Source organism: Nelumbo nucifera, chromosome 2 (assembly GCF_055504915.1).
Source record: "Nelumbo nucifera cultivar China Antique chromosome 2, China Antique-T2T, whole genome shotgun sequence".
Lineage (NCBI taxonomy): Eukaryota > Viridiplantae > Streptophyta > Magnoliopsida > Proteales > Nelumbonaceae > Nelumbo > Nelumbo nucifera.
In genome coordinates this window covers 54,353,151-54,425,239 of record NC_142650.1, presented here as the reverse complement: position 1 = coordinate 54,425,239, position 72,089 = coordinate 54,353,151, and the positions used below count along the sequence as shown (strand labels likewise).

General features: G+C 37.9%; 4 protein-coding genes and 1 long non-coding RNA gene across 7 annotated transcripts; 3 read left to right on the top strand and 2 right to left on the bottom strand.

Annotated features, from left to right (window-relative positions):
- Positions 1 to 7,653: 7,653 nt before the first annotated feature.
- Positions 7,654 to 12,556, top strand: LOC104601270 (peptidyl-prolyl cis-trans isomerase CYP20-1). Its single transcript, XM_010264558.3, has 7 exons — positions 7,654 to 7,809; positions 8,410 to 8,488; positions 9,954 to 10,001; positions 10,123 to 10,146; positions 11,340 to 11,522; positions 11,668 to 11,743; positions 12,091 to 12,556. The coding sequence occupies exons 1-7, from the start codon at positions 7,672 to 7,674 to the stop codon at positions 12,227 to 12,229; spliced, it is 687 nt and encodes a 228-aa protein (XP_010262860.2). The 5' UTR covers positions 7,654 to 7,671; the 3' UTR covers positions 12,230 to 12,556.
- Positions 12,557 to 19,383: 6,827 nt separating this feature from the next.
- Positions 19,384 to 22,897, top strand: LOC148802227 (uncharacterized). Its single transcript, XR_016082077.1, has 2 exons — positions 19,384 to 19,996; positions 22,120 to 22,897. It is a non-coding gene; the product is annotated as an uncharacterized LOC148802227 (long non-coding RNA).
- LOC104601269 (uncharacterized) lies at positions 22,058 to 24,389 on the bottom strand. 3 transcript variants are annotated; one of them, XR_016082075.1, is made up of 4 exons: positions 23,674 to 24,389; positions 23,335 to 23,391; positions 22,756 to 22,837; positions 22,113 to 22,624 (listed from the first exon to the last, which is right to left on the bottom strand). XR_016082075.1 is itself a non-coding variant. In XM_088897137.1 (2 exons), exon 1 carries the CDS (start codon positions 24,152 to 24,154, stop codon positions 23,678 to 23,680), a length of 477 nt encoding a protein of 158 aa, XP_088753263.1. In that variant the 5' UTR covers positions 24,155 to 24,389; the 3' UTR covers positions 22,058 to 22,837; positions 23,674 to 23,677. The 3 variants fall into 3 exon arrangements, 1 of the variants encoding a protein (XP_088753263.1); XR_016082076.1 differs by lacking the exon at positions 23,335 to 23,391 and having other exon boundaries at positions 22,058 to 22,624; XM_088897137.1 differs by lacking the exon at positions 23,335 to 23,391 and having other exon boundaries at positions 22,058 to 22,837.
- Positions 24,390 to 32,620: 8,231 nt separating this feature from the next.
- Positions 32,621 to 50,672, top strand: LOC104601268 (LIMR family protein At5g01460). The gene is made up of 14 exons (XM_010264555.3): positions 32,621 to 33,176; positions 33,288 to 33,373; positions 43,452 to 43,567; positions 43,917 to 44,027; positions 44,724 to 44,822; positions 44,908 to 45,030; positions 45,701 to 45,763; positions 45,956 to 46,020; positions 46,915 to 47,024; positions 47,118 to 47,232; positions 47,349 to 47,414; positions 49,769 to 49,879; positions 49,973 to 50,039; positions 50,136 to 50,672. The coding sequence occupies exons 1-14, from the start codon at positions 32,827 to 32,829 to the stop codon at positions 50,181 to 50,183; spliced, it is 1,530 nt and encodes a 509-aa protein (XP_010262857.1). The 5' UTR covers positions 32,621 to 32,826; the 3' UTR covers positions 50,184 to 50,672.
- Positions 50,673 to 51,389: 717 nt separating this feature from the next.
- LOC104601267 (inositol 3-kinase-like) lies at positions 51,390 to 57,390 on the bottom strand. Its single transcript, XM_010264554.3, has 2 exons — positions 56,172 to 57,390; positions 51,390 to 52,278 (listed from the first exon to the last, which is right to left on the bottom strand). Exons 1-2 carry the CDS (start codon positions 57,033 to 57,035, stop codon positions 51,985 to 51,987), a joined length of 1,158 nt encoding a protein of 385 aa, XP_010262856.1. The 5' UTR covers positions 57,036 to 57,390; the 3' UTR covers positions 51,390 to 51,984.
- Between the last annotated feature and the right edge of the window lie 14,699 nt (positions 57,391 to 72,089).

The window sequence follows — 72,089 nt, the reverse complement described above, 5'->3', positions numbered from 1 at the left end:
CGTTCTAACAAACAAATTAAAAATAATAACAGTAAAAACTGTTGAATGGGTCGATGGTTTGGCTGCTCGAGTCAACGGGTTGTTGACTTTTTCAACGGTTTTTGGCCAAAAATCGGGTTTGGGGTAAAACGGAACCGCTTGCCTAGACAGTTCCCAGGCTGAATAGTCCGACCGTCCGAGTCAACGGCAGTTCCAAAACCTTGATCTACACAGTTAATCATAAATATCTGATTTTTGCATTTTATATGATAAATATATTGAAAAATGCATCAATGAATTAATATTAACCAATAAATATTAATTTTTTTTTATAAAAAAAGTAAAATAATAAAAAATTAAATATATATATATATTTAAAATATAATTTTATTGATAAAATAATAAAATTTAAAAAAATTACAAGTAAATAAAATAATTAATATTTTATTGACAAAAATATTAATGTGAAACAGACAATAGGGTAGCCTTTCAAGGAAAGTGTGAAGTAGGGAATCAAAAATCAAGTATAAACGGTCCCCAACCACGAGATTTTACCGTGGATGAAAAACTGGGGTGTGGACGGGACCTGTCCATGCTATATTGGAGTGTGGACAGGACCGGTCCCGTCCACACCCAGCCGAATGCGACCAAATCCCGTGGATGGGACCAAGATTTACGCAGTTTCGAACACCGCCTAAATTGTCGTGTTTTAAAGTTCGAGGACCAAAGCGGCACTAGACCCAAAGTACAGGGTATTAATCTGGAATTTTCCCTATTTACGAGTATGTATGGAGTCTCGATCTGCTCCTCACACCGACCTTCCGTACTTGTACCTTATGTTCCCAACATGGACATGGTGGGACGTGGCTGTGAGGTGGGTGTGAGTCCGAATATGCTCCGCACAGAATGCGAGTTACACTCACCTCACAGCATGTCCTAGCCATACGTCAAGAATATCTTTTGTATTTTTAAAGATCAAATAAAATAATACATATAATAAAAATATTATAGTTCTTAATTTTTAAATATCAAATAAAAAAAATTATATAAATGTTTATTTTTATAAAACCTTTTTTTCTCAAATCAAGCTCGATCGAGCTTGAGTTTTTTACTCGAGCCGAGCTTGAGCTCAATGTTCTAGCTCAAACCAAGCTCAAGCTCAAACTCGAGCCTTGTACATAGGGTGTCCACGATTAGGTTAATCGAACCGGTGGTACCGGTTTTTTCATTTCTCCAAACTGAAATTGAATCGGTACCACCGATCTGCCAATTTCGGTTTTTGACCGGTTCGATTTTTTGGTTTTTATATTTATAATATATATTATATAAATACATGTATAATATTATATTAAAAATAATAAATGATATAATATATATAATATATTATAAATATATATAATATATTTATAAATAGATCATTATAAATATAATATAAGTATATATTTATATATAATATATAGAAAATATGTGGCATATATTAAAAATATATATAATATACATATAAATATATATACCGGTCGGTTCAGTTAACTACCGGTTTTTTTGTAGGTTAACCAAAAACCAAACCGGTCCTTTGGTTTTTCAAAAATTCCAAACTAAAACCAAACCTATCAGTTTGGTTAACCGCATTTTATGGTTCGGTTTTTCGGTTTTTCAGTTTTTCATGGACACCCCTACTTGTACAATCTTGGTGAGCCGAGCTCGAGCCTCGTACTATTTGGCTCGGCTCAAATCCACCCCTATTTATTATTCATGGGGAGATATTCCCAATATAGGGTGGGATGTGGCAGTGAGGTTGGTGTGAGGTTCGCTCTCTAACTTATTTGTAAGCTCCATGAAGCTCAGCTTGCAGAATATTCAAACTAGATTTACAAATAATTGAGTTTGAGTGGAGTTCAAGCTTCGTAAATCTTATCAAGTATATAATAGAATATTAATTGTTTAATATATTTTTATTTATAATATAAATAGGTATTAATTTTTAAATTAATTTATTATTCATTCATAATCAAGTTTATTTTTAATTTAATTTATTTATAATTTTCTTGGATTTTTGGTCCTTGAGTTGGGCTTAGGCCTCACCCTTGGGTAATCCTAGCCAAGCCTAAACCTAACAATCCTAGCCCAACCCTACCACTTCAACCACAACTTGATTGTATGCATATGTATACAAACTACACCACACATACATTCATATATATGCAGTTGTCCAGCTTAGCAGTCTCTCTCTTCACTCTCTTTAACCCTCTAAATTTTGTGATTTATTTGATTTTTTTCATTACTAGTAATTAAGCACATGAATTGCACGTGAGAATTTTTTTTTTCATATTAATTATTTGAATATTAGGTATATCATAGTTAAGATAGAAATTGAAAATTAACAAAAGTAACAATTATGATTAAAAATAAACTTAAATATTTATTATTCAATTAGTCTAACATGGACTAAGAGTTCTATGTTGGAAACAACCACATAAGCCTCCAATGACCTGGCAGGGTTTTTATAATTTGAAATGTAGAGTCGATTGTCAAAGTTTTGTTAATTTCTAAACTAACCTACAACCTAATTTTAAATGTACAACTGACTTTGACTACAATTTTCCCTTTAAATTATATTTTTTATTTACATTATATAAAATAGTTTTTACATATCATACTTAATTTTTGTTTGTCTATGGTATCATTGACTCAAACCACTAACCCACCATCTAAAAATAAAAATTATTTGATTTATAAGTTGACATTAAATCTTGTATTACATTTCCATTATTGATAAAATTATTTCTTATGTATAAAACTTTTTTTTTGTTCAATATAGTGAATGCACAATATTAGAGATGTGCCCAATATTTTATTTTTTATAAATATATAGCATTAGATATGTGCCCAAAATTTTTTCTATCTTTTTTCTTTTATTTTTGTGATTCTTTGTATTTTCTATTGTTAAAAATTTTATTATTTGACTATGACATCATTTCATTTCTAGGTAGATTTTGAACTTGGCATTCCATTTTCATCATTAATAAAAATGCTTCTTACATTTCATAGTTATTTATTTTAATTGTTTATTATTTAATTATGGCATTATTTATTAATCCATTGACCCCAAATGGTTGAATTGCTTACCCACCACTGGGAAGGAAGGAAATGGTTTTGTTTTCAAATTTCTTTTCAAAATATTTATTTTTATACTATTAAAATTAATATTGTGGACTTAATTACAAGAATTTAATGATGAAAAAAATATATCTTAAATATAAGATTTAATGAGAGAGAATAGGAAAATATTTTTATTTCCAATTGGTTTTAAATTTTACATTCCATTTCCATCATTAATAAAAACATTTCTTATTTATCATACTTATTATTGTTCAATATGTATGTTAAAAATGTTCCCAATTTTTTTAATTTCTATTCTTTTTCATTTTATCTATTTTTTATTTTATTATTTAATCATGGCAACATGGATTAACTCATTTGACCCAAAAAGATTTAATTTCTTACCACCACATAGATGAAAACACTATTTTTTCTAGGTAGATTTTAAAAGTATAAGCTTAATTAATAGAGCTTAATGATAAGAAGAAACAAAAATGACTTAAATATATGATTCAATGAACATGAATGCAAGTTAATAAATTAAATGTTGGATTTAATGAGAGAAAATTGAATGCATTGAATATCTTTAAATTACCTCTTTTCAACTCATTTAATATCAATAACCGATTGCCCTATTAGCCTTCATTTTTTATCAATAAACTTAAATATAGAGGGGTAAATTTTATCCTTAGAAAATTCCAGAAATATTCTTAAGGCCATTCATGCTTTTAAAAGTAGTATAGATTTATTGTTTTCCATTTTCTTACGCCAATGTTATTTATTGATTTCAAAAATTAATGTTCCACTTCAACCACATAAGGAGTGTTTCTTATCTCCAGCAAACAAAACACGTTCCAACCTCTACCAACTTGATCTAACACCGCATATCTCACCATGAGACTGGGATCCACAACCTCCCTAATAACTTATTTGCTAAAAGACAAAGTAATAAGCTTTTTCAATTCAATATATTCGATTATTATCAAATGACTTATTTATGACTATGTAGCTAAAATTAAAAGTCCAAAACAAACCAATGTAACTACAAAGAATAAACCAACCTCAATGCTTTTAGACCACAATGAGAAAAAATAAACAACCCAAGGAAACAAGTATTAGAGAAAATATAAAATGAAAAGAAAATAATAAGTTTGGTACTTTGGATATATGATTTTTTAATAAAAAAAATTGTTAGCTTGGTCCCTATATCAGGTCAAATTCAGGTTGGGTAAGGTGATGCAAATCTAGAAAAAATCACTTTATCTGTCCTTTATTTATTTTTTCTAATAAATATAATTAAATACATAGTTTTTTTTGGAGACCTAAGACTCAACGCACCTTGAGTCTTAGGCCTTGCCCCTTTCACACCTAACCACCTTGTCTCTGCCTTTAGCCTTTAAAAACCTAAAACCTTTCTCTTCTCGAACAAATATCTTACACCAAGTGTCAAAGTTGTTGGTAGTTCTAATTTCATCTTTGATGAGGACCCAAGCTCCAACAAAGCAACAACCAATAGAGAACTATAGTGCAATTGATCTTAGTAAAGAAAAAACCAAGAAAAGAAGAACATGGGTCATTTAGTAACCATTAGCTTGTTAATAAGGAAGTTAGAAACTTAGGCCATGTTTTCATTCTTTCTCATTCTTACCCAAGATTAAATTCTAAAATGGACAAGAATGGATAAGAATAAGCAGAACGAGAAAATATTGATATGAACCAAACACTTTTTCTCCTAAAAATGAATTCTTTTCAGATTGACAAGTGTCCTATGTTGCTCATTTTCGTTATTCAAAAAAAAAAAAAATTTGTGATGGTATTCATAAACCACCAGCCTAGGTCCCCAACAATCAATGTTTACCAATTGGCATAGATGTTTTGTAAAAGTATTTCCATAAAAGTGCTTTCACAAAATTACTTTACTAAAAGTGTTTTAGTAAAGTACTTTCATAAAAATATAAAAATACTTTTATAAAAGTGTTTTAATGTAAAAGTACTTTTATAAAAGTGCTTTCGTAAAAGTACTTTCGTAAAAGTGCCTTCGTAAAAGTGCTTTCACAAAAGTAAACATCTATGACAACAAGTTTGTAGGCAGAGTTTCCTCAAATAATGAAAATGAGCAAGATGAGGCATGATTATTTTTCATGTTGTAGGCTATTCAGTTTTTGTGCTATGGGGCAGATTTTTCATTCTAAAAAGAATGTGACCCATGACAAGAATGTTGTAACCAAACACTCTAATGTTATTTATTCTTGCCCATTCTTGCCTAGAATGAGCAAGAATTAAAAGAATGAGGCTTGGAGAAGTGAACCAAATATGACCTTATTTGCTCAATAAGGATAATGTCTCTCATGAAGTTCATTGGTAAAGACGTCCAGAGTTTAAATTCAAAATCAGAATGTATTAGTTTAAGCAATGCATTTTCTCTTAAGAATGATACAATTGATACCAATAATGATATGTTTTTATAGAAGAGAGACTTTAGAAGAAAATTAGACACATAGGAAATGAGATTGTAGGCCATGTGTGGAACCAATGTTGTTTCATGAGAAGTGTTTTTTTTTTTTTTTTTCTTTTGAGAAAATGGTGTTGCATTGGTATACCATTTTCTTAGAAAAGGTTTTCCTTTTTTCTGTTTTAGACCTTTGTTGGTTGCTGCCACATGGGCGTTTTTCAATGCCATATTAGCATATTGTTATTAGCCATAGGAGAAAATACCAAAAAAAACATTTTCTCAGACCACACTTTTCTTAATTTACAAGCTGGTGTGGTACGACTGTATGAGAAAACTATTTTTTTAGAAAAAACATGTAACCAAACAGCAAGCATGGTCAGGAAAAAAACATGACACTGATGGCATCATTTTTCAAGAAAACCACATTGGTTCCAAACACCGACTTAATTATTGGTTTTAATTTATGGAAAGAAGGCAGAATTAGGGGAAGAAATACAAAATAAATCAACCCATACAAAGAATACAAACCTATTGGACAAGAAGCCATTGAGATAGACTGATCAGTGACACCTTTCTTTCTTTGAAAACCTTTCACACAAAATAAATACACACTATTGATCATGAAGTCAAGCACTTTGCTGGATACAAAAGTTGTCCAACAATGATTTTGAAGTGAACGAAAACATCCCTAGATTGAATCTTTTAAGTTGCAACTAAAAGATTAAGGTTGTGTTTGGTACAATTGCTACTTCTACATGCAATATTTTAAGTTGGTCAATACAAATTTTATGAGAATATGTATTTTCTCTACCACAAATGCTTTGAGTTATTAATACAACATTTGGTACCATTATTGTTTCTACTATAAATGCCAATACACAATCCAATGTATATATATATATATATATATATATATATATATATATATATATATATATATATATATATATATATATACATACTAGTGGAAATGGTGACAAGCCAATTTCTCAAAAAGTTGTGTTGATCAAACTAAAAGGTTGCAAGTAGAAATGGCAATGGTACAAAAAACAACCTAAAACACTAGTTTAGAAAATCTAAGGCCCCGTTTGGTTCGCAAGAATAGGGGTCTGGAATTGGAATCGATATGTATTATTCCAATTCCAACTGTTTGGTTGGGCGGAATCGAAGTCTTATTCTCATTCTTTCTGAAATGGCATTTTCCCATTTGAGGGAATGGCCATTCCTGCCCCTCCCTTGGGAATGGAATCTCATTCCTGCTGATTCCAATTCTCATTCCCATTCTTGTTTGAACCAAAACCATTAGGAATAGACCATTCCAATTCTGATTCCGACTGTGAATCAATCGAACCCTAAAACCCAATGTGCTGAATTCATCAATATCAGAAAGGATACAAACAGATTGGAAATTATGTGGGAACATAAAGAATTGATAAAATGGCTGAGAATGGAGCTAAGAAAGGTGAGAAATACTGAGCTTCCGACCATCTTAGAGGAAGATGAGTTTCCCAAGATGATGGAATATCTGAAGCCATGGAAGATTGATGGTTCCTGCACGAGAATAGAATGGATAGAGGTGTCAATTGGACGGGATTTGGTTTAATGTCGATATAAGTCAATTACAGATGTATCAGGTCCAATCTAATCCAATAAATACTCTGAACCATTTTGGATTAATCCAATTCAATGTTTGGACTGTCTAATCTGTTCAAACTGATTTTAATTTAGATTAGTTACAACCCATTGGCACCTGTATTCTTATCTTCTAGGATGAACCGGGTATTGGTTCAACCAATCCAACCCAGTCCAATATAAATCCATTACAAATAAATCAGGTCCAATCTAATAAATACTTTGAACCATTAAGTCTGGACTGGTCCAATTTAATATGCATTATTAATCCATCCAATCGATCCAAGTTGATTTTGATTCGAACATGATCCAACCCAAAAGCGATCCAAAAACCGGTCCGGCTCCATTGACACCCCCTACAATTCTGTGTGCAGTTTCGGGTCGGATCAAGATGCAAATGGAAAATGGGAATCTTCTGCCGGGTTTTGCAACCCTGAATTTGGGGGTATTCTGGACTCTGGGAGATTGATTCTTACTCGATCCAATCGGACGTCCGAAACTATAAAGGGATGTTTAGTTATTGTAACAGACTGTCTCAGCTAGAGAGTGGGAGATCAGAGAGGGGGAAGAATATGGCTGCAACAAGGCTTCTCTCTGTATCGCTTCTGTGGATTCTGGTCTTGTTTGGAACCCTCGCTCTCATCGAGGTTCTCCTCTTTACTTCTTCTACTTTTTTCCCCTTTTAAGTCGATCACATTTTGTAGGGTATAGGGTTTTACAGAGTATTAATTATCTCCTAAACACGAACAATCCTGAAAGTATCTTTCTGGGGCTTTTCAGATTCGATCCATGAGAAAGACCCTTCTTTTTTTTTTCCTATAAAGATCCCTACCATCTTTTCTCTTTTCCTATGCTATTTCCCCCTCTCCTTGCTCTTAGTTTTGTTCCCAGTATCAATTAGATAATTCCAGAACTCGTTCTGTGCAAAATTAAATCGATAGAGAGCTTCATGAGGTGAGGCAAGTGGCTGCCTACTTGCTTGCATCTCCTTCTCTTTGTACTAACTATTCGAGCTTTGACTGCTTAGACATTTCTTCCCATTCTTTCGCACTTTCATGCTTGTGGGATCGGTATTATTTTGCTATACTTCTAAGTTCTAGCCCTCGGTTTCTTATTTCCTAATTATTCAACGATCATCTTGGCTTCCACGTCTATAACTCTCTTCTGTTATAGTGCTCCGTCATTGGACAGTTTTCCCCGTTAGTGAGTAATCTACTAATTGTTTTTTTTTTGGGTGCTATTTTCAGGCAAAGAAAGAAAAGAAGAATTTGAAGGAAATCACGCACAAAGTATATTTCGATATTGAGATCGATGGAAAACCTGCTGGTATGATGTCCTTGATTTAATGTTAAGAAAATACCATACATAATGGAATGAAATTTTTATATGTCATCAACAAAACCTTCGTAACACTATTTTATTTTGATGTCCATTTGACCGAATAGTACCGACTACCAAGTAATGATAAATTGGCTGAAATTTGGGCAAGCAGTGCACCCTGTGGTTCTTGATAGAATATGCAAGTGGATTGGCTTCCAATCTGAATTGCTAGTTCAGGCGGATACCAAAATCAGTAATCAGCATGTCTGACTCGGTAGATATCAAGGGGAAGTTCGTCTTTGAAGTACCGGTGTTTATAAAAAAAGAAAACTAGTCTTCTTGAGATATCCTATAAATTATGCATCAGAACAAAGGAAATTGTTCAAAGCATGTCTTCTTCTTGACACACACTCTCCCCCATACACGGGTGTGATCATTTTGATCTGAGTTTCAAAGCCAGTACGAAAGATAGGCCTGAAGCTATTATTTAATTGGTCTTGTGAGTTGTGTCAAATGTTTTGGTATTATTTCCCAAAAGATTAATTATTCTTTTATGATCCTAATATTTTACTTTGGGAGTCACCATATCACATCTTAAAGACATCTAATTTATCTAACCACCTTAGATCAAGGAGTTGAGATCTATCTAAAATGAGAGACAATGTTGAATACATGAAACTTATGTGGTGGTTGCCTGCAAAATAGCTACACACACCTTCTAATCTCAAGGAAAAAAAACCTCTTAAGAGTATTTTGGTAAATGCACCAAGGTCTAATTACTAAAGAAACCTTCATTAGTCATTATTTGGTATATACAAAGTTCCATATAATGGATTTTCCCACCTCATGATTCGGTGTGGCAACTGTGATGGCAGATTCAATCTTCAGTCAAGGTTCATTTTCAAAAAAAAAAAAAAGAAAGAAAAGAAAAGAAAAGAAAAGAAAACTTCAGCCAAGATTCAAAATTCAAACCACTTAAGTGAGAGCTCATGGACTTCAAATCAGGAGGTTGCATTGCTGGGAAGGGCTTATACCATCCTTCCACCTCTCCAGAAAAGCATCCAATGAGTCAGAGGGACTTTCTATACCAATACTTGTTAATCAAATGTGAACGCTAAAATCAGATTTTATTTAATGTTTGTGCAAAAGTTTATTTGGCATGATAACAGAAAATGAAAGTAAAATGTGCATGCAAGCTCTGGAGAAAGTAAAGAAAAATAATTATTTTCAGAAATAAATAAAGTCCTGCCATCATTAGGGTCATATTTGCTAATATACTGTGCAGCAAGATTCTTCCTTGTCCATGTGAAGCTGAAATAATATGTTTTTAAGACCAATTTTTCTGGTTTTTCGATGACATTCACTGTTAACATTTCTTGAGAGAATGGATATGAAGTGGCCCTTTGCTGTGCTAGATGTCAGCTAGTATCATGTTGCGATAGTGTATCATTGTAGTTCTTTTTGCTTGCAGGTCGCATTGTTATGGGCCTCTTTGGAAAAACTGTACCCAAAACCGCAGGTACAATGATGTTTATTGAAGTAAAACATGGGAACAGATGGTTGCTAGGAGTGCTTTTCTTCAGATTTTGTAACAATTTATGGGGAGATACTAATTTTATGCCATTATCTTTGTTTATCAGAAAATTTTCGGGCACTTTGTACAGGTATATGCTCTCTTTTTCTCCCCTCCTTTCTTTTAGGTGCTGGAATTTAGAACTTTCATCCTTGTTGAGATGTTTGAATATGTGGCTGACAATAGAATATGTGGTGAAGGATATAATTTTTTTTCCTTTTTTTCTCTTTTTCTAAGAGTAAGAACAAGTTCTTCTTGCTAGTTTGTTTTATAATGTAGCATTGTCTCCAGCAGGCCTTGTTTCCTTCTGAAACCCCAAGTCAAGGGGTCCCTGCAATCACCTTCCAATCATAAATCTTCAAAATTTGAAATCTATGAATAATCCTTCTAGTAGGGTCAGTATCTTGGTTGTTAGGTTTGCATTTGTTTTCATCCCAGAAAAGCTTATATACACTCCTTTGTATCAGTCACTCCTAAGGAGCTTGGATTGCCATAGAACACCCATTATATTGTCAAAGTTCTCATAGAAGGCTTTGGATCTGCTTCTTGAGCGAAATGATGTTTTTAATAAGAAGCTAGATGAAAAGCATTTTAGTAATAATATAAAGCACTTAAAAGTCTGCAAACCCTTTTTTCCCTATCAGTACAAGGTATACTCAACAGGCATCATGGCTGACCATAAGCCACCGTTAAAAACATATAAGAGAGTGTTCAAATCACCACAACATGTCATTGCCCAAAAAAACTTCTTGTGCTAAATGTTCTGATGTTGATAACCTGGAGCCTTTTGGGATGGGTGGAGCCTTAAGTGATGGATGCAATCATTTTTGGTGGATCCTTCAAATTTCTTTCCCTTTAGTTCTTTTGTTAGGATGATAGCAGGAATACATTCTAGCCTTTGTCAACATCTCAATTTGCAACTCATGTCAGGTGTGTGTGCCCTTGGAAACTATGGTGCATTTTTAGAGAAACCTGTGTCTTGGAGGGTGAGTTCCTCATTTATGTGAATGCCAAAGTTGGCCAACAATTTGGGTACCTTGCTTTCCAGTAATGGTCTCTATGTTGGTTCTATACCTGTTTACCATGTATTCCATTCTGGTGTTACATGTTTGTAGTTGCAATGTTGGACTGCTTCATAGTCTATTTCTTAACTATCGTTTCTCTAGGAAGGAGGTTGAGTGAGAGGGTTGATTGCTAGACTTTAATGGAACATATAAGGTCACTACCAATGAAAACAACTTTTCCAGAGGTTGATCTTATGCATTAAGTTCTTTCTTATTGCAGGGGAGAAAGGTATTGGGAAGAATGGGAAGCCTCTCCACTACAAGGGAAGTACATTCCATAGGATCATTCCCAGCTTTATGATTCAAGGTGGTGATTTTACACTTGGGGATGGAAGAGGTGGAGAATCAATTTATGGTGAGAAGTTTGCTGACGAGAACTTCAAAATTAAGCACACTGGACCAGGTAAGCTTGTAAACCCTCTTCAAGTAGCTAGGTAGTTAATACCATTCTCGTAGCTTGTATATATCCATGAAATGGTACATAAAATATTAAAAGATAGCTTGTATGCTGAAAGGATATTTGTTTATTTATTTATTGCTGGGTGCAGGGCTTTTGTCGATGGCAAATGCTGGGCGAGACACCAATGGTTCACAGTTCTTTATTACAACTGTAACAACTAGCTGGTAACAATTTTGTGTTTCTTTCCATACGTTTCCAACTGTTTGGTTGGGCGGAATTGAAATCCCATTTCTGCATTCCCCCATTGGAGGAAATGGCCATGCCCCCTCCCTTGGGAATGAAATTCCATTCCAGCTAATTTCAATTCCCATTCTGATTCCCATCTGAACCAAACAGACTATGGGAATAGACCATTCTGATTCCAATTCCGACTGTGAACCAAACAGATCCTTAATAACATTTTCCAAGCTTTTCTATTGTCTAAAGTTTACATGCCCACGGTTTTCAATGCGGTAAATCTTGTGGTTTTTTAAGGATTTTAACCTGCAATTACTTTTTGATTTTCTTACAGGTTGGATGGCAAACATGTGGTGTTTGGCAAAGTGGTTTCTGGGATGGATGTGGTTTACAAGATTGAGGCTGAAGGGAGACAGAGTGGCGCCCCAAAAAGCAAAGTTGCCATTGCAGACAGTGGCGAGCTTCCCTTGTAATCGCCCATCTTTGCGCCATCTTACTCAATGTAGGAACAACCCTTTCTTGTTTCATCCTCCGTTACAACCATGGTGTCGGTATGATATCTCCTGACTAAAACTAAAGAGCATAGGATGAAAGTATTAATTTAAGACAGGACATTGATCCACTATAGTTCAGAAATCAAAGAGATGTTTTTTGCTTGAGGGAACTGGGAAGTATTGCATTATTGATTGTGCTAAATTACAAATGCTGTCTGCTGCTGGTGGCAGAAGGTATCTCTTCCATTCCTGCTTGTCTTTGGAAGAAAACCAGTTATTGATTCTCTAAGCAAACCCATTTTCTCTGAGTACTTTGTGATGGAAGCCATGTAAAAGAGAGGGATGATCATCAATAAGCAGGACCTCTACCTTTATTTCCTATTCGATTATTTCTCGGCAGGCAGGGCCAATGAAGCATCCTCTAAGGGGGTGTTCGCCACTGTGTATGGTTTTGTTTTTGGAATAAAAACCACCACCAGTTTATGTTACCTCAGCAAAAAATTATATTGCTTTTGCTGATTTGGGGGTTATTTTGTTTTCTAAAACAAAACCATATATTGGCTAATACCCCCTAGGACCTCAAATCTGCTGCAACCATTGTCGCATACGACCTCCAATAAAACAAGGAACGCACCAGCATCTGAAGCATAAGGCAAAATATTATGTCAAGTGATTTTTAAAACACTAGTGTGTTCATATTTTCATTGGAGTTGCATGCTAGATGATGGTAGCAGATTCTTTCTCACATCCATGCATGTTAGATGATGGCAACTGTACAAATTGTGGGGTGGACTGAACGATAAAATCCCCCTTTTTTGGGTGGTAGACTTGCTAGGGATATATGTACCCAAAAAAAAAAGATGTGATGAGGCCTAAATGAATGGCACCAAAAGAACACATGGGTATGGGAGAAACACAAACCGTACGTCTGTAATTGCATGAGCACCGACAAAAAAAACGTAGCTGCATGAACTGGTAGAGTTTGAGTCACCCTATTTAGAGAGGATTAAGCCTTTTGGTTTTATTAATAAAACCCTCACCTATGATGCATAACCTCCTCTTGTACTTCGATAAATTTCTTCATCTGGCATTATTTCCAACTACATAAACCCATAAAAATTTATGAGAGTTGGAAAAGGCAAAAGTTTGACTACAAGGCGTGGCATATCTTCAGGTCCCGTAATTTTTGACCAGCCCTGTATTCAAAGTATCAACATCCACCATTTTGCATCCTTGTCCTAGGTTGAATTCCTTCATCGGGCAGTATATGATCAGGCTGATGTCTGGTATCGTTGCTATTTTCTTAAACAACAATGGCCATACCTTGAATCCCATAACAGGTTTTGTGTTTATAATCAGTTTGGTGCCATTTAGGCACCATATAGGCAAAATGATGAAAACGTAAAATGTCAAAATGACATCTTCGTCAAAGTTGCTCTCATACAGTTGAGGTATTCATGTTGCTTCAAACAACTTTAAAATATTCAACCAAACAAGAAGAGAGAGAGAGAGAGAGGAGGGAGGGAGGGAGGGAGAGGGAGATCTACATGGTGCTGACATGGAGGAAACACTTTGGAGAAACAACTCTGATACCAAACACCACCAACATAATTCTGTTGCTGCAGGCTCATGCATGAGACTCGTAGTTAAGCTGTGGTACGTAGAATGAGCAACAGACTCACCGGGCCTAGCTCAGGTTAACTAGGCCCTCTGTACACTTTCAGCGGGTGCACCTCCTCTCGAGTCAAAGTGAGAGGTGTAGCGACTTATGCCTCTACAAATCGATTAACTCTGTTCGATATAGTGGCTACTGACCGGGAGAGTGAGGCTCTCCATTCTCGACCGAGACTTACTCATTTCCATCTACGACGTCCCATATTTTCCTTCTCAACTCCAAATTGCGTTGAGTAATCACTCTCATAATCTTTATTTGGTATTGGACGAAGATAAGGCTCATCCCGAAGCTCTGTATTTCCTTTTCGATTAGGAGTTGGTTTTGGTTTTTAGAAAGTTTTGAGGAGCAAGAACTCCGATCGAATTTGTACATATATATCATAAGATATCAACGAAGGGTAGGATCTTAGGGGCTTCCAAAATTTTTTCATGGTATCAGAGCATGTGTTATTATTCGTTGTGCGACCGACGGTTATCGGCTGTAGATCTTGTTCCGACCACAGCCTATTATCGACGCTTCTGAATCCCAGTATTTCTCGTCCGCTGTACAGATACTCTGGCGATGTAACTTGATCGTAGAATAGCGATACCAGGCCGGCGTTGCGCCGAAGGAGAATCTTTTTTGGAGGAGGTACTTTCTCTTGCGCGGAATCGATCAAATGCGGAGACAAATAATTTTCCTCCTCAAGGATTCGGCGGGGCTTGCCTCTTCTCTCCCTCCTCGATCGCTTCATCAGCGTGACATAAAAGAAGCAATCTTTCTCTCCAAGAATTGCAGAGAAATCTACCTTCTCGGTGATTGGAATTTTGCGGCGATACCCAGGCGATGACTTTGACGGTTTCCGTCGGATAAGCGAGACAAAGATCTGATGAGGCGAGATTCCGATTTTCTGACTCAGGAACGATTGGAATTTCTTGAACTCCATAGACGAGTGAACGTTGATATTGCCGAGATCTATTTCGCACTCCTCGACTGGAAACGAAACCACAGTGGAATTCTCCGTCATCCTTAATGGTTTCTTGGCGGAATTTCGTCTGTCCGGCGAAACTCCGGCGTCGAGAAGAGATAGAAATGTCAAATGGCAAAGGGGTTTTGCATCCATCAGATAATCCTTGAATTATTTTTAGTCTGGTGGTCTTGAAAGGAGATAACTACGACAAAAGGGCAGATGCGGTTGGTTTTGCAGCACAAACCTCGCAGACATCGCGAGACAGTAGAACTGCTTCAAAAGACAAAACAATTGTGTGTAACAATTGTGGTCGATCTAGCCATGAAGCAAAGAATTGTTTCCAGTTAATTGGATACCCTGAATGGTGGGGAGACAAACCCCGCGGTACGTCAACCGAGCATGGAGCAGGTCGAGGAAAAGGGGGTGGACCCTCTGGCGGACGTAACCAAGATTCGGCAAAAGCTCATGCTGCTCAGTCATCGACAGGGCGTGAGGTGGTTGCTAATGCAACCGTGACTGACGGAGACAGGACCGGACTGAACGGGCTTAATGACGAGCAATGGCAAACTCTTGTAAGCATGCTTAATGCTTACAAAACCAGAACTAATGAAAAACTCTCTGGTAAGATTTACTCCACTGAATGGATTGTTGACTCTGGGGCGTCACATCACATGACAAGGAATTTAAATGTGCTTGTCGACACCTATGATGTTGCACCTTGTCCTGTTAGGTTACCCAACAGTGCGCACATCGAGGCGGTAAAAGAAGGCACCGTTGAACTTGGAAATAATTTTAAATTATTGCACGTATTATATGTCCCAAAAATCAATTGTAATTTGTTGTCAGTAGGTCGGTTACTTCGTGACATAGATTATATTGTGACGTTTACTAATAAGTTGTGTGATACAGGACTGCATCTCGAGGAGTTTGATTGGTGCTGGTGAATAGCTTGATGGGGTCTATGTCTTCAAGGGTGTGGCACCGTTTCGAGCTTACAAGACAGATGGAATTGGGTCATGCGATTTGTGGCATCGGAAATTAGGACACCCTTCTTATCAAACGGTTAGCTTACTTCTTAATCTCAGTAATAGTAAGAACAAAACCTGTGATGTTTGTTTGAAGGCAAAACAAATTAGAGATGTTTTTATTCAAAACAGCAATAAGGCGACTGATTGTTTTGCATTAATTCATTGTGACCTATGAGGTGCTTATAGAGTACCTCCATCTTGTGGTGCGGTATTTTTTCTTACAATTGTTGATGATTATTCTCGAGTGATTTAGATTTATTTGCTAGCTGAAAAAAGTGAAGTTGGTAGAACATTCAAAAATTTCTGTGTCATGATTGAACGACAATTTAATAAGAAGGTTAAGGTGGTAAGGAGTGATAATGGAACATAGTTTAAATCTTTGAAGCCATATTTTGACGAGCAAGAAATTTTATTTCAAACTTCCTGCGTTGGGAAACCACAACAAAATGGTCATGTGGAGAGAAAGCATCGTCATATTTTGAATGTAGCCAGAGCACTCAGGTTTCAAGCACATCTTCCGATCAATTTCTGGGGTGAGTGTGTTTTGACCGCAGGATACTTGATTAACCGGACACCTTCGACCCTTCTTGGTGGTAAAACACCTTACGAGATGCTATTTGGACAAAGTCCTTCTTACAAACATCTCAGAATTTTTGGTTGCTTATGTTTCTCGCATACTAGGGACTGTGACAAGTTTGTCGCTAGGAGTAGGAAATGTGTCTTTGTTGAATACCCTTTCGGGAAAAAGGGGTGGAAATTGTACGACCTTGACTCTGGTGATTACTTCGTCTCACGAGACGTGGTGTTTAGTGAGGCCGAGTTTCCCTTTGTCACTCCGAAACATCAACCCTTTGTAACCAGTCCTCCCGTAGCCAAAGAGAATATTGGGTTGCCTTGGACCACTCCTCTTGACATGATATCTGAGTCACTTCATATAGAAGTCAGGGGGAGCAACACGATCGAAGAAGAAGGACATCTGAACACGGGTAATGATGAGGAGGCAGGTCCTTTTGATGAGACAAGGAGCCATACAGATTACAGAGATAATGAAGCTCCAGCTGCTCTCAGCCCACCACGGAGGTATTAGGCTGCGGACATCGAGAAAAGCGGACCCCTAGCTATTTATAGGACTTTGTCACACACTCAGCTCGTCGCTTAGACCCCTCCGCTATTTCACCTGCATCATCTCAATCCTCAGGTACTCCTTATCCCATAACTCATTATATGACGTATGATAATTTTTCTATGAAACACAGACATTTCTTGGCAGTTGTTACTGCAGGCCAAGAATCTACTAGTTTCTCTGAGGCAATGACTAATGCTCGGTGGCGCGAGGCTATGCGCCAAGAGATACAGGCTTTGGAAGACAATGGGACATGGACCTTGGAAGACCTCCCACCTAGAAAAAAGGCAATCGGGTGTAAATGGGTCTACAGAATCAAGTACAAATCTGATGGATCCATTGAAAGATTTAAAGCACGATTGGTAGTCCTAGGCAACACTCAAATTGAAGGTCTTGATTACAACGAGACCTTTGCCCCTGTGGCTAAAATGGTCACAGTTCGAACCTTTTTAACAGTTGTTGCAGCCCAACATTGGGAATTGCATCAGATGGATGTCCACAATGCTTTTCTGCACGATGATCTCCATGAGGAGGTCTATATGAAACCTCCTCTAGGTTTTTCGGCCTCCGGGACTGGAAAGGTATGCAAATTCCAGAAATCTTTGTGTGGTTTGCGGCAAGCCCCCTAGAACTGGTTCTCTAAGTTAGGTGCTGCCTTGAAAACTTTTGGGTTTGAACAGTCCTATTTCGATTATTCCTTATTTACATATTGCAAGAATGGGGTTGTCTTGCACATCCTAGTTTATGTTGATGACTTAATCGTTGGTGGGAATAACCCGGAGTTCATACGCAAATTTAAAAAGTATATGAACCGGTGTTTTTGCATGAAGAACTTGGGTGTTAAATATTTTTTGGGCATCGAAGTGACTCGCGGATCATCGGGGATATTTCTTTGCCAAAGAAAATATGCACTTGATATTATTACAGAAGTTGGCTTATTGGGATTCAAACCTGCTCACTTTCCTATTACTCTGAATCATAAACTTGCCCTTGCTGACGGAGCAGTCCTGGATGACCCTGAACAATATCGTCTTGTGGGCCGTTTGATTTATTTAACCATTTCACGGCTGGAGCTCAGTTATTGCATCCATGTCCTGGCTCAATTTATGCAATGTCATCGTGTTGATCATTGGGATGCGGCATTACGTGTGGTTTGTTATCTGAAAGGACGTCCTGGTCAAGGAATATTTTTGCGCTCTAATAGTGATCTGCAATTGTATGCCTATTGTGATTCCGACTGGGCGAGTTGTCCTCTAACTCGTCACTCTCTTACTAGGTATTTTGTCATGTTCGGACATTCCCACATCTCCTGGAAGACTAAAAAACAACATACTGTCTCTCGTTCCTCTACCGAGGCTGAATACCGGTCAATGGCTACTACCAATTGTGAGTTGAAGTGGATAAAAGGTCTGTTGTCGTCTTTGGGTATATCTCATCCTCAACCTATACGCTTGTTTTGTGACAATCAAGCTGCTCTGCACATTGCTGCAAACCCTATCTTCTATGAGCGAACCAAACATATTGAAGTCGATTGTCATTTCATTCGCAATGAGCTCCAACCCGGCACCATTGCGCCTTCCTATGTCCGTATCGGTGAACAAGTTGCTGACATTTTCACAAAGGCTCTCGGACAAAAACAGTTTGATTTTTTCCTTCCCAAGCTAGGCATTCTCAATCCTCATGCACCACCTTGAGGGGGAGTATTGGACGAAGATAAGGCTCATCCCGATTTGATTCCCTGTATAATTAGGATTTAGAAGTTTTAGAAGCTCTGTATTTCCTTTTAGATTAAAAGTTGGTTTTTTATTTTTAGAAAGTTTTGAGGAGCAAGAACTCTGGTCGAATTTATATATCATAAGATATCAATGAAGGGTAGGATCTTAGGGGCTTCCAAATTTTTTTCATTAGGTCGCTACATTGTTAACCCAATTTCACAATTTGTTTAGAAAACACTGTTTGAGAGCTCGCATAAAAAGTGTGTTGATTGGTACGTCAAACAACAAACATCAATAGCTATCGAGAGAAAAAAAAAACAACAGATGGGTTTTGCTCCAACAGACGCCAAACATCCAACTTTGTATTGTTCAATATATATTGTGATCAATGTTTAAAGTATCACGCACGAACAGGTGTATCACGCATTTCGATACTTGATAATTTTTTTTTTTTTTCCTTCAAAAATGTTTCAGGGGAACGGTTGTAGGCTTGCCTATCCCAATTCCAAAACACCCCTTTTTGTAGGCTTGCCTACCCCGTACCAGTTAGATACATCATACATGTAGGTAGAAATAGTAGTAAAAGAGAACCAAAAATTCTACAAAATGTTTCCGCTGTTTGATTGTTTTAGTTGATTAGATTCATACATAGGACAATATTTCCACGGACACATGTTGATAATGGCCGGGTTGGATTGTATCCATTTAGTCTCGGGTCTGATGGGTTTGGTAAGAGACTTAATGGTTTGGGTGGGTTAGGTCATGGATATCCAACAGATAACCCTTTTAGCCTCTTCATATTTCGATCGATAGGCACACTCTCTTCTCTCCTCGTTCGTCTTCTCCAGTAGAAGAAGAATCTTTTAGGGTTTTCTTTGCAAACACTACCCGTTTGTATGCTCAAAAAACAACGAATCAAAACCAGTCTGAAACCTGTATCATCATTGATGTTCATGAAAATGACCAAATCCATGGTGCCATGGTAAATGAAAATGAAGATAATGGGAAAGAGAAGGGGCTTTTAGCTATAATGGGATCCACAACAGAAGAGAAGCCACAGCAGAGGAGTTCTGAGTTCTCTTTAGTTTAATCAATTAATCTGTCGTTTGCTTCTAGCTATTCCCCTCCTGTGCTTCAAACTTCTCTATTTTTGAGATTCCAAGAGAACAAATGCATTGATCACTTCTTTTCTCCCATAATTTGTAAGTGGTGATCAAATGGATCAACGAAACAATATCAATGGCTCTCTCGAAGCGGTATGCCTTTTTTTTCTTATTCATTTGTTTATCATTCACTTTTCATTCGATGATCAACAAACCGAAAAAATCAGAGGGTAGAGATGATTTCAAGAGTTTGAGTTGGGTGTTGCTATTGTTTGCATTGAAAATGATGATCACATGAGCTCCCACTCCAACATCATTCGCTGTTGCGATGAAATATTCAATTACTAGAGCCGCCCCTTCACCTCCTATATAAATCTGGTTTCTGTAGATTCATTTCCTTTGTTTTTGTGTAATTTTTTGTTTTTTGTTTTCTATAATTTCTGCTTTCTTCATTTTTATATTTTTCTATAATTTTTGCTATATTATTTTACAATTTTGTTATTTTTGTGTAATTTGTGGTTTCTGTTTTTGGAATTTCTGTGTTTTAATTTTATATATAATTTTTGCAATGTTTTTTTGCAAATTCCATTATTTTTCTATAATTTTTAATATTTTCATATCATTTCTGTTATTTTTTTCTTTTCAATTTATGTTACACTTTTAATTTATATGTATCATTTAATGAATTATATATGTTAACGGGTCGGGCGGGTTAGATTAGGTCAAGATAGGTTTGGGTTGATATCATTAATTTTGTTAAACCATATTTAATACCGAATCTCTCATTAATGTTATTTATTTAAGTCTAATTTCTCTTTCATTAATTAGTGAATTACTCCAAGGCAAATTTAAATTTGAACTTTAACACCTAATTCAAATTCTTTCTTTAATTACTTTAATTAATGATCCTCTCTCTCTCATTAATTTCATTTTGTTAGTGTAAAACCTTCAACTTTTAGATATTGCAAGACTTGAACCTTGGTCACTTCATTTTAACAAACACAAGTTCGCCAATGAGCCACATATATTTAATTGTTATGATTATATGTATTTTTTATTCTAAGTAAATTTTCACTTTTCTTAACGAGTGACAAGTGTTTATTGATAAATGCTAGAATTAATTATAAAAATTTATATACTAATAAATATTAAGATTAATTATATTGGTTTTTGAAAATTGACATTCACATTTTAGTTTTTTTGTTTATTTTACATTTTAGTTATTTCAGCATTTTTCAACGGTTACTAATTGTGCTCCGATATGTCACACTTTATATAAACCATTAAATTATGGTTTTTTACATTTAAATGATTTACTTACAATCATATAAAATTTGTAAATATAGTTAGTAATATATTTTTTAAGATCTATTTAAATTTTCTACCATATTTATGTGTGTCTTGATTTTTTGTCTGTATCCATATATATCTAAAGCGTATCTCGATACATCTCTTAAAATTGTCTTTCCAATACACCTTGCATTTCCGATACTTTGAACCTTGACCTATCAACTAACAATGGTTAGTCTGAAATCAGTATATCTATTTGATCGTTAGTAATGTATGATTTGGGCATTATCCATATGGCTGCTTTAAAAATCAGGATGTTGATCTCCTATGTCTAGTCATTTTTGGTCCAACTGATCTGCTATTAGGTAGAATCCAAAGATACAAGAAAAGGGAGAAGTGGAGAACGATATATAATAATAAGCGCATTGCATCAGAGCATAAATCCATAAACTCCAACCACCTGCGAATTGCCCTTCACCATCTTTCTTGGCAATGGTGATTGGTGAAATGAATTCATCATTTTTTCTGTTTCATTTCGCTGGTGACTTGATTTATCTCTCAAACGATGTCTCCTTTGAAGATCGACCCATTCGATCCACATTTACTTGAAGGATTTGTTCCGAAAAATCATTTGATACAAAGCCGCTTGCACAAAAACAGCACTTTTTCTAATGTTGCTTGCACAAAAACAGGGGATAAAATTATATGATACATATGTTGTTGCCTTAATTTGGTTACGGTAAGTCTGCTGTGTTCAATGCAAATGCATATATTCGATTCATGAAAATACATATTTGGTTTGGTTTTGCATCAATAAATTTTGTATCGTGTTTAGTTGTGAATCTTGTGATTGGTAGAATTGTAGAAACATGAATTTCAAGACTGGAGTCTAACTTTTTAACATGAGTGCAAAGCTTATTTCTATTTTTGGAAGTAAACCCATTTGAAGTGCAAAAATGACAGAAAAAAATTACTTCCATTTTCAGCAAGAAACAGAAAAAGTATTCACTCTGATTCAGCGCATTCTCACCCAACACAGCTTAAAGACTTGCTGATTCCCAATTCATCTATGCACTAGATAGATGCATATACCCAAGGGAGAAAAAGAAGGGAAGAAGGAAGAATGAAAGGTGTTAATCCAACCCATTTTCTAGAGAGAGAGAGAGAGGTTTGAGGGCATTTTAGCAATTCAAAAGAACAGGATAACTATCTGTCATTTGGGCAAGTCTTTGTTGAACTTATAGGCAGCAGGCTCTCCACAACTTGTGAACAAGGCAGCCACAGCCACAGGTAACCTTCCCTATTTATCAAAGGTTTATTTGAACAAAAGTTTAATATAAAGATGAATATGGAACCACATGCTTTTCCTCGGGGGTTTCTCTGCGAATCTTTCGTTTCTTTCTTGGTTTATCTGACTGTCTCCATTCTTCCCATGATACATGTTCAAAAACTGACTAACCAATATGCCCCTTGATGCCGATATTTTGATCCCTGAACAGAAGAAAGCTATAATATGGACACTTCTCAAGTCAAATAGATGCAATGTGTCACAAACCCATAGAACCACATTGCCAAAGTCTTAACCTTTTCTGAGTGAAGAAGTAATAATATAAATTGCTCACTCTTTCTGTTTTCTGCAGACTGTTGCCTTGCTGCCACTCATGAGCTGTGTATATGAAGGCACCCTCTGTTGGAGCTTTTGAGCTGTAGTTAAGAGAAAAAACAAATTGAACCATGAAAGTTGACTAAATGGCTATCATGTAAGTCTATGCTCCAACAATTTCAGAGCTAATACACTGCCTGAACACACAGTAGATGGAAAACAATATACAATGATCCAACCACCAACTACGGAAAAGTCGTCAATCCCAAAGTCGTTGAAACTGACTATATAATTTGATGAATCAGGTAAAAAGAAGAGATGGAATTGGGTCTTTTCATCAAGCTGGGCACTTCATATCATGGCTGGATAACCTGTGGATTGTATATATACTAATTGTGCAACCACATCCTACAAGGCAGGAGCTCTTTGACAATTACCTAATTTACCAACCAGATTGACCCATCTCAAGGGAAGAAATGTTTCTACTTGGAGCAAACCAAAGAAGATTCATTGAATTGCAATGACCTCCTTGTGCTCCTTAGCACTGTTTTATTACTAATGAGGTGGTAGAGCAGAGATTCATTGAGAATTTAAATACCTCGTCATGAATGCAGTTGAAAGAGGAAGATGGTATCGTAATCCCACAGAAAATATCCTGATAAGAGAATTCAACAGACAACATAACAAAGCATCACGTAAGCATTATAATATAACCACTAGCAGACCCACGACCATGACAGAACCAGCAACAAACACAAGACAACCACACACTGGCACATTAAAGCCGAAGACCTAAATCTTATCTTCCCCCTCGGCGAACACGACCAATCCGACACAATTAACGAGAAGCAATAACTGGCTACTGAAGTATGCTTAGGAGTTAGGAAGACCAACTTAACATAGGCTTGGTGGTAGGAAACGGAATTATTGAGATTACCGAATCAGGCCTCCATGTACTCCTCCTTGTCATTACTGTCGATGTTGCCGTCGCTCTTGGCGTTCGCACCACGGCGCCGATGAACAATATTGGAGAAATTAGCAGAGAGATCGGAGTAGAGCGAGACGACCTTGGAGATATTCCCATTAATCTCACGAATTAGGGCAACATTCTTGGTGAGGTTATCGGGGATCTTGGACTGGTGATTATCGTTAACCTGCTGAATCAAAACACGATTCTGATCCAAGACCGTCTGGACCTGGTGAAAGCTCTTACTGAAAGTCGCCCAGACCTCCCTCTCGCCTTCTCCGGCCAGGGCTTCGCCGTCATCACCAAATCCGTCACCACCGCAGGCACGGCGGTGCTTAGTGCTGGTCTTTTGGAGGTTGTCGACCGTGTTGGTGGTATGGAGATGAAGGTGGTCATGGGAGGTGTTGTCCATGCTTGATTCTGCGACGGAGGAGGAATCGATGGTTGTCATACATGAACAAGTTGAAGTCGTCGGAGAATCTCTTCTCAGAGACAGTCTGGGTTGGAAGATAGATTGGAAACAAGTTGAGCGGGGGAGAGGATCTCGCTTCGGTATTTATATATTTGCCAGAGTCGAGAGAAAGAACGGTGGGCGGGGCGGAGACGGTAAGCAGACTGACGGAGTGATTGAGTGAAGGTACTCCGTACTTCCGGTTCTTTGTTCTTTCCCTTTTGGCTTTTGGCTCTAGATCTTTTTATTAAGGATTTTTAACGGGATGTGATTGGATGACTGAACCGGGGAAACGTTTATTTAATTATTTGACAACAAAAATATCTAGAACGGTTCCACGGGCGCGTGGTGGATATTTCTACCCGGTCTAGGAGACTCGGATTGGTCTGGTCCTGTCTTAAAGCGGAGCTTGACCGCGGAACGTCCGGACGTGTGATTCCGGACTTCCGTCCGGTTGTCTGGTCAGTGGTCAGTGGTCACTGACTCACTGGTGTATTGTTTTCACTTTTGCTGTATCTGCTCCCAACAGACAAACCGTTCAAATTCTTTCCAACATGAATACACTTCAATGCTCAGACCGTTGAAGCCTTGCATCGGGAATATCATGAAGGTTAGACCTATTCATGGGCCGGGCTTTGCCACTTTATCAATAGAAAATGTGCAGGTCAGAGCCCAAGCCCAAGTCCGGCCCAACCATTAGCCCTAAATTTTGAGTTCGAGCCCAGTTCTTATATAAAACCCAAAATTCAATCTATACACAAAATATCTTATTTTCGATATACTTTTATAAATTAATATTATATTAATTTAATAATAAATTAATTTGTATTTTCTAATAGTAAATTAATAATTTAAGAAATAAATATATATTATATAAATTTATTATATATAACATAAATGCTTTTTTGTTATATATAATAGTATCTGGTTGGACTTATTTGAGAAAGCTTGAGCCCAAGCCCGTGAGCCTGAAATTTTGTCCAAGCCCGAAAAATAATAGGCTAGGCCATTGGACTACCCGACCCATGAACAGGTCTAATATAGGTACATAGATATTCCTAATGCGAGATCACATCAGTGCCCCACAAGCGCCCCACATGCACATCTCAACGTGCATTGGAAACATCTCTATGGTCGGGATGTTTCCAATACATGGTCAAGATGTTCTCTGGGGCACCCCTGACATGAATTCTCCCAATGCACGACTGTAAAAGGTTGTGTAAACGGTATGAATACAGTCACTGAAGTTGATCTCTTCCAACATGATTTGAGATTTTTTTCTAATTAAAGTAACTATATTCAATGATCAAAGTATCGGTATTAGGTATCATATCAGATAAGTCAGATAAGGATATGCTTTGGAAACGTATGGATATGAATGAAAGATATAGAAACGCTTGGATACGCTAGTGAAATGCACACAAATCACATAAAGACATTAATAATACTAAACCAAAAGTTGAATTATCTATGAATAAGATATAAAGACATGAGAAATGCATACTTCCATAGGTTATATGAAGATAAATATTACAATAAACAATACCGGGTCGGCATGACCCATATATTATTTATATATATAATATATAATATATTATATAATTTATAATTATATAATAATATATAGTATATAATATATTAAGAAAATAAACAATTGTTTTCAATTTTATTATACTAATTTATTTAATTATTGTATATATAAGCAATTGTATACATCAAAATTCATATAATTTTTTTTTAAGTTTTCTTTTCAATTTTTTTATATAAATAGCTTTGGCCCGGTCCACGGCCCGGCCTGGCCCAAAGCTTGGCCCATGGACCTACCTGGCCTGCGGCATGGCATGGGCCCGCATGGGCTTGGGATATTGGCCGTGTCGGGCCGACCCCCAAGTTATCCCAGGGGAGGGCGGCATGGCCTGTTTTACACCTCTAATTTAGAGGCTATGATACCAACCATGTTAAAGAACCGTTCAACCTAACAATTTAAGCTTTTAGGTGAGGTCCTTGAATGGGGATTTACTCTATGAGAAAACACAAACCAATAAAAGGTAGACAGACCATTTGACATCTTTAATATGATTTGTTGAAATTTTAATTTAACATGCAACAAATATTTTAAATGCATTGTAGTTGGACTTTTTTGCATCGCATATATCCTTCTAATCTATTTTTAATAGTCCAATAAACAAATATACTTGTCAAACACAAACAGTCTTAATTGGTCTTTAAAGACCAACTCCAAAAAGCCTAATATATTATTTGGGAGGGCTTTTGAGATGCAGCTTTTGGCATTCTGAGTTGAGCCCCACATGGGAATGCAGATAGATTTATTTAGAAAAAATTCAAAAAAAACGCTTCACTATGTTTCGAACGCTAAAAATGTGACTGAAATAAGAAGCTACTCCAAGTAACTTTTCCATAATACAGGTGCTCAACCACTACGGCTGAATCACCTCACCTTGCCTCCAACGCAGAAGCCCTCCCAAATGGGTCCTAATAATTACGCCTAAAGCAGCCTTTCTCAACTTCCAAGCATCGTCTATATTCAATTTAACAAAGTTTTAGAGTGGTTTAAGCCATCGTGGAGGAGGAGGAGCAAAATCTCATTGAAGGGGCATTGGATTATTATCCAATGTTTTTAAATCCAGACTGGACCAGAAAAACTGGGAACCAATCACTTGATTGGTTATGTTTTACCCTAGAACTGTCTATTGGCAAAAACCGTTGATTTGGTCAGCAATTTGCTGACCCTGGTGTTTGAACCGTCCAATGATTTTTGGCTGTTTTTTTTTTGTTAGAACGAGCCATCCATTTGGTTTGAACGGTTGGACCATTTGACTAGGAACTGAACCCCTGAACGGTTCGTTGTCCGGTTCGGTTTTAAAAACCTTGCTATTATCAGACCAAGTTAGATATACAAGCCATTATGGATGCAAGAACATGATTGTGAAAGAAGGACTTACCCTTTCACATCTTCCATATGAACCATATCATGATGATACTTCTAACCAATATGGAAGTGGTGTGAGTCTAACCAGATAGTTTGTCAATACAAAGCCATTAATTCCTAGAAAAAATCACAAAAGCTTCGGTGTTGCTCAACTTGAAGGCCCATGAAAGAACCAAACCAAATAGGAAGGACCATAGGGCACTGAAAGAAGATATTATCAGTAATTTCTTGATTAGCATGTCAAAGATAGAAAGCAAGGTTCAAAGTATCGGTTGATACGTACGTGTCGGGAGCTTCCCGATATGCCCCTACAAGGGTTGTATCAAGTACCATGATTTAGAGGGTAGCCAGGACTTAAACCAACCCCTCTGAACTGATTTTGAAAAAAATAAATAAAACATAAAAAAAGAACCGATATAGGCCAATACGCCCTATCAGCGTATCGGCTTGTGTTGATACTTTGAACCGTGGTGGTGGCATCCTTCCTTTGTCCTTACACTAGATTTGGCGGGACCAAGGTTCAAAGTATCGATACGTATTGCCCCTGTATTGACTGATACGTATCATGTCGGGAGCTTCCCGATACGCCCCTTCAAGGGTTGTATCGGGTCAGACCATGGCTCAAAGGGTAGCCGAGACTTAAACCAACCCCCTATGAACCAGTTTTGAAAAAATAAATATATAAAACATAAAAAAAGTACCAATACAGGTTGATACGCCCTACCGGCGTATCGGCCAGTGTCGATACTTTGGACCTTGATAGCAAGTAGAATCAAAGTGGGTAGTACTTAGCTAATTTCATCGACATTGGTAGTGCTCCCATCCAACACCACCCAAGAAACAGTTTGATATAGAGAAACAGAGGGAATTAAGGAGTTCATCTTTTAAAAACATTTCCTGCTTAGATTTGGAAAAATATAGGTTGTTGATCTAGCCTCCATCGAGTAGGTGTTTAAGAGTTTATACCCCGAATTATTTGTACTACAAGAAAAATAGTCTAAGGTGGCGGTTGGAATTGCATGATTGAACGGGTTGTTTCATTATCAAAGCAAGAGTGGATAAGATGAATGTTTCTAGCCAATGTTTTAAAAACTGACCCAAAACTGGAATTGCTTTGACCACCTGTTTTCGAGTTGGCAATTAGACCGTCCAGTCTAAATGGATTGACCCTAACATTCTAAAAAACTAAAAAATAATAAAAAAAAATGGCCCAAAATCATTGTTTGGATCGAATGGGTCAACGGTTCAATCACCCAGGTTAGCAGGTCATTGACCAATTCAATGGTTTTGGGCAAAATAACTGTTTGGGGTTAAAACAAAACCAATACCCTAACCAGTTCCTGGCTGAATGGTCCAACCATTTGAGTCAACAATAGTTTGAAAACCATATGGTTCCAACCAAGGTTCTAAATATCGATATGCTTGATGCGCCAGTAGGAGCGTATTGGGCGGTACCAGTACTATTTTTTTTACTTTTTTTTATTTTTTCTAAAACTGGTTCAAGGGGGTCATTTTAAGGCTCCTCCACCCCCTGAACCGGTCAGAACCCCGATACACCCTCTATAGGGGTGTATCAGGGTGCTTCCGATACGATACGTATTGGCCAATACGGGCCAATACATGTTGATACTTTGAACCTTAGTTCCAACTATGTTCATTTTGGTCAATTAGCAAGACAACATGGTTGCATTGGCGAGGCCAACTTTGTGGTTTCTCTAATTAAGAGCTTATAAGAGACTAAAGATTGTCGAAAATGTCACTTTGCTAACCATTTGACACCAACCAAGTACAACCTTTAATAATAACCTTTCCACAGGCCATAATGCTGGACCAAAGAGATGAAGTCCATATGCTTGCCCTTGTAGCGCCAAAAAGACAATGATCTATGATATTTCCGTTGAAGGACCATGGCCCATAAGACATCTATTTCCTTGGAATCTTAGGGGGTATTCTCTCTCTCTCTCTCTCTCTCTCTTGAGAGGGGGGAAAGTTGGTCAATAGATTTTGTGAATCCCATTGACCAAGAAACTTGTTTTTTTATTCATATTTATGTGGGGACCAAGGAAAATTTATATTTTTGGGTATCACTTGGTTGAGTGATATCCATCTCTCAAGTTTTTTTTTAGGGTGCAACATCTCCCAAGTGGGTAAATAACTTTCCCACGTAGGGAAAAGTTGTCAACACTTGGATGGGACAAAAATGCCCCTTTTAATAATGGATTTTTATGACTAAAATGGTCATTGTCTTATTTAACTGGGAAGTAAAAGAACATGGGTAAATGCATTTACCTGGGTAAGTAACTTACCGAAAAGCGAATGGGGCATTAATTTTTTTGAAGCACATTGGGTTCTTAATTGATAGATTATCAATGAAGTTATATGATATTTATGTATTTTGTTTTATTGATTGTAATATATTTCCTCACATATAACATTAAAATATGCTTTTTGTATGTAGTTATACCTTATTTGTGATTATTTCAACCGTAAATTTAGTGTTATTGATATATTTGTGAGATTTGTAGAAATTTCCCAAATGTATCTAAAACATATCCACATCTCTCTATTGCATCTATACGTATTCAATGTGTATCATTATATGTATCCCACCCAAGCTTATTTATACTATATATATAAAGCAAGGTTGTCCACATCACCTTTCCACTCCCCCCTCCCCCTTTTCTTGCTTCCTCCTTTTCTCTCTCTCTCTCTCTCTCTCTCTCTCTCCTTTCCCCCTTCCCAGTCCTCCCATGTTGCAATGGCCAATGTGGCATTCCTCTCTCCTTCACTATAGTCTCACTCCAACTCCCCTCCACTCTCTCTCTCTCTCTCTCTCTCTCTCTCTCTCTCACACACACACACACACACACACACACACACACACACACACATTCCCAATCACCTAAACCATCTCCCTTCCTAAAATTTCTCCTAAACTATCTCCCCCACTTAAAAGTTTCTCCTAAAAGACCTATCTCACATGCCCAATAAACCATCTAATTCTAACTCTATTTCCCTCCCTCCTATTTCTCTATCTCTCTATTTCTATTTCTATTTCTATCCTCTAACTTTTATATACATGCATTCAATTTTTCATCAATGTATTAAAATATTAATGTTTAACTTGAAACTTAAAAAATAAAATAATACAAGTAAAAATATCTAAAATAAAAGAAAAAAATAAATACTGCAATAAGACAAACAAAAATAAAAGTAAAGTAATCAAGTTTAATAATGAATTAAAAATCTTATTATAATATTTTAATATTTTAGTAACAACATGAGTCAAGAAGATGAATCTTATGGGTTGGATCATTATATAACCCAAAAAGAGATCGCCCCAATTTATTTAGTTACTGATTCAAATAGATCTTGATTGATCCAATTTGGTTTGCCAAATATGTTATATAAATTTTTAGAAAATATATCTCGAAAATAAATATTAGAAACACTATTAATTAACATGTTTTTGTTAAAATATTAATTCAATTGTTAATTAAATTTTTAATAAAATTTTTTTCTATTATATTTTAGAAAATTTCTATTAAAAAAAATTAAATTTTTTCTATAAATGGTCAAAATTTCACTACTAATTATCTAAATATATTTCCTATGAACATTAATTGTCTCATTTGTCTTATATCTTCAATGTGGTGGAGTTAATTTTTGAAGCATTGAATGGTAGATCAAATAGATCAAGTCCTTTCCCTAATTTTGTTAGTTTCCCAAGAGAAGAAGGCAAAAGAAGAAATGAACCAAGGGACATAAAAATTGCTATTCATCAAGAAGATGAAATTCATAGGTGGGGTTATTTGGAGACTTGAAAACTATCCAACCCGCTAGCTTCAATTACCAATTCATACCGAACTGGACAAATATGGTTTGATTAGTTCGATCCGGTTATGCAAATTTCAAAACAAAAAAAGCAAGGTTGGGTAATTTGAATACTTGAAAACCGTCCACCCACTAGCTTAAATTACTAGTTCATACTGAACTGGACCAATCTGGTTTGATTACTTTGACTTAGCTATGCAACTTTGAAAAATAGATCAAAGTTTTACTAAAAATTAACACAAAAAATCATAAAAAAAGAAAATAAGGGAAGATAACAGGAAAAATGATAAAATAATGGAGTTTTTTGAAAAAATAAAAAACAAAAAAAATGAAACTTGGTTTAGTTTTGCATGTAAATTAGGAGTGTTCACATAAAATGTCAAACCGGCCAAACCCAACCCGAGTTGGCTGGTTTTTCAAAACTACCGGTTGGTTTCAGTTTGTATGAGAAAATAAACCAACATGAAAACCAAAATCGAACCGAACCGATCCTATATATTTAAGTAATTATTAATTAGTCCCTACCCTATATATTAAATGTTGATATATTTTATGTGTTTTGTTTGAACTTTGAAAAAAATGGCTATTTATGATAAAAACTAAAAATATAAAACCAATACAAATATAATACAATGGTACAATATTTAATTCAGTTTTATATAAATTTTAAATATATATTGACAAAAAAATCAGTTTTGCATAAAAATTAATCGATTTAAATATATATTTTGATTTTGCATAAAAACTAAAATGAAATAAACTTAAATATAAATAGATATTTTAGTTTAAAATATATATAAAAACCGACCAAAACAGACCCAAAATGTTTGGGTCGGTTTTGCTTCAAGGTCGGTCAGTTTCGGTTTAGTCAATAAGTAAACCGATTAGGTCGGGTTGGTTGAAGAAAATGACTCAAATCGACCCAACCCGACCCGTGAACACCCCTAATTTAAATGTAAAACTATTTTATTTTGGATTTTACTTTATATTGTTTCAGATTTTATTTTACTTCATTTTTACTGCAATCAAACAAAACAAAGTAAATTTTGAAATAAAAATAAATCATCATTTGCACCACCATGGTTTTGCATCAATGCAAATAAATTTGCATTACAACCAAACACAACCTTAATACCGATCACTTTGAGTGCAAAACAGCAAAAATGTACATTTTTTATGTAAACTTTGCTCTCATTTGAGTACAAACATGCCTTCAAATATGTGAAAACCTCATTTCAATATGTAAATGCATTTTTACCAAAGACCAACAAAACTGAACAGAATGCATATATGCAATTAAATTGCATTTTAACTCTTCCCAAACGGAGCCTATGCAGTTGGGCTAGCGCTCCGAAAGTCCGAAGTCCGGAGTCCAGGTCTGTTACAAACCTTTTCAACCGGTTTTCGGTCAACTGTTCCACGTGGCAAGATATAAAAAGAGGCTTTTTGGTAATTAGCAACAAGAAGTAATTGACGCATCAACATGATCGAGTAGCGATGAAGGCTCGTTGCATCGCATTTACAGGTTGTCCGAATGTTTAATCATTTGAGGCAGTAAAATTACAAAAGCTCCCACGAAAATGAAGCCCGTTCATCGTTATCTGCATCTGTCCATTCGTCGAATTCCGAGGACAATACCGTCATTCAGTCCTCACACCGCACGTCAAACGCACACGCTTCTGAAGACAATCTCTCTCTCTCTCTCTCTCTGTTGATTAGTTTTTTTCCCAATTTCTGAAGAAAGAAAACAAGAGCAGAGCATAGCAGATCAGATGAGAGTTCTCCTTCGATTTCTTCACTGTTGAAGGGCAACTGAACAACCAGAAAAAAATTCATTTTCTCGATCGAGTGGTTTGAATTGATTTAGTTCGACTGGGAAGCTCGGAAAATGGGGGATTTTAATCTTGCTTTGGTAATTGTCGCGATAGTAGTCTGTGTTCTGGTTTTCATCTTCAATGTGTACCTTCTTGTCAACTACCAGCATCCCGACGATGTGAACCAGGCATATTTTCCCAAGTTCGTCGTTGTTCTTGGCCTCTCGGTTGCCGCAATCTCCATTTTGATGCTTCCAGCCGATGTTGCTAACCGTCAGGCCTGTCGGCACGCGATTTACAGTGGTGCTTGTAATCTTACCCTGCCCATGAAAGAGCTCTGGCTCATTGTCTACATCGTTGATGCCGTTCTCGTCTTCTTTGTTATCCCCTTCGCTATGTTTTACTACGAAGGCGACCAGGACAAGTCAGTCTCTCTAGGGTTTTTAGTTTTATAGGCATATTCATTAATTTTTGGTTCTTAAGGGAAATTGGGTTGTTGTTAGTGTTGATGTTCGTCTTCCTTGTGCCTGTGCAGGAGCGTAGCGAAACGGATAAAAAGCGCATTGCTGTGGGTCGTGACGACGGCCATTGTTTGTGGTCTAGTGCTTGGAATTTTATACGGTAAGTTTTAGATATAATGATGACTATAGAAGCATTCATTGCTGTTGTAGAAGTGGACTGAAATAAGTAAAACCGACCTTGAGCTGTTAATGTGAAGTTGGCATCCATGTCTCTAACATTAGAGACCTTCAGAACGGAGAACACTTTGCTGCTCCTTGTTGAACTGCAAAATCTGAAAAACAGAGAATAATGGGGACTCTTCTCTCTCTCAACCAATGGATGGCTACTGTGTATTTGTATGGGGTTCTATTGTAGAGCCCGAACTGCCTAGAGAGGGGCCTTCCTTCATGGTTAAGGAACTGTAAAACCAGAGGCTCTATCAACCTCTGTTTTACAAACCATTGGATATAAAACCATGTACTCCCTTTCTCACGGAGTCTTAGGTGGGCTTCTAGAATAGCTTGCCATTTCAGCAGTTGGTTCTAGACACTACTGGGTCCCAGTTGTTGATTCATATCAAGCTATAAGTTCTAACAATCTCCCACTTAACTGAGATGAATCTTTTTGTTTATTTTATATGACTATTAATGTATGATAAACCTAAGGGTATCTGTTCTATTCAGTTGAAATGACTATCCCAAATCATCAAAGTCACTTGAGCTCTATTAATTTGACTCAGGACCATAGATGGTTATAGAATTAGCAACTTCAACCAATATGAACAAACTGTATACAGTGCTTAGACAACCTAAGCATGGCCCATATATCTCTGTCTCATGTTATGTGTACACATTTAAATTGAGAGGAAGATTAAAGATATGTTTATCAGAATTGGTAATTTTATTGTGATCACGTGCAGTGGTAAAAATCATCACACTCAATACATATCCAATTTATCAAAACTGTCCATTAACCCTATGCGCGCTACATGCTCCGAAAGAGCTTAGGTGGGAGTCCCTTCGTTAATGGATCAGCTAGCATGAGTATAGTATTAATACGTTCTATTGACACAATCTGATCCTGAACCCTTTCCCTCACAACAAGGTACTTGATGTCAATGTGCTTCGACCCTGTTCTTGTCTTGTTATTTTTTGAGAAAAACACGGCAACAACATTATCACAATAAATCCTCATTGGTCTCTGAATTGAGTCCATTACTCGAAGACCTGAGATAAAATTACGCAACCATATGGCATGACTAATTGCTTCATAACAAGCTATGAATTCTACTTCCATAGTAGATGAAGTAGTTCTTGCAGTTTGTTTTGCATTTCTCCATGAAATAGGCCCTTTCGCCATCATGAAGATATAATCAGAAGTAGATGGATGAGTATCCTGACATCCAGCAAAGTCGGAATCAGTATATCCTATTACCTCCAAATATTCTGAGTGCTTATAAGTGGGCATATAATTCTTAGTTCCTTGTAAATAGCGCATGACTTTCTTGGCTGCCTTCCAATGGTCGATACCAGGATTCTTTTGGTATATTCCAAGCATACCAACAACAAATGCTATATCAGGACGGGTACACACATCTACGTACATAAGACTTTCCACGGCTGATGCATAGGGAATGTTGTTCATCTGCTCTTGCTTTAATTGGTTCTTAGGGCATTGAAGTAAACTAAATTTATCTCCTTTTACCACAGGGGCAGCAGTGCTAGCACAACTTTGCATGTTAAATCTTTTAAGCACCTTTTCTATATATGCTTTCTAGGTTAATCCCAGGATATTATGAGACCGATATCGGAAAATTTGAATGCCTAAAACATAAGAGGCTTCATCGAGATCCTTCATATCAAAATTGTTTGATAAAAATCTTTTGGTCTCGTGTAACATTGTAAGACTGTTACTAGTAATCAAGATATCATCAACATATAAGGTTAAGATGATGTATCTGCTCCCACTGACCTTCAGGTATATACATTGGTCAACAATATTTTCCTTAAATCCATAATTACACAAAATATTATGGAATTTTAGGTACCATTGCTGAGATGCCTGCTTTAGACCATAAATGGATTTCTTTAATTTGCAAACTAAACCTTTCTTGTAGTCTACTTCAAAACCTTTTGGTTGTTGCATGTAGACTTCTTCATGCAGATCTCCGTTTAGAAAGGTTGTCTTAACATCCATCTGATGCAGTTCTAGATCAAAGTGAGCAATCGTGCTATGACTATCCTAAATGAGTCATTCTTTGACACTGGAGAGGTCTCTGTATAGTCTATTTCTTATTTTTGAGTGTATCCTTTTGCAATGAGCTGAGCTTTATATCTTTCAATGTTCCCTTAGAGTCTTGTATGGTTTTAAAAACCCATTTACAGCCTATTGGCTTAACTCCTTCAGGTAGAATAACGAGATCCCAGACATCATTGTTTTTCATGGATTCAAGCTCATCCTTCATGGTTTCCAACCAATGAGCTGATTCCCTTGAGTTGTTGGCCTCAATAAATGATACATGATCATTTTCTAAATTCAACTCATGCTTACACTCATTTAAATAGACTTCATAGTCATTTGATTTGCCGATCTCCGAACTCTTTGAGATCTTCTAAGTTAGACTTGTTCTTCTGGCGTTGTATTTTCAGTAATTTCATTATTTTGGACACCTTGTGTATCAACCTCAAGAGTTTCAATTGGTATAGCTCTTTCCTGTATGACTGGTACAGGTATGATTACTGGATTTTCCTGAAAGGTGATCTGCCTAGATCCAGAGCTCTCACTAGAATTCCCAAATTCTAGAAATTCGGCTTGCCTGGATTCCACAATTATAGTATTTAAACTAGGGCAAAAGAATTTATAACCCTTAGATCTTTCAGGGTAACCAACAAAATAACCACTAACTGTCTTGGGATCCAATTTACCTGGTTGCGGGTTATGTACTTTTACCTTAGCTGGACAACCCCAAATACGTAAATACCCTAATTTGGGTTTCCTACCAGTCCATAATTCATATGGGGTATTAGGGATTGCTTTAGTAGGAACTCTGTTGAGAATGTGTACAACTGTCTTTAAGGCTTCTCCCCATAAATTATCAGGTAGACTTGAATTACTCAGCATACTTCGTACCATGTCCATGAGAGTACGGTTTTGTCACTTTACTACACCATTCTGCTCAGGTGTACCTGGCATGGTGTAGTTTGCAACGATCCTATGTTCTTGTAAAAATAAGGCAAAAGCACTTGGATTTTGACCTGTTTCGGTGTATTTACCATAATATTCACCTCCTCTATTAGACCGTATACTTTTGATCTTCTTATTGAGTTGATTTTCAACTTCTGTCTTGAAGATCTTGAAAACATCAAGTGCTTCTGATTTCTCATGAATCAGATACACGTAATTGTATCTAGAGAAATCATCTATAAAGGTAATGATGTATCTGTGTCCTCCCATAGTAGGAGTAGGGAATGATCCACAAATATCCGTATGTATTGTTTCCAGTAACTCTACACATCTTGTGGCTCCCCTTTTAGTGGTTTTGGTGAATTTTCCCTTTATGCAATCCACACGTATGTCGAAGTCAGAATAATCCAGCGAACTAAAGATTCCATCTTTTGTGAGATATTCCATTCTTTCTTTAGAAATGTGGCCTAATCTTTTATGCCACAGAATGGATGAATTCTCATTCACTCGATTTCTTTTATTCCCGACCATATAGTTCTCATGCAAGCTATATGGGCCATGAGCAAAGATAGGGTGCAAATTAATCTTGTAAAGATTTCTGCATAACACACAATTCCCAACTTTAATGGAATTATGGAGTAGAGTAAAACTTTTATTCTTAAATTTAAATTCAAAGCCATAGGAATCAAGTTTAGGAACTGAAATAAGATTTCTCTTAAATGTAGGTACATATAGTGTATCTACTAAGTCTAGATGAAAGCCGGTATCCAAAATGAGACAATATGTCCCTACGGCTTCAACATCTATCTCTATTCCATTTCCAACGGCTATGGTGCGTTCTCCCTTATGCAGTTGTCGGTTTGTTAGAAAGCCCTGCAGAGAAACCGTGACATGAGTTGTAGCGCCCGTATACATCCACCAAGTATTAGAAGGTGCGCTAACCAAATAGGATTCAGAAAACATAAAGGCATAATTCTTACCTTTCTTGTTGAGCCGTGCCGCATATTTGGGACATTCTTTCTTTACGTGTCCCTTCTTTTTACAGAAGAAGCAACGGGCTTTATGATCCCCATTTTTCGCAATTACCTTCTCTTTTCTCTTTCTCTTTCTCTGAGTTTTTTTCCTGAAATGTCTCTATGTGGTCCAATGGTTAGGTGAGCACTTTCAGGCATTTCACTCTTAAGCCTTTCTTCTTCTTGAACACATGGCAATTAGCTCGCTCATTTTCCATTTCTCTTTTTGCGTATTATAGTTGATCTTAAATGGATCAAATTGTGCAGGAAGAGAAGTCATAATGAAGTGCACAGGAAACCTTTGGATATTTCCATATCCATTCCTTTTAGCTGGTTTGCCATGTCACTCATTTTCATAATGTGCTCACGTACTCCACTGCGACCATCATATTTCATGGTGATCATTTTGATCATGAGGGTATTTGTTAATGTTTTTGTGGAGCCAACAAAGTGTTCTTCTACTACCTTTAAATAATCCATTGCGCTTTCCTTTTCAGGAATTGCACCACGGATTGCAGTAGAAATGGTGCTCCTTATGATCATGAGACTCATGCGATTAGAACGTTTTCACTTTTCATAAAGTGCCTTTTGCTCACCAGTACTGGCACCAGTGATTTCAGTGGGTTTGTCTGTTCTAATTGCAAGATCCAAATCCATGCACTTAGAACAATCATAATCTGGTCTTTCCACTTGTTAAAGTTTGTACCAGTTAATATTTCAATGCCTGATAGATAACCATTAACCATTGCTGGATTAACAACTGCAAGTTTCATACAAAATGTCATGCTACATAAAATACACACACATATCAATAATCTAACTTAAAAATGGGGTAACCATTAGTTAGATCTCATCAAGACCATTGCATAATCCTGATAAGGTCTTGACCCAAGTTCGATGTAGGATATCATTCCTCCATTGGCCTGAACGATAATTCTACAAATGATCTCGATGGTCTAGACTAAGTAAGTGATTCTGTTGGTTGGGTAAGTTCATCACCGTTGGGTTACAAGTTTCCCCAAGCAGAACCCCTTATTTAGTCTTTCCATCCCACTCTAACTATTCAAGGTAGCGTTCTTTCGTTGGGCCGATCTGCTACCCATTGTAGTTAAGTGCAAATATGTGACTTATTTATAGAGGAGAACCTCACAGTCATGTCCAAATAAAGACAATATATATACATATATAGGTTCATTTTGAATGAAATTTTGAACAAAATTACACAATAGGGTACTCTATGATCCTTCCAAATTTCAGCTCAATCCGAGGTTGGAAACCCCCTCAACTGGCCTCAAGAAGTCATCAATATGATAGTGAACCGGAAGATCAGTCACTGAACCAGTCCAATATCTCCTTATCCAAAGGGTGTTTTTGTGTGAAATTTCATACATAATAGGGTCATAGGGTCTAGTGGGGGCCCACAAAATTTCAGCTAAATCGGAGTTCAAAAACCCCTTGAACTGGCCACATAGCTGTGGTGTTGTCATAATCTGTTGGGTTGAGCCGAACCGGACCTGATCCAGACCGAACCGGTTCTGACAACTCTGATCCAACCCACGCGAAATCGAACTGGTTCAAGCTAAAACTCAAACCAAACCGGATTGGACCAATTGGAATGGGTCAAACTGGAATCATGCACCATAAGTTTACCGGGTCGGGCCAGGCATTGAATTGACTTGACAAATTCCATTTTACACCGTAGACAACAATTGTAGGGACTTGACAAATTCCATTTTACACTGGGTCGGGTCCTGTCAATTCCTGTCTTTACAGGAACTGTATTCATTGTTCACTATATTTCCATTGTTTCGTCTCCCTTAATAAGTAATATTTCACTCTTAGCTAGCTGCTCCTTACCAAGTAGATCTCTTTTGGTGGAATAGATTTGGCTCAGGGAACTGATCAAAGTATATGGATTCTAGGAGATTTGCTTGTTTTTAGGTTCAGAAGATGTCTTCGTGCAATATGTGGTTTCATTTCATCTTTTCATCAAATTAATTCTGCAATAGGTTCCATCTTGGATCCAATTTTATTGAAATTCTGGGTTGTGTTTATGTGAAGGGGTCATGTATTGCTGAGGTCTATTATTTGTGGAAAATTGCAATTTTATTGTGTTGCAAGAAGATGTAATTCTCTCGGTGGGAGAATTACACTAATTAAGGCCACGCTTGCTAACTTACCCATCTTTTTCTTATCGGTGTTTAAAATCCCAGTGAATGTTGCTAACAGATTAGAGAAGCTTATGAGAGATTTCCTGTGGGAGCCAGGAGAGGAGAAGAGGGATCATAGAGTTAGCTGGGAGATAGTATGTAGGAGTAAGTCTTGTGGTGGCGTGGGGCTTGGGAGAATCAGGAGAAGGAATATGACTCTATTGGGGAAGTGGTTGTGGAGGTTCCCTATGGAGAAGGAGAAACTATGGGCTAGAATAGTGGCAAGTATACATGGGCTGGAGCACAATGGATGGGACGCTAGAATCAGAGCTAGGACCACAAGCAATTCTCATTGGAAAGTCATTCATGACCTGCTACTAATTTTCTCCCCTAATATCAGGTATGACTTGAATTCCGGTAACTCCATAAAATTTTGGGAACAAACCTGGGTGGGGAGCGCCCCTTTAAAGGATCAATTTCCTTCTTTGTATGCTCTTTCCGATTTGAAAAATGAGCCGATCTCGTCTTTCATCACCCCGTCCTCTTCCACTTCTGGGATTGGGTGGAACTTGGGTCTAAGAAGGGATTTGAGGGACTCAAACCTCGACAGTATTTCGAGCCTTATTGCACTTCTTGATAACGTTGTCTTAGACCCCACTAGGGCGGATTCTAGAATTTGGACACCTACCCCCAATGGCATATTCTCTTGTGCTTCGTTCTTCAAAGTCTTAAGTCAGTCCACCAGTCCTACCTTCCCCCCTTTCCCTGTTGGTGAGGTTTGGTGCAGAGCAATACCTCCTAGGGTTGGTAGTTTTTGTTGGGAAGCCTATCTGGAAAGAATTAACACTGGTGATCTACTCCAAAAGAAGAGACCCAATACTTGCTTATCACCTCAGTGGTGTGTTCTATGTAAAGCGGATGGGGAGACTGGTTTTCACCTACTGGTGTCTTGCCACTTTGCGAGGTCAATTTGGGATTGGGCTTCCTCCTTATTTGGATGCAGTTGGAATCCCCCATCAGACTTGCAGGGCCTTTTCTCCCCTAACTTTTTCAGGTGGCGGATAAAAAGGGGAAGGATAATGTGGAGAGGACTAAGGGCTGCAGTATGTTGGATATTGTGGGAAGAAAGAAACTCTAGGATATTCTCAGAAACCCAAAGAGGAGCAACAGATCTGAGGGCTATCATACATATTAGGGCGGTACAGTGGCTGAAATATTTGAAACTATTCACAGATTACACTGTGGATGACATGTTGAGGAAGTGGGGTGAAATTGCAAATTGCACACAGACCAAGTCAGTAATGAATGCGGCTTGGACTCCCCCACCTAGTGGATTCTTGAAATTAAACTTTGATGGATGCAGTAGGGGAAATCCAGGGCAATCGGGGATTGGAGGTGTTTTTAGGGACGAAAATGGGGTCATCTCTGCAATGTTCTCAGGCCCAATTGGAGTGGGTGATTCCCTTAGAGCTGAGATCTTTGCAGTTATGGAAGGAGTCTGGAAAGCTAAGGAGTTGAACATCAAGAAACTCATAATTGAAGGGGATTCAGAGGTGGTGATAGGGTGGCTGACTAAAGATCAAAATGGTTTATGGAAGTACAACAATGAGAGGAGGAAATTCATGTGGCTGGTGCGGGAGATGGAAGTTAAGACATGTTGGGTTAAAAGATTGGCTAATTCCCTAGTTGACGGTTTAGCTAAACAAGGGGCAGAAAGGGATTCACTGTTTTGGATAAGCTGTAACTTTAGTGTCTTCTTTTCTCTCTTTCTTCTTTTTTTCCTTTTATGAGGCTCTTTGTGGCTCTTGGAAGATAAGTGTGTTTGTCTTCCTCCTGTAAATTTTCTACTGATGATTTAATGAAAGTGTTATTGATCAAAAAAAAAAAAAGATGTTTGTTTGGATTTTGAGAATGAGTCAGCAATTGTTGACAGTTTCACTCTGCATACTTGTAAGGATACTGATATAGGGGCTTATCTAAAAAAAATGGGATACTGATATAGAGATCCAAGAAAGTCTTAGTTGCTAGGAGTTATCAAACTTGACCACTTTCTGAAAGCACTAATAAAAATGTAGAAGGATATTTAGGAAATTAACGAAAAGGTTGCTGAGGAGGACGTTCCACTGAGTGAAACTCATCAATTAAATAGAAAGAACAATTTTGAAGAACATTGTGGGTTCAGAAGGTCATGTTGCCATGTTGGTAAATATGATCTATTCTTTTTGGGAGGGGAAGATTTATGCAGAAAAAGGATAGACAAAGAGAAGTGGAAGATTTTCAAAATGCTGTTGGAGGAGATTTCAAGGTAGCTTGTTTATGCAGAGATACAAGAGCAAGTAGGGGTCATGGGATGGCTTATGTAGGGAGCTAGAGATACAAGAAATTAGAGAGAGTGAGATGAGACTTGGGAAAGGGTCATAAGGCATGCTTTCTTGAAACATTGCACTCAGTACTGCAAGTAAACTTATAGAATTTGCTTTATAGCATTAACACTTTAAGATATGTAAAATTGTATGGGTTGACAAATCATACTACATAGATCTTTATATATTAAAAGTTACATTTACATTATTTTAAGATACAAGTATTAAGAAATGAACTAATATTAAAAAATAATACTTAGAATTACACTTAGTTTAAAAAATTAGACATAAAAGAATGTTACAAGCATATAAATGGGATATGTTGCGTAAAACCTAGAAATATAGATTCGAATGGCACCCTAAAACGAAAGAAAACAGAGATAAAGAGAAGTAAGACAGAGAGAACACACAGATTTACATTTATAGCCTACATCCACGGGCGAAGGAGCAGAAACCCACTATGAAATCAGCAATGGAGAAGAATAAATATCTGTGCACTCACAACCTCACTCATAGAAAACCCTAAACCCCAAATACACCAAAAGTCGCTCGACTTCTCTCACAAACCAAAGACTACTAGACCAGTATACAAGAGAAAGAACCCCAAAATACACTACTCTTTGTATTCAGGCCTGACCCATAAGTTGAATATGGATCGGGTCTCTACTACACTTCCACCACAAACCACTATGAAATTTTGCCTTCGGGTTTTTTTTTTTCTCAACTTAATTCGGAGCTGGTTCATGAAGCAGGTCACAACAAAGAATACAAGGCACAATCATAACAGGATACCTATGATAAAATTAAATAAATAAATGGAATACCTGTACCTATATTGGGATCTTAGGAAATGAAGAATTGTATCCCTGTTTCCCATATCTGTTTCCATGTCCTTAGTCTGGTATCATGATATCTTGTCGTGAAAATTTCAGAGGTTTAGAAATGCTACTAATCAATTTAAACTCCATGATAGTTCTTGATTTCCATCATTTAAACTTGATAACTGATCATTTCTTTAACTTCAATTGCTTAGCAAAAAGGAAGTTCGAATCTCTCTACATTTAACTGTAATCAAAGGGACAATTAATTTTATTTTATTTTATTTTTTTGATTTGCAACGAGATGGGTAAAGGGACATATTATTCTATATGTTACCTTTTGCTCTTCCTTATGTATTTGTCAAGTTCTTTGCCTCTTGATTAATCCTGCTCTGGCTCAAAGTGGAAAGGAATAATGGTTCTATGATAAGCTTCTAATTGTAGTATAGGTTGTTCAATTGCTTGGGCTTTATTTTATTAGCACATTATACCTGATTTATTTTCTACAATGGGTATGGCACTAAACCAAATGGAATGGCAAAGCAGGGTTCATGTAGCTGTTCCCATATGGTTGAGACAAGGCTTAAATAATGATGATGGTGATTTATTTTCTACTAGTCAGAGTCCTTATTTCACACTTTTTTGTAATTCTTTATTTTTAATGGATTTAGGTCTGATTGGAAAGGTGGACTTCACTGTTAGGCACCTCTCTTCATCTGCAACAAATTTTCCAAATACTTGGGATTTTTCAAGTAGTCAGCCATGCATTGGAAGTGGCTTTCACCAGGTTCTACTCTATTGTACTCATCTATCATCTGGTTGTATCCATTTTTATATTTGGTTTCACCTTTTGGATATTGTGAGAAACTTTATGCTGCCATTTTCTCCTACTGTTGGTAATGTGTAAGTCAGAACTCTCCATCTCAATTTAGTGATTCTCAACATTAGTATTATAAACACCGAGGGAAAGGAAGAAATGGAAAACTGAACTCAGTAGTTTTAAATCCTCATTTTGGCATCATGTTTTGTTATTTATTTACTTATTTATCCATTTGGGGGTGGAGGCTGGAGGTTGACATGGTTACCATTCATGTTAAACATTTCTGACTTTTCCTGTATTCTTTGTTTTTTACCAGTGCTCTGCATACTCAGCAAGTGCTTCATCAGAGAAAACTTGGACTATGCGCACAACCTTTCCAGAATATGTAGTTGCTCTTGCCACCATTGTTGGATCAGTGCTTTTCTCTGTATGTCACACTTGCCAACCTTCAAACTTTACCCATCTGATTATTCTTGTGTTGATATGTAGGGGTGTCAATGGACCAAGTTTGGGTTGGACTTCGTCCAAATCAAAATCAATTTGGATGGGACGGACAAACCATAAGACATATTGAATTGGACCAGTCCGGACTTAATGGTTCAAAGTATTTATTGGATTGGATTGGACCTGGTCTATTTGTAATGGATAATGGATTTATATTGGACTGGGTCGGATTAAATCAATGTCCGATCCATTGACATAAGATAAGAGTACGGGTGTCAATGGACCAGGTTTGGGTTGGACCCAATCTAAATTAAAACCAATTTGAACAGTTTGGATGGTCCAAAGTATCCATCAGATTGGATTGAATCCATCTATAATGGACTCATACTGGACCGGATCAGATTGGACCAATATTAATGTGTTGCAAATCTAAGTGGGCTATATACAGCTCTCTTTATAGATGCTTATAAGCATCATAGATGATCATGTAAATATGTAAATAAAATAGGGTTAGTGTGAGAGGATCGTTTGTACCATTTTATCATATTCAATATTGGAAATTAATATTTTATTTGTCATTCTTCTGGGACTAGTATGCTCTAAGTTGTATGAAAATTTGCCTTTCTCCTATTGAAAGAATCTCCATAACCAAATAGTATCTTCACATTATTCCATACAGATATTTGGTGGTGTTGGTATTGCGTGCCTACCTCTGGGGCTTATTTTTTCATTCATTTGGCGTCCAAAGGCTGTTATTACTCGCTCAGAATATATCAAGGTGCTTTTTCCCTTACATTCCATTTAGTTTTTATGCATTTATGGATGATGATCTTATTGTGGATGTTGGTACTAATTTCCTGCAGGAGGCAACTGAGCTGGGGAAAAAAGCAAGAGAATTGAAGAAGGCTGCTGATGCACTTCATCAGGAAGAGAGAAGTGGTTCTAAGGGGAGAAAATGGCGTAAAAATGTTAAGACTGTTGAGAAGGTAAATCTTTACTTGATAATAACTTAGGGGCTGTTTGGAAAATCTTTTTTGGAAGATCTTCTGGAAGATTTGACAGTCAAAAGACGTAGTGAGCTTTTGCATCAAGATCTTGACAGCCTGAAGACTGTTTGGTTAAGGCGTGTCTTTCCGCGCGAAGACGAGTTGAAAAAAACCAAAAAGCTCCATTTGGAGCTTCTCGAAAATAGCCCAAAATGGGCTTTGTGCGTCTTTTCGGCGCAATGTCTTTTGGCGGCTAGATCTCTGAACCAAACGGAAAAAGGCCACAACACGATCTGCCGGGCTTCTAAATAGCCGACAGACCACGTGGAAAGATGCGCCAAACGGGGCCTTAACATATGAGCATTGTTGAAGGCACGATTTACCATCTAAGCTGTTGTACATTTTTTACCTGTTTGACTTGCATTGCTTATTAATCCCAGTTGAGATTATATCTAACTGCTTAGATGTTCATTTTGCCTTTGTTGCTCCTGCATTTTGCAATCATATACTCAATGAATTTTCTCATTTAATTTGGAATTAATCTAATTGTATTAGTTTCTCTTGTTCCAAACCTGTTTCTGTGGATTGGTGAGTCAAATATTGGTTTTATTATTCCAAGTATGGTAAACTGTAGCTTATTCCATGGCTCCATGCTGTCTTAATTTTACAGGAGTTGCTTCTTTTGGAAGATGATGTCAAGGTTTTGGAAGAGATGTATCCACATGGAGAGCAGGTGATGGCCTTATTTTGTTTTTCATTTACGTATATCACATATTCTTTCATATAAATTAATGGAAACGTCTCATTTTACATTGAAAAAAAAAAGGTTTTTATATGCTTGAACTGATACATGTACAAGAATACTTATATTCATGGTTTTTTTGGTATTCTTTGTGCATCTCACTTATTTGTATGAATTATCCAGGCTGAGACTACTTGGGCTTTAACTGTTCTTGGGTACTTGGCAAAACTTGTATTGGGAATTCTAGGGTGAGTTCCCCCCCCCCCTTCTCTCTCTCTCTCTCACTAAAATACCCCTAATTTTGAATTTGGTCCCTTTCTATTTGTGAGGGCAGAAATGTAATTTGAACTACTACTTTTCACCTCATTCAATTCTTTCTCATTAAGTCTTATGTTTAAGGTATTAACTTCCATTCCCACTCATTAAATCTTATATTTAAGGTATTTTCCTTACCAATAAATTCTGCTAATTAGATCTATATCCAATACTTTTAACAATATAAAATCTTTGTTGTGTGTGTGTTTTTTTATTTTTCAATTGGCCTAAAAGCAAAACCACTCTTCCATCTAGATGGTGGGTAAGCAATTCAACCATCTAGGTCAAATGGGTTAACCCATGATGTCAAAGTTAAATAATAAGGTTTTTTAAAATAGAAACAAATACAAAAAATTACAAAAAAAATGTAGAAAATTTGGATGTCTCTAATATTTTATTTTAATCATATCAAAGAAAAATAAGTGTGACAAATAATAATTGTTTTATTGATGATGGGAATGAAATACAAAATTTAAAAACGAATAAAAAATGAAATTGTTTTCTTGTTTGGACATTGGTGGTGGGTCAACAATTCAACCTTTTGGATCAAATGTGTCCACCCTTGATGTCACAATTAAATAATAAAAATTAAAAAAAAAGATAAAAAATACAAAGTTTTATCTAAAACATTTGGAGTGGTGTATGCGTACATACATATTGAAATGGTGTATGCTATAGTTCATTCTTTTATTTTATTGTAGATGTTACCGATTTATAAGTAGGACGAAGCAACACATAGCTTCCAATGGTTAATTTATGTATTATTGTGGCAAAATGACTCACAATTTCAGTATAACCTTAGTCTATACGCAATTTCTGCTTTCCAGGTTAATTGTTTCAGTTGCTTGGGTGGCACACATTGTGATATATCTATTGATTGATCCTCCTCTTTCTTCTTTCCTGAATGAAATTTTCATCAAACTGGACGATATCTGGGGTATGTAATGAGTAAATCTTGGGTGTATCTTCTTTTTCCTGCCTCTTTCTTGGATATTCATAATCTGACTTGTAGTTTGGGCTTCATAAACAGGCCTTTTGGGTACGGCAGCATTTGCCTTCTTCTGTTTCTATCTTCTTCTTGCGGTGATTGCAGGGGAAATGATGCTTGGTTTAAGATTAGTTTTCATAACCATTCACCCCATGAAGTAATTAACCCTGCCTAATTAACTTGTTCAGATTTGCTTTGGCATTTACAGGCTAATGTCCATTCTTTTTTTTTAACCCCTTTTTTCCAATTTTAATTCAATTGATTTGGGTTCAGGTGGGGAGCAACCCTCATGAACTCGTTTCTTTTCAATGTGGGACTCATTCTCCTTTGCTCCATCAGGTTTGCTTGCTCGACTCTATACAGTCTTTTATCTACAAATTGAAATGGGAAAAGTTGATGGATCCTTCAATATTTGATTCTTGACTTTTTCTGCAAAAATACATTTGCAATCTAAATGAAAGAACTGATTTCTTGATTTTCACTTGTAGATCTAGAATCATTTCAATTAAGTAATTTGAAGTTGTTCGTGGGATTGTGAAGAAGAGAAACGTGAGAGAAGAAAGAAAAAAACTTGGGGGGGGGGGGAAGTAGTGGGCAAGCAGCCTCCTTTATTTATCAATAACAATGATCAAAGGAAGGCATACTTCCCTAGAAATGGCCTTTTATCTAATGAAGTGCTTGTCCACTTCAATATACTTTGTTGTTTATCAGTAACAATGATCAAAAGAAGCTTTATTAATGATAGTTAAAAACTCTTCTGTTTTTTCTGTTTTTTTTTTGTTTTTTTCCTTTTTTTTAGCAGTAACCGATAAATTCATTTATTAAGAAGGAGATAAGCAAATATGTACAATACAAAGCATCACTTGGCAAAGAGAGTTATCCTTCTTACCATTACTACATAGATCCCTTTACATTTTGTTTGCTATTCCCTGAAACAAATCACTTCTGTTAACCCCTAGCTTGGGCTAAACCACCAGCCATCTATTTGCTAACCTAGGAATCCAAGAGAAAGCATCTCTATTCTGCAACCAGAGATTATATTTCCCTCATGGCATATCTGAATCACCATGCACCTATATCCCCATTCTTCAACCATTCTCTTCCCACTATCGAGTCTCCCTAAGGATTATGAATTTAGGCATGCTAAGCCCCTGTGAAATAGTGATCATTTTTGTTTTGGTGGAATCCCCTATTCCTGAAGGTCCACAGTATACAGCCACTGTAGTTCTAGTTGAGTTTCTGAGTACACTGGGTGGGCCTGGGTTGCCAAAGCTGCAACTATCAACATTCATCTTTAACCAATGATCTTTGTTCTATCATGCTGAACTGGATTATGCACTATTAATAGCAAGAAAATTTTGGCTGTGCATTTTTGACAACCTTGGCTATCAATAGGGCTCTCCCTGCTTGACACATTAGTTGACCCATGCTGGATTTGGCACCGTCATACCGGGTCTTTGTGAACTAACATGTCATACATGGATTTGCTCCACTGACAGCCTATGCTATTGAACTTGGACAACCAAAATTTTAACTCCCAACTCATCAAGAATAGAATGCAGCCTCAACCTCTAACATCAAAGATGCCTCATGATTGACTAGGATAGGCATGCCATAGCAATGCTCTACTAACGCCTAATGGGCTTAGACATGGTGTTGCTAATCAAACAGGCAACATATCCGAAAGATATCTTGTTTGCTTCACAACCATTCACAATCATCCTCTTGGATGCCAAATCTTGAAAAGCACAAGGGGCAAGAAAGAAAGTCAGAGAACTATTTAAATTATTGGTGGGACTACTTAGAATAAAGACTAGTGTTTGGAACATAGGAATGGAAGATAAAGTATCAAACAACTTGACACTTCATTCCCCAGAAATAGAAGAGATGCGTCTGCTTATATCATTTGTGCTATAAACACCTTATCCCTACCTAAACATAAATGAGACAAATGAAACATGGAAGAAGCACTGTTCGTATGATTAGACACACCAGTTTGCAATCCAGGGAAAACATGGATTATCTAAAATCGATATGTGATTGGTAGTGGCATGAGTACTAGTATGTGCAAATGTTATAGAACTAGAACCAGTACTAGAAGATGTAGCAGGTTGCAATAGTAGGTAAAGGACCCTCAACACCACTCTTCAACTGGCTCTTGCATTGATTGTATCTTTTTACCTCTTTGGCAGCAGAATCCCAAAATATGCATATTCTTATATATTATATATAATTTTATGATATGGTACATATACTATATATTTTTATGTATAATATAACTATACATGCGAATCATAAAAATATATAACTATACATGAGAAAATGACAAAACTAGCATTGGTTAACCACATTGAACAAATAACAACACCTCTTTCAACATTTTTGAAGGTTGCAAGTGCTAGAGATAAATGTTGTTTTCAATTTCAATGAACCCCTCAATCCAGATATCTATCGACACAATCAACCAAGAACTGCTCAGATTTTGTCAGTAACATTCAAATATCAGATCAGTTGTATTAGAGCCCATTGTTGTCATATATTTGAAACTACCAAATTGTCTTTCACCAAGTAATTGCTATTATTTAAGCTGCTTTTTTTATTGGGTTAATTGAATCTATTGTACGAGAAATGCTGGGTAAATTAATAATATTTGATGTTTATTAGCAATGGTTTTTGGTCTTTTTCTGCTGCAGTGTGATTCAATTCTGCGCAACGGCGTTTGGTTACTATGCTCAGGCAACTGCTGCTCAGGAAATATTTGGACACACATTGCAATCTCTTCGTGGAATTAAATATCTTTATAAGTAAGTTACATTTTACAGCTAATCTATGTGCTTTCTGAATTTTTCTTCAAATTTATACCGGTTAGATTGGTAATATTGATGTTCTCTTTGCAGATATAATGTGTTTCAAATTGCATTTATTGCTTTGGCTTGTATAACATTTCTTTACTATGTGGCCTTTGTAAGTTACACTACTCAGATGTTCTCTTAAATAGATTTATTGTTGGATTTTCTGTACAGCAAAAATCTAGACTACTTACATCTTTGAAATTTTCAGGGATGGAAAAAGAGAAAACCAAGTGGCAGGTTTCATCTTTCCACTTGAAACAATGGTGCCTCCTGGAAGAGAATAGGGCTTCAGGACCTCAGAATTCTCAGAGCTTTATTTCATTTCGCAGTGATATTCATATTTGGGTGTTCACGGCCTGATTTTATTTCCATATGTTGATGTCAAGTGAAGTAGGCCATCTCACCCAAGTGTAAATTGGTTGCTACAATTCAAGTAGTGGTGGCGAGTGCTGTTACTGCTTCCACTCTCCTTGTACCACTTTTCTCTCTTATTTTTCTTCACCCTTCTATGTAATCTTTCATGGTTGATTTATTGTGCAAGTTGACAAGGTGCTTGCGATGGCGATAACTTATAGGGGGATGTGGGACTTGGGTTTGGAGAATCACAGCTACTGTAACGTAGATCTATCTGTCAGGAACTAGATTTCTTTTTTGTATGTGCGGCTGATCAGTATGTTCATGTATATGTACAAATGAGAATGACTTTGTACTGCAATTCTTTTTAAGGTTTTGACCAAGGTTTAAAGAGTTTGGGAAGATGCATATCGGGATATTGGGATTTAAGAATTGATTGGGTATAGGTGTAACGAATAGGAGGATACACACGAACGACAGTAAACTAGGGAAACTCAAAAACACCTCAACACCGAGACTGATTACCAGAAGGAAACGCATAAATCTGAACTCTGAAAGATGCACCATGTACCTTAGTTAGAACCTGCATATATGCCAAGTTGCCAACATTCCTGACATACCATTTGTCAATGATCTTGCAGCCTACATCACAGATTCTTCTGTGCTTCGTTTAACTAATTATTTAAATTTTAAACAATGAGTGGATGAATGCGGCTCTGGTTAAAAATAAAATTCTCTATCTTGCCATTTTCAGACATGCAACTTTTTTTTTCCAGTTTACAGTACAGTTTGGGAGAGTTAGAATTTGCACTTCACATTTTATGTGAAACTAAAACAATTTGGTTCTGGGCTTCTCGCACAATTTGCTATATCGGTAAGAAATTTGAATACTTGGGTTTCAGGGAATTAGGTAAAATGTGGTGACAAGTAATAACTGATACATATTTGAAGGGGATTAAGGGAGTATCTTCACCCTTTGTTTTATTTATGCGTCTCCGGATGCAATTGACAGGTTTTGGCCCGAGAAAGATCAAACTGCATCAAACAAGAGTTGAGGCATGTTACAGGATTTCTGCATATCTTGCTATTCGGATCAAAATTCAGATCATTCTTGAAATCTTTGCTTCATTTAAAATGTGAGATCACAATGCGAATGGTACAAGAAAAACAAACGTGAACTCAAATTGGATGTATACATGTAGTCACCACTCACTAAATTTCTGGTTGAGAGCCACCCAAATTTCCAAGAAACAATGACGGAGTGAGGGATATCAAAATACTTTCTTGGGTATCATGTGGAAAGGAAGGGGCAAAACCACAATATTGGTGCCCGCTCAATTGTACTAAGTACAAACCAAGGCCAGCATTAGTTCATAATCTAATGTGGGCGTCTTGGCCATCTTATCAGCATTTGTTATTTTCAATAGAGAATAAGTTTTGATGGAATGATCCTGAAGGATCTTTAGATTTGCTGATGGCTCTGTGCCCTTCAAAATGTCTCGAGTGTTGGTTTTGTTACCATATTTGTATTTCCTGCTTATTGGTGCAGGTAGCTATATCATAGGGTTTCAGAATGTCTTGTAGAAATGACCACCATGAGATCTCCACGCCTACATATTTCTCACTGATCATCAAATTATTGACTAGAAAATTACAGAAAACATTGGGAGAGAGAGAGAGAGAGAGAACTAAAGGGGCTGCGCTTACGTCTTTGCAGCCTTGACATGCTGAACTGTTTCGTCATAAATGGGATCCGGAAACAGTTTCTGTGGATCACCATTCTGCTGATGTACAATCTGCTCTATTTCTTTAGTAGGAGAATTCTGGGAGTTCCATTCATCTTCTTGTCCATTGTAGGTGGTTAATAACTTGGTTGCTTCAACAAGGGCAGCTTGGAACTCTTTATGCTCTACTGACATCCTGAAGTCAGCTGCTGTATCTCTTGTTCTGCAGCAGCCCATACAGTGTATCTTCCTTTGCAACTCATTATTGACTCTCTGAAAGTGCAGGAATAACTCATCATCATTCTCTCTAAAAATGCAGGAATTGAAGTACGAAGGCGTTAAAAGGTTATTTCTGAAGTACGAGTTTTTCAATTCACTTAAAACTAAGACATGTTTGTTGCCTATGTCACAAGAAAACAGGCAAATGAAACATATCAACATGTTAAGAGACTGTTTACAACTCATAGTAAGATTTTTTTTTAATGTACCATGACCATATCACTTACTGAGCCATATTTCCTGTCATACAGAATATTTTAGAGGTCATATAGTGGAGTATATGCTCCAAATAGCTCTACTTGCAGAAAAGAAGAGATGTGTAGCAATAGCGTCACACTGCTCAGTATCTTGTTTAAGGAACAATTCAGAACATCACAAATACATATCCAAGGAACCAAGAGTAATTCTCGTCCTTTTGACTGGTATGTTCAAACATTGACAGTAAAATATGTATTTATCCCTAAACTACCTAGAATCTCCATGTTCATCTACAGGACCAGTAAAATTTGCTGCAGGGTGGTACAAACCAGAATTAAATACTAAAAGATGCTTTGAGTCCATGGCAAGGCACAACAACAATATGTGGCAACAATTGGATATCCTCTTTCCAAGGGCCCATACCTAAAATTCTATCTGTAGCAATGACATCTTATGTTTCAATCGCACACGTAAGAAAAAAAAAGGAGCCCTTATACTTCAAAAAATCAATATATCATCATCATCCATGTTATATATATATATATATATATAGAGAGAGAGAGAGAGAGAGAGAGAGAGGGGGGGGGGAAGGAAGGAAATCTGATAGCACTTTTTTCAGGACCGATGGGGAATGGAGACTCTATAAGGGCTGAACTGTTTGCAGTCCTACAAGGTGTTCAGATTGCAAAAGGGATGAACTTGGAAAACCTGGTGATTGAAGGGGATTCCAAGGTGGTGGTGGGCTGGTTAGAAGACCTGGATTCAGTGATATGGTGCTATCGAGACGAAATGAAGAAATTCAAATGGTTAACTCAACAGATGAGCTTAATTATACAATGGGTGGGAAGGGAGGCAAATACTTTGGCTGATTCATTAGCTAAGCAAGGGGGTTCTTGTCTTTTCATTATGAGTGAGGCTGCATCCTGTTCCTCCATTGGGGAAGCTTGTAACAGTTGCTTATTTTTTCTGATTTAATGAAATTTTAAAGAAGCTTTTACTTATCAAAAAAATAGATAGATAGATAGATAGATAGATATATATATATATATATATAGAGAGAGAGAGAGAGAGAGAGAGAGAGAGCACCTCATGCATTGGAATGCTGAATGCTTCATCCAAAAATTCTTAAAGGAGGGGGAGGGGAGAGATGATCAAAAGGTGAAAAATATCAATCTGCTATTATTTAAACTACAAACAACATGAAACAACCTAATTGATTTATCACGAGGAATTAAAATTCAAGAATTAGATAAAAAACGAATGAGGTCAATTGTAACCTGAGGTTAAACATTGGCAAAAATTATGAATCAAACTCAACTGAAAAAAAAAATAATAACACATGAAGATCGAACCCTAACTTTAAGATCTAATCTCATTTGTGTACTGGTGAAAGAAGAGGATTGAACAAGCATATTAATAAAGTAGCTTTTTCTTTTAATCACTTTGCTAATTATATGGAAGAGAATTTTTTGTGCTTATTTTTGGGAGATAGGGGAGAAAGTCCAATAGAAGTGAACTGAACTGTTCATGCCAGAATTTTCCTTCACCAAAAAATAAATGTTTCATGCATGTAACAATGGAAATCCTAAAGAATACAAAATCAATAATGAAAAAAGTTAAATCCCTCTTGAATGATCCCATTCTCAATGTAAGAATAATTCTGTCCAATAGAAGTGAACTAAATTGTTCGTGCCAGAATTTTCCTTCACCAAAAAAATGGTTCATGAATGTAACCATGCAAATCCTAAAGAATACAAAATCAATAGTGAAAAGAAGTTATATCCTTCTTGAATGATCACATTCTCAATGCCAAGAATAATTTTGTCCATTCATGAATCAAGACCAAAATTTGTAATCCTTCATTATGAATCATTATAGATAATTTTTTGATTGCTTCAACATCAATGTAATCAACACAACATCCCTTCTATTGCTTTTTTATTCTCCCCCACTCCCACCTCATCATCAATTGTTGTAATCCTCCTCCAATTTAACAGTTCTCTTAGGGATAAAACTTATTGGAACAAACAATTTATCCCTCCCTTTAATTCATTAAAGGGGAAGAAAGACATTATGGAAAGTTAATAAGGATAATAACATCAACTTAACAAAGGACGTCAATGTGAAACTAACATTTCTGAACAAACTCAAGAAAGAACCTTATAGGAATTATAGTTAGTTATAATTATTGTGCTCCCTCCCATTTCTTTTTTTTTTCCCATTAATGTGAAAATAGTTGCTTAAGAATGTCAAACATCCCAAGAAAGGCATAAGCAATCACAGCACCTGTAGGCTGTAGATGGAAAAGTAGTTGCACAACAGAAAGTTCATTTACACCAACAACTTGCCTGACATTACTGTACAAGCACAGTTGTCCTAGGATATTGTCATTACCGTACAAGCATAATCAGCCACCATGACAATGAATTTATGGCAGATCCCAACATTATACTCATACATATGAAATTATTATCATATTTGTCATAATATTGTCATTATTGGGTTATAAATAGTCCTCATACTATGTTAGTCTTCAGGAGATAAAAAGGATTATGCAATGCCAGACATAGTTTGAACACATGACAGCTAAAACAAGAAATTAAAGTGTAGAACAATTGTGGAAACAAAAGTTGTGATTTGCATATATTCTAAGAATTCTTCTTTTTTTATGAATAGCAGAGAATTTTCATTAAAGATTAGAGAAAATAATACAAAGTAGAAGGGGAGAGGTAAACCCTCTTAACCCTCCCCTAGGGGAAACAACAAACAGATTATAATGTTTTATTCCTCAAGTTTTAGGTTAGGTTAGTATTGGATTGTTTTATGCAGGTTTACTATGTTTTATTCCTCAAACTTTCTTTAGTTGTACAGCAGGTAGCTCTTAAATTTCTGAATTGGTTATCTTTAGGTTGTATTAATTTTTATTTCAGAACAAAGCGTAAACAAGTTGCTACAGAAGGTAATTAGTTTTCAAAGTAGCTTATTTGTTGCACTCCTGCAGTCCTGCCTTCTCTTTGTTGGGTTTAGATGATATTTTGAAGTATACATATCATCTGGTAGTTTTTGTTTTTTTTTTTTGATCAATAACTGCAGGATTTATACTAATGTTAAAAAGATATATCTTACTCTATATTTCTTTTTGAGCTTCTTCTTGAGTTAAGGATAACATAGATAAGGCTGGGGTTGGAGTAACCATGACATGTACCAAACCTGACACACTGCCATCGCTATGAATGGATTCTATTTCAGAACATGAAGGATTATTTTGAGACAGATCTTCCAGAGTGGAATATCATATATATCTTGAAAAACACTGTTTAAGTTAGGATCTGGCTGTTAGGGCCACTATATATATTAACAGATTTTTTACTAGGGAAGCTTGCTATGTTGTGTCAATTTTCTCAAAGAATTCTTGCTTTCAATACTGACCCAAGATTATAATTCTAGTCCTACCTTCCTTACATTGTATTGTATAAAATCTTCAAATGCATTAATAAAGGACTTGTAAGGACAGATTGATAAAAAAAAGGACTTGTAAAGACAGAATGATAAGAAAGTATAAATTTGATTCTAAGATGGCTGAGGTGTGCAGGGTATGTACCAGTGATTGCATATGTGATAGAATTAAACTGACAGAGTATGAAAAGCCCATAGCTAAAGAGACAGAAATAAGAAAATGAGTAACAGACCTGCAATAACCTTGAGTCAAATTTGGGAAGTCCAATCTGGCCAACAGTCAGCGAACCAAAAAAATTACCCAAGAGTGCAGCATCCGGCACAGGCAAACCCCAAATAAACCCGACAACGAACCCGCCTAAGAAGCTGTCCCCAGCACCCGTTGGATCAATCTGGGAGGCTGGAAATGGGAAAATCTGCAATTCTCCATCCTTCCAGTAAACCCTGCAACCATCCTTCCCTTCCGTGACAACCACAGCACACCATTTCCGTGCCTCTTCAATATCAATATAAGGCGCTTCCTCGGCCGAAGCCTTCAGAAATCCAATGCGCGGGAGGAGATGAAAGAAGCCACTGTCTTTCAGCTCAACAAGCTTGACTGTTCCATCAAGAGGATCAAACACACGAATGAGAGCCTGGATGTCAACAAAAACGACACGACAGATATCAAGCATTCGCTCCAAAGTCTCCGGCAATATCTCTCCCGCAACACCGACAGCCAGCCCAAAATCAAACTGCGATTCTGGAAGATCAGACGGTGAAATGGGATCGCATGCATGAATCCGTCGGAGAATGCGATCTTGGTGCCGACTCGAGTCTCGGTCGGAGAAGAAATGAGCATGAAAGAGGGTGGTCATCGACGACGGAGACGTGATAGGAGGGTGTGAAACAGAGTAAGCAAAGTCGGAGCCGACCTTAGAGACATAATTGCAGGGAATGGAGAGGCCGTCGAAGACGTTGGAAACAAAGGAAGCCGCACCTCCGAGGCTCTCACCAACGACTCGACCATCCCGGAAAAGAACGTCATGGCAATAATTCCCGACTACCAGGCCACGGCGAGTGACCATCTCCGGTTCTCGCTGCTCTCCTATGGCCATGGCTGATACGATCGGGAAAAGAAGTTAGAAATTGAGATTGGCCTTCGTGTCCGCAGTTTTGGTATCATCAGTGCTCAAAAAGAGGTGGGGTTAGGTTTTATGAAAAAATGGAGAAGGGAGAGAGAAATGAGTGAATAGGAAATGGCAGAGGGATCCCGATTCGTGTAGGCGAACGTCTGATACAGAGACGACAGCGAAGTCTACAATCTACATGGGTGAAGGAGGGAGAGGAGGAGGTGTGTACGTGGCTGACTCCATGGCGAAAAGTAAAGGAGATGGAATCTGATTTGATCTCATCAAATTGTCAATGGAGGAAAATGGAGTATCTCCTTGTTTTTTAGGCTAAGCTTTATATATTCTCGCTCCTCCATTGTCGAAAGCTATATAAAGGTTTTCTTTTCCTAATCGTCATCATCAGAAGAAGTATCACATCTCAGAGTGGTGGGGGACCGGGGGTGGAAGAATAACAAAACAATCGGATTTTGATAGGGATCTAGACTTGCTTTGGGCTGCGGAGCGCTGGCGCTGGCGTGTCTATTACGTGGAATCTGCTCACAAGTCCCAACAAAAACTGTCCCAACAAGATGAGCAGATCCGAACTCGTTGCTGATGGCCAACTGTCAGTTATTTATCCAATTATAAGATTCCACGTATGTTTTACCTCAGGCGTATTTGGAGTTCGGATCTTCTCCTCAGAGCCCGTTAAAACCACACATTGAAAATAACTGCCGTTCTTCTATATTCTCCTCCTCACCACCGATAAAATAAAATGCTCTAAATACCATGATATCCGAAAAACTTTTGACATCAACCGGTAGCCACTATGGTGTTATTTGTCAAAATTCAAAATTCATGGGTGGGTTTTGATTGATCAAAACTCTTCTCATATCTTATCTTTTTCTTATTATAGATTTTCCCTTTTATGGGTATATCAATGTTTAAAAAAAGCACCATTCGGTAAATGGATGGCCCATTTGACAATAAAATAAAAAGCGATAAAAAATCGTTAAACATGTTGAACGGATGAATGATTTGACCATCTGGGTCAATGAGTCATTGATCAATTTAATGATTTTTGGCCAAAAATCAGATTTGAGGTAACTAAAACATAGTCCATTGCTTGGATAATTCCCAAGCTGAATAGTCTGACCATCCGGGTATTGGGAACATGCTTTTAACTCTCCTATATACCCCACAATACATCCCAAATGTGTATTGAGAACATCTCCATAGTCCCATACTTGTCATCCCAATCGTGGAGAGCCACCCACCCACACATACCCTACAATACATCCCAACCATTTATTGGGAAACCTCTCCCATAGTCCCATAGCTGTCATCCCAATTGTGGGGAGCCAATTTGAACCCGTGACAACCATTGCAACTATACATTAGGAGCATCTCCCTTGAGAGTTTAGATCTCCTATCAACAAAAACCCCTTCCATCATAAAAACCCCTTCCATCATGATCTTTGTATGGGACCCACTATAAGATTAGGGCTCACCGTGCATGTAATTTGTGAACACTAATGATGATGAGGGCAGATTTGACCCTCCATTACATCATGACACATGGCATCGTAGAACAATTAGATGACATTCCAACATCACCTAGGTGATGACTTGCCTTAGACAAAATGATGGAGTCCCACTTGGTGACCTGCCTCCGTTGCCAACCTGGACCACAATTAGGTCCAGGTGGAAAATGCTTGAGGATGCCATTGATAATTTGCTGGAAGTAGTAGAAAATAGAAATTTGACTTTTAGTCGCGTTTCCCACAAACGGTACCAATTGATGATGCACATTTTGGTAGTTTCCGAGTGACAAGTGGCTCAAATGCCTAGCTGAGCAATCCCTACTTGGAATGTAGGTTGGACGCCTAGTTAAATGGTTCATAGTTGGAAGGTGGCTCAGACGCCTTGCTGAATGGTGACGAGTTGGAAGATGGTTGGGATGCCTAGCTGAACTGTCCCTACCTGGAAGGTGGATCTAACACCTAGCTGAACTATCCCTAGCTAAAGGTGGCAAGCTGCATAGTTTACTGGTGCGACCTGCAAGGAAACAGTGTCAGAGTGCCCGGGCTTCTTTACCCGAGGTGGGCACTCCGATGCTTAAGTTAGCGAATGCGGAGATTTTGTGAGAGAGCTGAAAGTGAGATAGCTAGAGAGCTATGTTGTGCATCTCGCCTTTTGCGGTTGGAGGTAAGGCCTTTATATAGGCATTGCTTGGCGTGGGCATCACACAATGCGTCCAAGATCTCTGGGAAGACGTGCATAACTGGTCCGAAGTCCTCGGAGGTAGTTGTGCATGTAGGCCGACTTTTGCGCCTTATACTCGGTTTCCTTCGGAACATTTGGTGTGAGAACTGACTTCCGAGAGACCCAGGAGTGACGGGATGCATGCAGAGTTGGTCAGCAAGAACGTCTCGCAGGTCACCACCTGGACCTCAATCAGGTTGGCAAGCCTTCGAGGGATGTCGCTCCTCACGTCGAGATCACTTTGGCTGGTACTGATGAGGTACCATAGGTCGGCCCTGGACGAGGTGTTGCTAGCCACCTTGAATTGTGGACGAGGTTGCCAGCTAGATTTCCACTAGGTCGGCGGTGGAGGCAGGTCGCTAGATCGGCGGTAGAGGCAGGTCACCAAGTCGGCGATAGAGGCAGGTTGCCAGGTTAGTGGTAGAGGCAGTTCATCAAGTCGGCGATAAAGCAGGTCACTGGGTCAGTGGCAGAGGCAGGTCACCAGCTGGGACTCCATCATTTTGGCTAAGGCAAGTCGTCGCCTAGGTGATGCTAGGATGTCATCCAACTGTTCTACGATGCCACATGTCATGATGTCAGTGGAGGGCCAAATCTACCCTCATCAATTGTCCCCCACTCCCAAGCTAAGATTAGCTCAGCGAAGGGAGTAGCTTTATTGTAGGTCCTTTGGCCTATTACCAACATATTTCGAGGTTTGGCTTCCTCTTGTAATACGTGTGTCGCTGTTGGCATTTGAATAGAGGGTCGGTGCCACAGTTGCTCTGTGTCAGTCCTCGGAGGTGTTGGTCATCTACTCCTATGATAAGCCACAAGGATCTGAACTTGCAGGGGTAGCTCTACTAACTGAAAGTTGCCAACTTGCACGGGAACCTTGAAAGGCTCAAACTGCAAGGGCGATTGCAGTCTATTGACCGCCGACTCCCGTAGGATCCGCGAAGGGCTCAACCTGTAGGGGCGACCTCGCGAACAGGGCTAACAAGGCTCGTTCGGGCTGATTACGTGTGTCGCCAGGTCAGCGAATGTAGGTCGCCAAGTCGGTGGAAGTAGGTCACCAGGTTGGCAGAGGCAGGTCTCCAGGTTGCCAAGTCAGCAGAGGCAGGTTTCCAAGTCGCCAGGTCGGCGGAATTTTGACAATCTAGTTTTGCTCTCAGCACCTCGGCCAACAGACACCTCGTCACCTCGGTAGGACTGACCTACGAGGGCGGCTCCACAACCTGTTGGCTATCAACTCACACATAGAGCATGGAGGGCTCAACCTGCGGTCTGACCTCATAGTTTGTTGGCTATCAACTCCCACGGGAACCACGAAGGGCTCGACCTACGGGGTGGCCTCACATTCTGTTGGCCGTCAACTCTCGCAGAGAGCATGTAGGGCTCGACCTATGGGGGTGGCCTCACAGTTAGGGAGATTCTATCCAGGCAAGACTGCTAGAACTCGTCTGGGCTAATCATTTTGATTTTGACCCATAGGGGGTTCTTTCGATCAAGCGTTGTTGTTGTTGCTTGAGGATGCTATTACTTGAGGCTCAGAGAATCAGGTGAGAACTTAGCCTTTTGTAGCGTTTCCCACAGACGACGCCAATTAATGGTGCGCGATTTGGTTGCTCCTATCTAGAAGGCAGCTCAGACGTTGGTTGTTTGATAGGCTGGTCGAACTATAAGACAGATGAAATTAGAGAACCCGGGGTGGCTAACTTGGCATGGTCTCTCCGATGCTTAAGTTAGTACTTCGTAATGCGAACTGAATGTAGTGGATGTGAGCTAGAAATTGTGAGTAAGAGCTAGAATGCACAATCGCGTGTACCTGGGTCTCAAGGGTTGATGCCCTTATATAGCTGGGCTACCATGGGCCTCACGAAACACTCCCGAGATCCTCGGCCCAATCCGTAGGAGTTTGTTCCGCACTAGAAGGTGGATAACGTGCTAGCCGATAAGGCCTACCATGTCCATTCGATTCGGGCGGGATGAAAATAAGGCCTACAGTTGCATGGCGTGATCCTGAAGGGCTCGGAGACAGCTAGCAAGCTTCTAGAAATCTGCTACATGTTACTTCGGCAGGTTTGGTCATCCCGAGATACCCAAGCTTCGGTGCTATTCGAGGTGACCAAGATACCCGAGGTGACCCAACCTGGCAAGGTGGACGAGGATGCTGAGTCACATGTCTAGTCACTAGGTTGCGTCCACGTGTCCGCTACTTACTAGGTCGGGCCATATCACCCCTCATCAAATGTGTTGGAACATGTTGTGGGCCTTGTTCGTTTTTCCAAAAGCTATTTCTCAGGGTAAGTTTTTCCCAAGTAACACTTTCTTGGAAAACGCTTATTCGGATAAGTGAATTTACTTGTATTTGTTTGATTTCCGGGTAAATTATACAATGACTCTTTGATCCATTGAAGTCATTATTAGAATGGACAAAATTGTCTCAAACATGTCTTGTCAACTTTTTTCCTAAATGGATAACTTATACATTTGGAGATGGGTATGATACCTGTTTTTTCCATGAGTCATACATAAACATGAAAAAAGAACAATGGGAAAAGTAGTCGATGGAACCACAATCCCATTAACCCCCCTTCAGAATCTTAAAAAACGAACAAGCTTAACCAAACATAGCCTTAAGGTCAAGGGGTGTATAGAGATATTGAAAATGAAGGTGAGTTTGAGAGAATTCTTCAAAGGTAATGACCTTATATTTTAACATATATTCCATACATATGTTATATGTATAAAATATAATTTAGGGAACTACTTAAATGCCCCTTGTAGTTTCAAAAAATTACTTATATTGACCTTTCGAAGCTTAACTCTAATAGATAAAATATAAAGGACAAAGGTGTCCTTAATATTTCATTAAGTTTTTAAAATACGCCATTATTGCCACCCATAAGTAGTTTTTCTTCCTTATGTTTTCCACAAGCACATTTATGTGAACACTCATCATTATAAAAACACCATGCTTTCCAAATAAAACCACTTTCAAATCACTCGTTACGGGTCCAACAAACTCAATTACAACCTTTCGTTACAAATTTTGAGAATTAGATTTTGATACTCTCTCAATAAGCACAAGTGGATTAATGATAGCAGTACAGTTATTTGACCATTCAAAACAATTATTGATTTTGATGGGGAGGAATTTGTTTTCTCACAATTACATAGGTTCGTTTTCCCTGAATAGGGTTTTAGGTGGTTGAGGGTGCACTTGAACTTGTTTTGGGCTTTATAAACAGAATCTTAATTTATCATATGCAAAATAATTATTACTTGTAAATGTTGAATCTTTCCATGTTAATTTGTAACTTGAAAGAAAAGAGATAGAATCTTTATCCATGCTTTAGCATAGAAGGTTAGGTCACATATTCAAAGATTGTAAATTTTGATTATCTTAGTGATTGCTTTCATTGTCTTAAGGGCAAAATGACTAGAAAACCATTTCATAACGGTGTTAGGTGTTATGAGCTCCTCTAAATTATTCACACTGATATTTGTGATCCATTTAAACTCCTTGCTCAAAGTGGACATAGATACTCTATTACATTCATTGATGATTGTTCTAGATTTGATTACCTTTATCTGATTGAAAATAAATCAAATGCCTTATAAAACATTCAAAGTTTACAACATTGATGTGGAAAATCAACTAGATAAAAGATCAAAATTGTAAGGTCTAATAGAGGTGGTGAGTTTGAGATTTTTTATACTTTTCTCCAAGAGCATGGGATTGTTCATCAAACCTCTATAGCATGTACATCTCAACAAAATGGTATTGTTGAGAGAAGAAATAAAACATTAATGGATATGGTGCATACTATGATGAGCTATGCCACTTTATCCACATATTTTTGGGGTGAAAGCCATTAAGATGGTAGTTTACATATTGAATAAAGTGCCTTCTAAATCAATGCCTAAGACACCATATGAAATATGGACTAGAAAGAAGCCGAGTTTGAATTACTTACATGTGTGGGATGTATCATTGAAGTTAAGGTTCTAACCCTAGGATTACCTAAAACCTCATTTAGAATCATTAGTTTCTACTTTGTAGGGTACCCAAAAAGATCAAACGGATATAGGTTATATAAATGTTTTAAAAACCAACCCAGAGGTCGAATCATTTTTTCCTCTAGGTCACAGGTCACCAGTTTGAACGTCTAAATTGAATGGGTCAGACCGCCCTACATGTATTTAAGGTGTATACATACATACATACATACATACATATATACATATATAATTATGTTATATTTATTTTTATATTTAATTTTTGTTTTTAATTCAATTTTTTTTATTTATAAAAATATTAAAAATTGCAATTTGAGGCCATAAAATGGGTTTTTTCGTGAAAATAGCGAGGCAAGGAACCTACGACCCCTTGGGACATATAGATCTTGAAAAGTTACCCAAAATAAAAAAATCACCATAATCAGACATCAGAGTGCAAAGTTATGGCCTCCGAAATTTACATGCATTGAGTGTTCAACCCACAACCTAGTGATTGGGTCGAATGGGTCAGTAGTTGAACCGGCTGGGTTGAGTAGTTCTTGACCAAGTCAACTGTTTTTGACTATTTGATGGGTTTTGACTAAATCGGACCCATAATCCTGGCCGAGTGACGGTACGAATGGTTCAATCAATCAGGTCAACAATGGGTTGAAAACATTAGGTTATATGATCTGTCAAACCTTAACTCTTCCACTATCGAATCTAGGGATGTAAATTTTCTTGAGGATGATGATGGTAGTTCTAAAATGAGTAAAATTCAAGTGGAAGACTTGATTAATGAAGTTTTACTAAATCTCACTTCAAACATTACTCCAAATAATGTTGATATTGGACCCTCACAAAGGCCTTAGAGAATTAGAAAATCTATAATTCAAGATGATTTTGCAAAATCTGATTATGAGGATAATTATCCTAAAAATTATTCAAAAGCCTTAAGGCATCAGAATTGCGAGCAATGGTTGAAAATCATGAAAGAAGAAATTAAATCCATGGAGCACAACTGGATATTATAAGAATTGGTTGAGTTGTTGAAGGGGTGAAAATCCATTGGTTGTAAATGGATCTTTAAGACCAAAAGAGGCTCTGACGAAACTATTGAGAAATTTAAGGCATAATTAATTGTTTGAGGGTTCACCCAACCCAAATAGAAGGAGTAAATTATGATGATACCATTTTACCAATATCTATGAAGGATTCATTTTGTGCATTAATGACTTTAATAACTTACTATGACTTTGATTTATTTCAGATGGATGTAGGAACTGACATTCTTAGCAGTGACTTAAAAGAAGCTATTTATATGTAACAACTTAAAAGTTTTGTTACGAAAGGAAAAGAAAAAAAAAGTCTTCAAATTAAAAAAAAATCTATTTATGAACTTAATTAAACAAGCTTTAAGATAGCGGTACATCAAATTCCATACTATTATTACAAGATTTGGATTCAAAGAGAACATCTTAGATAATTGTATCTATGTGAAGGTCAGTGGGAGAAAAATTGCATTCCAAACAATTCTCATCTAGCTTATTTGATATGTGCCTTCAACCTTGCTGAGGAGAGGGTTTGGTGGTAATCTGCTCTCAACTGCCTTCAACTACTTTCTTTTTAATGAGAGATGGGGATTTGAGAGTGCGATGGAGATTTGTAAGAGGTAGAATGTCCCAATCTGAATCTGAGATGTTCTTGAGATTGCAACACTAGAGTAAGGAAAGGTCTGAAGTAGGATTAAAGATCCATGTAAGTTCCTACAATGACCTTGCTTATAAGGATAGAAGGATGGATGAAAACTGTAGAAAATATTGAACATATATGCCAACTCATAACTTCGATGAATGGCAAGAGCTATTGTAAACTTGCAAAAGTTGCAGAGAATAGGAAAGACTGAAGGATAGAGAGAGAGAGAGAGTGATTTGATAAAGTAATCAATATGATATTAAAATTTGAATTTGACCACTAAGCTTATCAAACCATCTAAATTCAATTCGATTATATTGGAATTCGAAATCGAATAGTCTATATGGGAGTCCATGATGTAAAAGAATTTATTTAATTAGTGGGAGTTTGTAATATCGTTTTATAATTTTAATTTTGTCACTATGTGCGCATTTGATTCAAGTAGCTGATCACTACCGATTATCCTTTGGTGCATTTAAGTGTACAAAAAAACATTGTTTTGATATGTAGATGTCTCATGTCATATACTATTATGGTTTGTTAGTGTTACTGGAATTTTTTGAGCTCATTATATTATGTCCAGTTTGTAGTTTGAGACTTAGGTATAGTGTTTTTTAAGTATTTTGACAATAGAAAAGATGCTTTCATGCTCAAGTATTTATTGAAATCATTAGAATCAAGTTTGTTAACATCCAATTTAAATTGCATTTATTGAACTATTATAGAACCAAATTGATCTATAACATTCTAAGGCATCAAAGTCCTTAATGGGTAGACTTTTTGACTGCCTCAAAACATCTATTAAATAGAGATGGTCACCACTCTATGAAGCTGCCTCTCTTAACCATTTGTTTCCCATCACCTTGGTGGCTTAGAGTATAGTGGAGAATCATCTGAGAATGCTGAGGTGGACTAAGGCCGAGTTTGCAAGATTCAGAGCACATCTCTAAGGATTTCCATGTGAATTTTTGTTGAACCAACAGAAATGAATTTGCACATGACATCTATGGTTTCTCTGAATATTGTTATACAGGACCCACCACTTACTGTATTCACCAATCTACTTCTAAGAATAAAAGGAGGCATACCACCTCTACAGACGTAAATGATGGCCATTGAAATAGAGCTTTATGGAGTCTAGAGCTTAGGAGACTTCTAATATAAAAGAAAAAATGAGAAGAAAATTATTTCCCTCCAATTTTCTTGTCCTAGGCTTTCCTTGAAGCTTCCAAATGACTCTTCACATCTTAGGAAATAGATCCCAACATTACTTGGACTTCCTCTTTAGTAGAATCAATTGTGTAGTCATCCAAATTTAGAACCAAAGATTCAAAAGATGATGATGAAGAAGAAGAAGAAAGAGAGGGATCCCCACTCAATTGGTTTTGTCTAGAGATTGATGAGAGGAAGGAGAGAAGAAGAGGAATGAAAATGGGATTATAAAAAGTTTAATGGCCCTATGAAACGTCCCTAAACGTTTTGTTAATAGACGGTCTATTTGTGTTATATGGGGCCATGGCATATATAAATAGTTTTTAAACATACAAAGTATATATAAATAATTATCCTTAAATTATTATATATTTAAATATGATATAAGGTAAATTAAAGAAAGGTATCTTGTATTTTGGGGGTAGTGAAAAATAAGCATCATGAACTTTCAATTGTAACAATTGAGTACCCTGAACTTTTAAAAATAGACACTTGGGTCCATTTATTAGTATTTCATTAGTTAAACATTACATAATGCCAAAAATACTCTTCTCATGTATTTTTTATATCATTCTCAGGTAACCAAACATCTCTCCATGATGACATTCTCACATGAACAACAAATAACAAATTCAAATTTTCTGACGACGACATTCTCTAGTGATGATTTTATTCTATAGAATAATCTCAAAAATACAACAGAAGGATATTTTTGACATTATGTAATGTTTAACAGAATACTAATGAATAGACCCAAGTGTCTATTTTTGAGAGTTAAAGAGTAGTCAAGTGTTGCAAGTGAAAGTCCAAGGTACCTATTTGTCACTATCCCAAAATACAAGGTACCTATTTGTAATTTACCCAATAATATATTAAAGACATGACTTGACTCAGCTCGACCCGCTCTATGATCACCTGCATGGGTTAGTGTTGGCCACTTGGGTAGTCGGGGTTCATTTCTGGTCAATTACTATTCTCACACACTTCATTAGACTATCCCAATGATTTAGTTAATTGACTAACTCTACCCTTACTATTTACATATTGTCTTAGATTACTCATAAGTTTTCTAACAATTGACTACATCCTGCTTGTAATGAGAAATACTATTTTACCCATTATCCTCATGAAAATTTTCAAAATGAAACATTAACGTTGGTGATTCAAACCTCAAAAGTGACGACAATGGTGGTATGCATCCTCCCAATAGGAACCGGCACCATCTTCTTCCTCTCCCTCTCTTCTTCTTCTCCTTCTTCAATGAAGAGGAACTACTTTCCTCTTTCAATCTTCGTCTTAACCGTTGCTGCAAGGCAGATGGAATTACTCATCTTTCTCTCTTCACTGTCCTTTGTGCAATTGTGGGAGCCCATCCTTCAATGTCGAGTCCCTGGATCCTGCAACTCCACTTTTGTCCTTGCCCGATGAGTCAGAAAAAAGTCCACCGAAGCCCTTCAAAAGAAAATCTTTAAAGAAGGTAACTAGTTCAGGTTCTTTTCTCTTGATTCCTCTTTTTTTGTTCGTGTTTTATTTTTTCTCCTTTTTCCAAGCTCACGGAAAACAGCTTTTTATATTCACAAATATTTCGAACCTAGAAATGGTTTGTGTTTGGAGAGCAACTGTAGATTAGGCTCTCCATCTCTTTCCATGGCGGCTTCTTCCTTCAATTCCCAGCTGTTACTTCTCTCATGTCCTAGTTACTCAACTGGAATCCATGGAAAACCCAGGATCTCAGTGGAAAAACTTGACAATTCTGCAATGAAGACATCAATTGTTTTTGGTATAAACCCAACCTAACATAAATGGCCCCAAAAAGGGAGAATCCTGTTCCCAAAGTAAAGTTATTGGCACTGGTTCTAGGTTCTTGCAAATGAGCCAGAACGAGTTCATAACTCATCGTCAAATGCTCAAGAAACCCAAAGGTGCAAATGGCAAGATTGTTTCTATTGGATTTTAAAGTGTAAGTGATTGTTGTTCTGCCTTTAGGATACTGGGTTGATGTTTTTATGTGTTGGTTATTTTATGGATTTTTTATATATATACAATGGAGAGGTGTCTGCTAGGTTTTTGGGGTTTTGCATCTCACCATTTCACTAGGGATCATCGTAACAATGGATAAATTATTGAAATGGGCCTTTGTAGCTGTAACCACTAAGTTCCCAAGTGCCCTTTTTGGGATGTTTTGTGTGTTCTCCATTCTTATGATTCTTGATTCCATTGCTGCCTACTACGATGAGTTTGATGAAGTTATTTTGAGCTGGCAAATCTATTTATTCAAATATGGCTCCTGCTAAAATACCTCTGGTTGTGAAGGATATCCCTGCTGCTTCAAGGATTAAGAGGGTATACTCAAGGGCTCTACGGTGAGATTATACACAAGGAATGCCTTACCTCTCTCTGTTCAGCGTCCTCATACCTAAGGGCTTTGTTCATCGTCCTCAGACCTCCCTCACTTTCTCTCTCTGTCCTGTAGCAATAGCTGCAGGAACCCATTTAGACACAAAGCTCAAAAATCATGCACGAATGGAGAAGATCCACATATAACTTTGAATCACATAGAACCCATTATCATTCACAATCGAATCATAAAAACAGTCAAACGAGAAGGAAAACTGGATGATTGTAGAAAGAAAAAGCTTAAAGGATTTTAGGAGAAATGAAGAACCAGGAACAGAGACCTTGTAAGAAAGAAAGAGGAAAGAGTGAGCACCAATGAAGGAAAGAAAATGGATGTGGCCGATACATCTATGATCTGCTGCTTTGTGGGTAGTCACTACTTTTTGACCCGCATTCCTCCACCTTTACCTTATGATTTTTTAAAATGGAAGGGTATTCTAGGAATTTTTGAAAAATACAATAGTCATGTGATGTCACATGCGATGGAGGCTTTAGTTAATTGTACAATATATAAATAGTAAGGGTAGACTTGGGTTTTATTTTTATTTTTTTGTAAGAAGGGTAAAGTTAGTCAACTAGATAAACATTAAGGATAACTAGTAATTAAGCACATGCATTGCACATGAGAAAATTTTCTTCATATTAATTATTTGAATTTTAGATATATCATAGTTAAGATAGAAATTGAAAATTAACAAAAGTAACAATATGATAAAAAAATACTTAAATGTTTGTAGCAAATAACAATTATTATTGATGTAACCGTGGCTAGCCACATACCAATTTTTTTTTTTGTGATGTACCAATTTTTTGGCTAAGTACCTCGTCATTTGACCTGCTCCCAAGTGGCCTGTGACTCAGAGGATGATGGAGCTCCCTGGTGGCGAACTGCCTGGTGATGAGCTACTTGGTGACGAACTCCCTGGTGGTGAGCTACCTGGTGACGAGCTCCCTGGTGGAGAGCTACCTGGTGACGAGCTTCCTAGTGGAGAGCTACCTGGTGACGAGCTCCCTGGTGGAGAGCTACCTGGTGACGAGCTCCTTGGTGGAGAGCTACCCGGTGACAAGCTCCCTGGTGGAGAGCTACCTGGTGACAACCTCCCTGGTGGAGAGCTACCTGGTGACAACCTCCCTGGTGGTGAGCTACTTGGTGACGAGCTCCCTGGTGGAGAGCTACCTGATGAGGAGCTCCCTGGTGGTGAGCTACTTGGTGACGAGCTCCCTAGTGGTGAGCTACCTGGTGACGAGCTCCCTGGTGTAGCGCAACCCGATTGCCCTCTGCATGAGGTGATCTCCTCTCCTTTGCAGGTGGCGGGAGCTGAGGGACCTACGAGAACTGAATCAGAGGACTCGGGGGTATTTTCCCGGCGGGGACTCTCCGATGCATAAGTTAGCATTCTCGTTGTAGGGAGCTTGGAGAGAAATGAGAGAGCTAGAAAGCAAGGATTACCTCCATTTTTTCATTCTCTCCCCCTTGTCTTTGGGGGTCGGAGTCCTTATATAGTGGTGTCCTGTCAAATCAGGCGTAACAACCTCTGTCAAATCAGGTGTAACCGCCTCTGCCTCTCTGCTGCAGCCGTTACTACCAGAGCTAAGGTGGCGGGTGCAGGCGGCTGCTGCAGAGTACGGCTCTGCCAGTCAAGGAACAACTCTCAGGACTGGCAGGCATAGCGCCGCCTAGCGAGAGACGTGGGCGCAGGTCTCCGGATCTGTTAGGTACGGTTGTTAGGCAGGAGATCTTCCTGCGATATGCCGAGCTACCCCTAAGTGCCAAGCTACCTGTAAGTGCCGAGTTGCCCCTAAGTGGCGAGCTCTTCGTAAGACGCCAGGCTGCCTGCGGAGTGGCCAACTGCCTGTGGCGAGCTGCCTATGTCGAGCTACCTGTAAGTGCCGAGTTGCCCCTAAGTGGCAAGCTCTTCGTAAGACGCCAGGCTGCCTGCGGAGTGGCCAGCTGCCTGTGGCGAGCTGCCTATGCCGAGCTGCCCCTAGCTATACCGAGCTCCCCGAGCTATGCTGAGCTGCTTGTGGTGAGCTCTGCCGAGCTGCCTGTGGCGAGCCATGCCGAGCTGTGGCAAGCTCTGCCGAGCTTCCCGAGCTGCCCAGTTGTCGAGAGGCTGCACTTGGTTTGCATGAGGTGCCAGGTGTCACAATTTCACTGGAGGGCCAAATCCGCCCTCATCATTTGCCCCCCACTCCCGAGCTGAGAGTAACTCAGCGAAGGGAGTAGATTTCTTCTTTTGGCCCGTAAGTCGACGAGCTAGTAAATGCTGATCCAATTCCTTAGGCTTTGGGAGTAGCCTGTATGTGGCAAGCTGCCTGCCAATGGCGAGCTGCCTGTAAGGTGAGGAGGTCTCCGCCAATTTAGTAGTGTAGCCCTTAAGCTTTGGGGGCAACTTATAGTTTACTTTTGCTGATTTTGCTCATGTTGAGAAAGTGACTGGGTATTTAGCAATAGTGTGGCTCATAGGCTTTGGGAGCGACTCGTAGTCCACTCTTCTTGACTTTGCCCATGCCGAAGAGGCGACTGGGTCTTAAGTAGTATTGTGGCCCGTAGGCTTTTGGGAGTGACTCGTAGTCCACTCTTTTTTGATTTTTCCCATGCCGAAGAGGCGATCGGGTCTTAAGCAGTAATGTGGCCCGTAGGCTTTGCCTGTGAGGTGTCGAGCTACCTGTAAGGTGTCGGACTGACCAGGTGCCGAGCTACCAGTGAGGTGTCGAGCTGACCAGGTGTCGAGCTACCTGCGAGGTGCCGATCTGAATAGGTGCCGAGCTACCAGTGAGGTGCCGAGCTGACCAGGTGCCGAGCTACCTGCGAGGTGCCGAGCTGACCAGGTGTCGAGCTACCAGTGAGGTGCCGAGCTACCTACAAGGTGCCGAGCTGACCAGGTGGGTGCCTTAGAGCTATGATTGCACTGCATCAGCTTCGCAATGCCGGTCACCCACTCCTACAAGAAGCTACTAGGAGCTCAACCTTCGGGGGCAGCACTACTAACTTTAGGTCGCCAGCTCACACGGGAGCCTTAGAAGGCTCGACCAGTGAGGGCGCCCATGTAGTCTGTTGGCCGCCAACTCCCGCGGAAGCCACGAAGAGCTCATCTTTGTAGGGGAGACCTTGCGAAGAGGACTGATGAGGCTTTATCTGAACTTTTGTAGGATGAAAACTTAGCTTTTTGTAGCGTGTTCCCACAGACGGCGCCAATTGATGTAACCATGGCTGGTCATGTACCAATTTTTTGGCTAAGTACCTCGTCATTTGACCTACTCCCAGGTGGCATGTGACTCAAAGGATGATGGAGCTCCCTGGTGGTGAACTGCCTGGTGATGAGCTACTTTGTGGCGAACTCCCTGGTGGTGAGCTACCTGGTGACGAGCTCCCTGGTGGAGAGCTACCTGGTGACGAGCTTCCTGGTGGAGAGCTACCTGGTGACGAGCTCCCTGGTGGAGAGCTACTTGGTGACGAGCTCCCTGGTGGAGAGCTACCTGGTGACGAGCTCCCTGGTGGAGAGC

Excerpts from the sequence above, each read along its gene's own strand:
- LOC104601268 (XM_010264555.3), top strand. The coding sequence starts at position 32,827 with ATGGGGGATTTTAATCTTGCTTTGGTAATTGTCGCGATAGTAGTCTGT. Across the intron at positions 43,568-43,916 it reads TTGGAAGTGGCTTTCACCAG|TGCTCTGCATACTCAGCAAG; the intron begins GTTCTACTCTAT and ends GTTTTTTACCAG. Across the intron at positions 45,031-45,700 it reads ATGTTAAGACTGTTGAGAAG|GAGTTGCTTCTTTTGGAAGA; the intron begins GTAAATCTTTAC and ends TTAATTTTACAG.
- LOC104601270 (XM_010264558.3), top strand. The coding sequence starts at position 7,672 with ATGTTTAGTTATTGTAACAGACTGTCTCAGCTAGAGAGTGGGAGATCA. Across the intron at positions 7,810-8,409 it reads GAACCCTCGCTCTCATCGAG|GCAAAGAAAGAAAAGAAGAA; the intron begins GTTCTCCTCTTT and ends TGCTATTTTCAG. Across the intron at positions 11,744-12,090 it reads ACAACTGTAACAACTAGCTG|GTTGGATGGCAAACATGTGG; the intron begins GTAACAATTTTG and ends ATTTTCTTACAG.
- LOC104601267 (XM_010264554.3), bottom strand. The coding sequence starts at position 57,035 with ATGGCCATAGGAGAGCAGCGAGAACCGGAGATGGTCACTCGCCGTGGC. Across the intron at positions 52,279-56,171 it reads TTGACTCAAGGTTATTGCAG|AGAGTCAATAATGAGTTGCA; the intron begins GTCTGTTACTCA and ends CTGCACTTTCAG.
- LOC104601269 (XM_088897137.1), bottom strand. The coding sequence starts at position 24,154 with ATGACAACCATCGATTCCTCCTCCGTCGCAGAATCAAGCATGGACAAC.